The 65039-nt window shown below is 45.5% G+C and overlaps 2 protein-coding genes across 3 annotated transcripts; one reads left to right on the top strand and one right to left on the bottom strand.

Moving 5' to 3' along the window:
* Nucleotides 1-4863: 4863 nt before the first annotated feature.
* atic (5-aminoimidazole-4-carboxamide ribonucleotide formyltransferase/IMP cyclohydrolase) lies at nt 4864-12761 on the top strand. Its single transcript, XM_023805750.2, has 15 exons — nt 4864-4984; nt 5632-5758; nt 6116-6259; nt 7392-7480; nt 7664-7815; nt 8826-8982; nt 9915-10040; nt 10314-10421; nt 10631-10716; nt 11037-11126; nt 11396-11521; nt 11714-11806; nt 11918-12100; nt 12218-12373; nt 12490-12761. The coding sequence occupies exons 1-15, from the start codon at nt 4966-4968 to the stop codon at nt 12607-12609; spliced, it is 1776 nt and encodes a 591-aa protein (XP_023661518.1). The 5' UTR covers nt 4864-4965; the 3' UTR covers nt 12610-12761.
* Nucleotides 12762-13826: 1065 nt separating this feature from the next.
* Nucleotides 13827-42759, bottom strand: LOC111840678 (fibronectin). 2 transcript variants are annotated; one of them, XM_072714840.1, is made up of 51 exons: nt 42604-42759; nt 42349-42492; nt 41921-42046; nt 41494-41631; nt 41254-41385; nt 39954-40091; nt 38779-38934; nt 38428-38625; nt 37913-38095; nt 37622-37798; nt 36850-37005; nt 36494-36622; nt 35689-35826; nt 34482-34603; nt 33539-33704; nt 33234-33410; nt 32726-32854; nt 32420-32509; nt 32135-32329; nt 30812-31090; nt 30177-30440; nt 29976-30070; nt 29723-29891; nt 29442-29528; nt 29022-29213; nt 26544-26816; nt 25560-25751; nt 25301-25390; nt 24942-25208; nt 24697-24813; nt 24443-24607; nt 24024-24176; nt 23638-23766; nt 23403-23519; nt 23149-23313; nt 22730-22882; nt 22344-22472; nt 21964-22233; nt 21665-21852; nt 21230-21317; nt 20682-20861; nt 20106-20195; nt 19807-19995; nt 19598-19687; nt 19017-19402; nt 17180-17318; nt 16538-16699; nt 16194-16319; nt 15673-15779; nt 15329-15439; nt 13827-14758 (listed from the first exon to the last, which is right to left on the bottom strand). In XM_072714840.1, exons 2-51 carry the CDS (start codon nt 42482-42484, stop codon nt 14681-14683), a joined length of 7926 nt encoding a protein of 2641 aa, XP_072570941.1. In that variant the 5' UTR covers nt 42485-42492; nt 42604-42759; the 3' UTR covers nt 13827-14680. The 2 variants fall into 2 exon arrangements, with proteins under 2 accessions (XP_072570941.1, XP_072570939.1); XM_072714838.1 differs by lacking the exon at nt 26544-26816.
* Between the last annotated feature and the right edge of the window lie 22280 nt (nt 42760-65039).

The raw sequence follows: 65039 nt of genomic DNA, 5'->3' as shown, positions 1-65039 counted from the left end.
ACAGGGGAAATGGTAGGAATTAGATACAATTATGGTAATTTGTAATTGATATAATAGAGTATCAGGAGTACCAATTATTGTGATGAGCATTACAAATGGCATCTGTGAAGTTCACTCTATTAATACATTACAAATATGATATAATGCATGCACTTTCATTTTTCCCTATTGATGTGTGAAATTTTCAAAAAAATAATACAAAAAAAACTGTGAACTGTTTACCTCCAGCAGCAAAAGCTTATAATATAAAATTTGTGGAGAGGTTTGATCAGGTTTGATATTCACAGCGTAAATAATAACCCAACCAATTCAATGTTATGAATTTATTTAAGATTCCGTTCTTTTAATTTTGATAATATTCCGCTAATTTGTTGAGATATTAAGAGACATATTAAAATGATAAAAAGCATATTTTTTTAACATAAGGTAAACAAGTTTCAGTAAATACGTGTAAATGATAAAATTCGGTATTGCAGTATCGTCCTGTCTAATATTTTTATTCACCAGAATAAAACGGACATACAACGAAAATAATACAGTCTGGGTCTTAGGACCTTACGCGATTTCACAGAAAGAAAAGGCTGTCTTCCTTTGCAGATAATTGCCTTCACGATAAAAAAAAAAACCTTCCAAGAACAATAAGGAAGGCTATATTTACATGTTTATGTTAAACAACTTATTATCGGTGAATTGATGCATATATAACAACAACAACAACAACAACGCCAATAATAATAATAATAATAATTATTATTATTATTATTATTATTATTAATATTATTATTATTATTTAAACATGCTGACATTTAAAGTGGATTCACATTAGAAAGCATAAATACACTGTTCCTTAAAATCGTAAATGGGGAGTGCCGCGTAACTGGTTAGCTTGTATGTGTGTTCCTAGCTTGTGCTGGATTATATTATTATTTATGTATTTGCTTGGCTTGGTTTTTGCGCGATACAGTCTATATTGATACAGTATGTTTTTGTTAGGGCACTCTTGGCGTTTTGTATTTCCATTTTTTATACAGCAACATTTCACTCGCATATGCAACAACACTGCGCAAGACCTATTGTGCTTGCTGATTATATACTTGAGTTAATTCTATTTGTCTGATGCTAAATGCACTTATTATTTGCACTGACAAGTTTGATTTGAAGAAAAGCTTCTACCAAATAAGCTAATGTAAAGGATATTATTCATTCATTCATTCATTCATTCATTTTATATTTAAGTGGAGCTTTGGGATGACGTATATCACGCGCCACTTTACTTTATACCATGCTTCGAACTTTTTGAGTATAAATAAAAATAAATACAGAAGATAGAAAAATCCATAAAATAACACAACATTTATGTCCTTTGTGTCACGCCTCCAGCAATTTATCTCTTATTCAGAATATAAAGCGATGCCTGCGATCCATTTCGATGACTTTGAAAGGTGTTTGTCTTTCATTGCACAATAAAATAACCGGAAAAATAGAGTAAAAATAGAGATAAAAATCATACATAACTAGCAGCATCTACAACTATGCAAATAATACTGTAATAACCAAATTATTGCTAATATTAGGCTACTCTTAAGAGAACTGTACGTGATACGGATTTCTATACTATACATTCAGCAAATTCTGTGATAAAACGTTGCTTTTTACAGGCTGCTGATTCAACAAAACGCTTTGTTACTTATAATTCTTTAAGGCAATGCTGCTGTAATGAGCTTACATCCGTGTGTGTTTGTACGTGTGTGTGCGGGCAACGCAGAAAAACTGAGATGTCTATTACCGTTGTTGTATATTAAAGTCACCCTATGCTGTCAATATGAGCTGCAGTACTCTTCCACTTTAAAATGGTTACCAGAAAGCCTCATTTCAGAGTTAAATAAATAAATGTGTGTATTTCATTTGTTGGAATATAAATCAGAAACAATAACTTAAGCAGCGCGACCCTGTAAAATATTTACACCCTGTAGTTTAATCAATCAGCGAAATGTCAGGCTCATTACGGAAATATGAACAGATTGTGTGATCTTTTAAAGTAATCACCCTTATTGGTTTAGATTTCCTACTGCCTTGTCGTGTCACTTAAGTTAATGGGATGGTAAAGGAAAGAGCGAATGGCCCATAAATTCACATCTGTCCAACTTTAACCGCTGGCCATCGGAATGAAGAAAGTATTTGAAAAATCCTGTACTGTTTATTAACTGTTAAACCTATGTTTGTAAGCGAGTATATATACACGTTTATATACTGTAGTTGGTTACAGCCTACCTGGTTTATCATGCATTATCATGCTATCTGTTAACCTGTACTGTCAACACATGATTTAAACAGGCGATAATATTACAAAAAAGTTAATATTTTTGGTAGTATGATAAGGATCACAAAGAAAAGTGCCAGGAGGCAATGCCACATGGTAGTCCACAAAATTATGGTATTTCGGCCTACATTTATTTAGTGGATGCTTCAATCCAGAGCGATGTACAAGTCAGAAATCAGGTCCAGCCAGTTCCTGGAGCGACTGGGGCTCAATATGAGGACTAAATTATTGAAACCCTGGCACATATACCTGCCAAATGTATAGTGTTTCAGAGGTATAGCAGAAGTGAAGAGGGTACCTGTTTCAGGTTTCAGCAGGCATGGACCTACAGATTCGGCAGGTCTGTAACCTCCTGAGACCCCACGCATTCATTTATGTCCATTGTACTGGACATTTTATCTTTGCATCTATCTTTTCACTGATGTTGGGAAACATATTTATTCCTGTTGTGCACTAAAGAGGACATGCTGTGAAATTAAAAATAAAAATAAATTTGAAAAAAATCTAAATTGTAAGATGTCTTATTTACTCCAAAGACAAACAACCTAAAATTGAAGGACACTTTTTTCCCTTGGGTCTCAGGAGGATATATATGCAAGTGTTTCATTCAGGGGTGTCGTTAGAGATTTTGGCCCCCCTGAAGGCATATCACATTGGGTCCTCAACCCTGACCAATCATATTATGTTACTAATTTTTGAGGGCCCCTGTCGCCGGGGACCCTTGGAATCACCCTAACTATCCCCTCCTTTACTGCACCCCTGCTTTCAGTAAGAACATAAGAACATAAGAACTATACAAACGAGAGGAGGCCATTCGGCCCATCGAGTTCGCTTGGGGAGAACTTAACTAATAGCTCAGAGTTGTTAAAATCTTATCTAGCTCTGATTTAATGGAACCCAAGGATTCAGCTTGCACTACGTTATCAGGAAGAGTATTCCATACTCTGACTACACGCTGTGTAAAGAAGTGCTTCCTTAAATCCAGTTTGAAATGTTCTCCCGCTAATTTCCACCTATGTCCACGAGTTCTTGTATTTGAACTAATGCTGAAGTAACTATTCGGTTGAACAGCATCCAAACCTGTTAGAATCTTATAGACCTGGATCATGTCCCCCCTCAGTCTCCTTTGCTTGAGGCTGAACAGATTTAGCTCAACTAACCTTTCCTCGTATGACATTCCTCTAAGACCAGGAATAATTCTTGTGGCCCTACGCTGCACCTTTTCTAAGGCCGCTATGTCCTTTTTAAGATATGGTGACCAAACCTGCACACAATATTCTAGGTGAGGTCTCACCAAGGAATTGTATAATTTTGCTATGACCGGTCTCTCATAAACCAGTGACTTTCTGAACATGCACAGTATTCCAACCCACAGAACAACACACTTGTCCCCCAAAATTAAAAATAAAAAAGTCAAACAGTAAAATGTTTATTTTGTCCACTTGGTTTGCATTAGCAGGCTCTATGAAAACAGACCTGTTTAACCTGGATAAGCGGTTAAGGAAGATGGATGGGTGACAGTTTGAAATGTGAATGCTTTTGTTGGTATATGGAGAATATTCCCTATCACACTGAAGTCTTCACTTCCTGCCTGATGTTCCATACTAAATACCATTTACTAATCATTTGTCCTGATTGTTAAAGTACAGTATCCGTAGTTTTACTATGAGGCTACTAATAACTGCTTGCAGAATGTACCTAGTCAAGCAGACGATTACAGCTTTGTTTTTCTACCTGGATCTGTTCTCAGTATAATTAATCACTGGACGCCCTCTATTGGCAGCACACAGAGAGTACGACATAGTGACCACTGAGCTGCAGTGTGTTAAGTTTAACTTTAGAATATAACTTGTAGAGGGCTCATTGTCATGTAAACCAGACTTTTGCCGATTTCAGAAAACATTATATTATACATTGTGAATTTTAGCGTTAATTGCGCATCCCATCTGCAAAGTAGCCTACAAAATCCAGCTCCGCTTCGTGGTTTAAAGAAATTCCATCTTTGTCTCAAAGCCGTATCTGGCCATTTTGATATAAGAAATGTTAACTGTGTGTTCAAACTATAATCTCTTTAGCCATAGCGTATTATAGGGACAATTGTGTCCACAGTTGAACGAATGTTTTTTTTTTCTTTTGTCATTTTAATTTCAATTTCACATCAGTATAGTAAATAGATTTACATATCCAAGACTGAACTATAGCATGTACTGTTTGCAGTTTGTAACGTTTTGGCGGGTGCTTTCGCAGTCATTTAATTTACTCAAAAACAGAAACAGGTGGCCATCGGTTCTTATTGACCAAAATCTGACCAATGCAATCACTATCTCCACGCTGTAAAATACAGATTCTTAAAATTTATTTAGTTGGTTTAGTTAGCTTTAATCTAGTTTTACTTGACACGTAATTTGGAAATGCTCCAAAATTAACGAGAAACTTCTCTAGACATTCAGCATTGGCATATTTTTAATTTCGCGGAATTTCTCTGTCGTCATAATACGAAGGGGCGGGGTTAGGGGCATCATGCATTTCCCATCATGCCTTTCCTTATAAATCTCGCACCCACGTGGCCCTGCACTACCTGGTTGAACTGAAAACTTATCTTTCGGGGTGCAAACTTTTACATAGTTGCAGTGCCTGTTAGTACTATGGCTTCCGCTGAAATTGGTAAATTTTATTTGTTGTTGATTTTGTGGGTATATCCGTCTTTAAGACCTACCTGTGAAGCAAAAGAATGAAAATTAGCTCTACATATATTTGCGAAAATTTGCTTGGAAGTTGTCTAGCTAAGTCATATGCCAATATTTCGCTTTTAAGCAACCTACTCACTTTTGGAAGTAAAACTTTCATTTTGTTGAATGTGCTTTATTTCGTACTAGCATTGAGCGCTAAAGGAACCTCTGTAAATATTTGATAATCTGACAACCGATTTGTTTTTGGATGTTTAAGTACTGTGAGTTTCGGTAGCCTAATCGTTACTTGGTTTGAATCTGAGCAGTGGGACTTGATCTCGAGTATCTGGGAAAAGAACCTTAAACGATATGCGATTGTAATTTCTTTCATACTTTGCCAGTCATCTAATGCCTTGGTATAGTACGTTCTTTTTATTTTTATTTTCTTATTGCTTGATGTTTGCTTATTGAAACGTATGTTTCCTAATAGATAGTATCAGTTGCTGATTATGATAGCGCTTTATGTTGTGGGCTTCCAATATTTCATTACATTTAACAGCCATCATTGTCTGTGTTTTTGAGTTCCACCACTTATTTTTGTTATTGGTCTTAATGGGAGTTTTCTCATGTTCTGTTCCTCAGCACTTCTGAGTGTGTCCGATAAGTCCGGCCTTGTAGACTTTGCCAAGCGCCTGGTGTCATTTGGACTGTCCCTTGTGGCATCAGGTGGCACTGCAAAAACTCTCCGTGATGCCGGCCTGGTGGTCAGGTACGTTCTGCCTTGTCTGGGTCTGTTTATGTCAGCAGTAGGTGCAGTGACTGTGAAAGCGTACACCCAACTCTCAATCTTCACCTCCCTGCTAACTTTCATTGCAGAGTAGTAATTCAGGTACTGTTACAGGATCAGAGGAAACTTCTGTTTGGACCATAGGTTATATTGCACAAAGTAGGCCATTGTTCTGTTTAGAGTGCTTTAGGAATTTGCCAACATTGTAGGTAATGCAGATAAAATCCAGAATGTGAGGGATTATGCTTGCGAAATGGGGATTAGTGCATTCTCAGACGGGTATGCCTGGTACCCCATATTGCTATGGACATGCTTAATGCGACGCCGCCTTTTTCCCAGGGATGTGTCAGAGCTCACTGGCTTTCCGGAGATGCTGGGGGGTAGAGTGAAGACCCTGCACCCTGCTGTGCATGGGGGCATCTTGGCCCGTAACACCCCTTCTGATAAAGATGATTTGGAGAAGCTTGGCTTCAGTCTAGTGAGGTAACGGTCATGTCTGCGTCTCACCTTGGTTTGTTGATCTACAGTTCCTTTGGCTTCCTGGAATGTCATGTGACCCTGTCCAGGAGTGCTTGTAGTTATTAGTAATGTAGTTAGCAGCAAGATTAGACCTGCGACATCTGCTACTTCCAGGCAATCAGATTACAGGGTAATTGACACAGTGCTGCTATCACTTTGTCCAGGGAGCATCACATGCCTTAATGGCCGTATGGGATCAGGCGTGTGGTTGTGGTGATTTTGGGCTGTGCATGTCCATCCACATTAAATGTGGATACTGTCACTACCCCACACAGCCTGCTCACTGTGGACTGAAACATTAAGGTGGGCTTTAGTTATCCTGGGGGAAAATTCTGGTACATAGAGTAGCAAGAATGTAGTGCACCGACAAACCCACATTTAATAATAAAGGGTGCAAGGAGACTACACATAGTACAAACAAGTAAATGTTGTGAGAACAGATTTAGAGAGAACATAAATAAAATACCCTGAAAAAACAGAATATTGTGATCTAGAGAAGTAAATCTTTGAATATTAGTGTAATAAATTGGCTATGGTATTTGTGCAGTTAATGAACAGAGAGCATCAAACGTTTATTGTAGGAGACGGGATATTTCTGACGTGTTACGGCTATGGATGGGGAGTCCGCACATCCGGGGGAGGTGTTGTGGCAGCAGGCAGGAACGATCCCCAGTAGCGTTTTTTTTATTACAGTGGTGGAATGAGCCAGTGGCTAAATGAGCTTGATGATAGGCCTCCTGAAGCAGATGGGCAGAACTGTTCATAATATTGTCCAATTTTGCCAACATCCCTCCAGTGGATTCAGGGTCAGTCCTGTGATTGAGTTGGCCTTCCTGGTGAGCTTGTTCAGGCATTTGGCATCGCTTGAGCTGATACTGCTGCCTTACCAGCAGGTCACTGTGTTAAAAAAAAAAATGCAGTGACCACTGCGGACTGCTGAAACAAACACTGCAGGTAGCTACACACATTAAGACTTGAGCCTCCTCAGAAAGCAGCGTCTGCTCTGGCATTTCTTGCACAGCAGCACAACAACAGGTTCTGTGATTTTAGTTTTGCATTATTTTACCCAGTCAGCGATCCTGCCGTGTTTCGTCAGGGTGGTGGTGTGTAACCTGTACCCCTTCGTAAAGACGGTCTCCTCTCCTGATGTGACTGTGGCTGATGCAGTGGAGCAGATTGACATTGGTGAGTCTCTTGTCCTTAGCTTTGGCACCCAGCAGTGCCTGCCTGCGTTTGACTGTCCCATTTCAGTGCATGCTAGCTCTAAATATCTCCTAATTGTCAAATCTGTTATTAAAGTCATTAAGGTGTAAGTACTTTAATGTTAGCCTGAAGGAACGGGAGTTGATTTAATTTCTGGTTGCTCAGGTGGTGTGACATTGCTGCGGGCAGCAGCTAAGAACCATGCTCGTGTGACTGTCGTGTGTGATCCTGCTGACTATGAGCTGGTTGCTGCTGAAATGGAGAAATCTGACTCTCGGGACACCTCTCTGGATACCCGCAAAACCCTCGCTCTAAAGGTAACAGTCTTGGCTGTCTCGTGCCGTTAAACCTGCCAACATACCATGATTACATTGGTCCCCTGAAAGCTTGATCTTCTAAGTAACAATGACAACTGTAGTGCACAAAACAACCTGAGCTTGAATGTAACCATGACGACGTTGCATTACCCTCAAAAACCTACAGTTGAAAATTAGCAGCAACCCGTAAGAACTTTACAGAGGAGGCTCTGGCTCTAAGAAGCCAGCCAAGTGTCTGCTATAGAAAAACATTTAACGCTCTTCATATTCTGTTTTACTTTGTAGGGTAAATTTAAAAATTTGAGGCCCTTTTGTAACCTTTTCCTTTATTGCTTTTCTGCAATTATTTCTTTCAGTATGGACTTGTTCCAACTGTTAAGTGTAAGTAATACAGTGTAAGTAATACAGTGTAAGTAATACAGTGTAAGTAATACAGTGTAAGTAATACAGTGTACTTATTATCCCTACACATTCAGACTTTGGATTTTATTGAATAGTTAACAACTTGATTCTTTAATAAAAGCCAGTGTGATACCCTTGTGGTGTAATGTCAAAGATTTGCTGTTTGTGATCAGGGGAACAATGAAAACGTGATCTGTTATTGATTATGGGTGTGTCAGAGTCTGTGCTGTAGGAATGGACTGGCTGTGCAAGCTCCACTGTGTAGATTATCACTGTTAAGTGTGACTGCTTCTCAACTGTACTCCCCTCAGTCCCTGGGCTGTGTGTAGCTTCAGATTGTCTACAGCATCAAGTAGTTAAGCGAAAATGAAAATTGCCTAGTGGAAGGTTCTTGAGAGGTGCGCAAGAGCTTAATGAGCTAAGTGGTTCTGGAGAGAGAACCCATATTGCATTGGGTGTATGATTCTTGCCCCGTTCTGAGGTCTCAAGGCTGTACGAGTCAGTGAGGAGATGTTTGGTTCTTCAGGCAGTGTCATTGCCCTATTGGTCGGGAATGCTTTGCAGTGGTTGTTCATTCGTGGCTGAGATCTTCATTCCTCTACTTGCAGGCCTTCACTCACACTGCCCAGTATGATGAGGCAATCTCCGACTATTTCCGCAAAGAGTACAGCAGTGGCGTTTCCCATCTCCCCCTGCGCTACGGCATGAACCCTCACCAGGCACCTGCCCAGCTGTGTACCCTGCGCCCAGCTCTGCCCCTCAAAGGTATCTCGCATCTGCCCTGAACGCCTATTTAGCTGGAGAAGGTCTACTATCACCTACAGAATAATGCCTCAAAGTTGGGGCAACTTGTCTTTTAAGTCCGAAGTAGAGGTCGACCGACCGACCGGCCATAAAAAGAATAATAAAAAAAACAGCCAATTTTTAAGCAGTTTATGACAATTGTCTTCGGCCCATTAATAAGACTACATGGCCGATAGTGACCGATTGACAGCGTGCCACACGGAGAGGTCACTTTGTCAGTGTTGTGGTGTGTTTATTAGCACTTGCAGTAGTGAACCTGTGTGACAACTAAAGGTAATAGTTCTGAATCCCTCCCACTTGCATCAGTTTGGCTTGATCAATAACATCCCCACAAAGCTGAAACAATCTCAATTTTGAAAGTTTTGTGGCTTATATCCAAAATTAACTCATGCCAAAGAAACCACTGAATGCATTTATTTTCTATTAATTTTAAAATGCTGCATGCCCAAGTGTGATTTAATATTTATTTTTTTGTATTTTTAAATACTTAAAGTTAAGCAGCCGTGTCACTCTGTTTTTCTACTGACTGATTTTTGTTCTTTATCAGCCATTCCACCCCCCCACCCCAAAAAAAAACTGTATGCGCTCCTGAGAACCTATATTAGTGGACTTCTGGTCCTAAGCCCCTTAATTGTTGTCCTGTTTCTTCACAGCAGATATTCTCTGGCGATCTGGTGCATGGGCACATTTCCCAACTTTTACTAACTGTCCATTTAGGGCAGGACAACCAAATGTGTCAATTAGACAATTAATTGGAGTATGTGAGTGCTTATTGGGAATGCAGTGTGCCCTGTGACCATGACCGGTCATAATATTGTCCAATTTTTCACAAATTGTGTTTATTATAAATCACGACGTCCAGATGCCATCACTACAATGGTCTTTTGTCACAGTGGTAAATGGCTCGCCGGGATTCATCAACCTGTGTGACGCCCTGAATGCCTGGCAGCTGGTGCGGGAGCTGCAGCGAGCACTGGGGGTCCCTGCTGCCGCCTCCTTTAAGCACGTCAGCCCGGCAGGTGGGTCCGCACACGTCAGCTGGGAGGTGCAGTAGGAGTCTGCTTGGGAGGTGCAGTAGGAGTCTGCTTGGGAGGTGCAGTAGGAGTCTGCTTTGGCCAGTCAACATTTGTTTTTTGTTTTTTATGGAAACATTAATGTTGGTAAGCTGGTGATTTCACTGATACATTTAATGCAGAAATCTCATTGAAATTGCACTGATTTAGAAGGTTAACATTCCAAATGAGGTTAACATGAAGGTCCAGGCTGCTCTGCTTATTTCCCATGTGCCCTAGGTGCTGCCATTGGCGTCCCGCTTACTGAGGAGGAAGCTGTGGTCTGCATGGTAAAGGACCTTCTCCAGGAGCTCAGCCCGCTAGCGACCGCTTACGCCAGAGCCAGAGGTGACCTCTCCCTCCAACCTGAGACCCAAGTGCTGCCCAACATCTCATCATTTTCTGAAGGGGTCAAAATCATCCGTGTGAAATGGATACTATCCTGAAATAAATACAATCCTTAGGCTTGTATGACTGACACTTGCATGATTTTAAGGAATCTAAGCTAGAAAGTGTATGTGTGTGTGTGTTTGATTGGATGATTTTTCTTCCTTCAGGGTCTGACCGAATGTCCTCATTTGGGGATTTCATCGCTCTGTCTGACATCTGTGACGTTCCAACAGCTAAGATTATCTCTAGAGAGGCAAGTCCCGTCTGGCTAGAGTGAGGGGTATTTGCTTGGGTGTTCATGTCCAACTGTCAATAATGTTAATCAACTTAAACTCAGCACTGGGGGAATTTACAAAAGGCTATTGTATTTTGAAAATATGACAGTATTCAGTAATTACATTGATTTCTTAAAATAACTTTTAGTAGAAAAAAACAGGAGCATAATTCTGTTTATGCTTTCCAAGAAGTGCTAGCTTTTGCTAATAATCCATTTATTAAGGATTTCCAACAAATGTAAAACTTAAAATACTGTAGTGTTGTAATGAATTGCTGAGATTGTGTAGAACACTGCAGGTTTCCGATGGGATAATCGCCCCCGGCTACGAAGAAGCAGCGCTGAAAATCCTCGCTAAGAAAAAAAATGGCAACTACTGTGTGCTGCAGGTGAGGGCCGTAGTGACTGGGGCTGTTGGGCGCGTTGACAGATTAGCCTGTGCCTCGCCAGTCGAGGAGACTCCAGTGTTTGGGTCATATTCTTACTTGGCTTTAGTTCAACAAATCATGGTCAAACCAAATTTAACAATGTTTGTCTGCAGAGGAGTTACTTTTGCCAAGTTAACTAGGTTTATTGATGAGTGTCTGTCATGGGGGGCGGCTGAATTAATTCTGAGAAGACACTCCAAGTCCTTCCCCAATAACCGTGGCTTTTTCAGATGGACCCAGAGTACGAGCCCGACGAGAGTGAAGTGCGTGTGCTCTTTGGCCTGCACCTCAAGCAGAAGAGGAATGGGGCGTCAATTGATGCCAGCCTCTTCAACAATGTCGTCTCCAAGGGCATGGTGGGTAGAAAGCACACTCACCCTTTTAGGAGCAGAATAGTTTTGGTGCTCTTCAGAGTTATTTTCGAAGGAAATTCTTCATTTTAATTGAAATCAGGCTGTTTGCTGGTGCCCTTTCCTCATAGTAAATGTCCAAAGCATTCTTGATAAACACTGTAGGTCAAACTGTTAAGAAAATGTCCTTTATTTCAGCTGTCAGAGACGGCCCTGAGGGACCTGACTGTGGCCACTATAGCAGTGAAGTACACCCAGTCAAATTCTGTGTGCTATGCCAAAGACGGCCAGGTAATCCTGAGACGACACACGCTAAAGACAAGAGCTTGGAAGTATGGAGTGGCTGGATGTTGTAGTTACTGACATTGTTAATGGGATGACCCACTGTCCTTTTTTGGTAAGGTCATTGGCATTGGGGCGGGGCAACAGTCTCGCATCCACTGCACTCGATTGGCTGGAGACAAAGCCAATAACTGGTGGCTTAGGCATCACCCTAGAGTGCTTTCTATGAAGTTCAAGAGTGGAGTCAAGCGGGCTGAGATGGCCAATGCCATTGACCAGTATGTGAGTGGGACCATTGGAGAGGTAAGACCCTACCCTAAGTCAGGAGACTTTTCACATCTAAATACTTTTCTGTGTTTGGACAGATGTTTGTGCCTGAACTCTGTGACCATTTTGCTCTTCGGTGTGTGGATGCTCCAGGGCCCAGACTTGGCTTTGTGGAAGAGCCTTTTTGAGGAAGTACCAGAGCTGCTTGCGGATACTGAACGCAAGAACTGGATCAGCACCCTGCAAGCCGTGGCCCTCAGCTCCGACGCTTTCTTCCCTTTCCGAGACAACGTGGACCGTGCCAGACAGGTACAGCTTGGGCCTTCTCTCAGCCTTCATTCCCTTTTGGTTTTTTCCTTAAAGTTCTTAGCGGGGAAGCAGCACTGCACTGTAAATCCACTGTAAATTCCTTCCTTCCTATCTAGAGTGGAGTGGAATACATAGCAGCGCCCTCTGGCTCCACTGCTGACCAGGTGGTCATTGATGCCTGCAATGAGTTGGGCATCACCCTGGTTCATACCAACTTGCGCCTCTTCCACCACTGAAAGCTTGCAAACTGCTTATTACATCCCGGCCCCCCTTCTTTGGTCACACATGGTACATTCCTCTGTATTCCATTGCTTCTCTATACAAAGCTTCCATGTTCAGCATCTTCATGGTTGTTAAAAGGTCAAAAATAAAGTGACATTTCTGTGGATATCGGCCCCCCCCTTTGTTTTAGTTGGTCCTGACAATTTTGACATCTGTATTTTTCTTGCTATTGGGGGTGGAGTTTGTCCTCTAGCCGTAGATCCATCCTGCTTCAGATGTACAGTAATCTTGACATGTTTATGAAAGGTGGTGCCTTCTGAAGATTGTGAAATTAACGCTGGTTCATTCTTCTCTGCACGCGTACAAGTGGACATGTCTGCTCGAATGTTTGATACGTTTCACACCACTGTGCGCCTCAACAGATGAACGCCTGCTGCGCTCCAAATGTCCGTCCATGCAGTGGTGTGCGTGCAGCTCTGGGCACACTGCGCATGATTGATTCGCTGACGTCCACTTTAAATACCAACATGGATGCTTTTGACGAGCGTTGGAGTAGTTTGCAAACCCTACAGACTATTTACAAGGTAAAAACTGTTGCATACATGTTGCGTGTGTATGTGTGCGCAGACTGAATTGAAAATCTCACACCAGCTAGCTGACCAAAGTTGGCAATGCTGTGTGCTGGTTTTAATTTGTAAAACAAATGGACACAAACCTCACTGCAGTGGTATACGTGCAAGGAATCACAATAATGTATATCAAGAAATATAGATTCAACACGTGCACATGTGCAAAGTACGTGGCTTGACCAGAGACTTATGAGCATTGCTGTGGTCATATGCAGAGTGGATACGTGAGTGTTGCCCTTCTGCAGAGAAGTATGAACCAGCCTTTACTGTGCTGACAGACATACTTTTCCTTTTCTGTCTAGTGCAGCAGAGTTATTTACAGGGAGGGATTTTCCTGTTGTCTGTTCTAGACCATCCCTGGGCTAACATGCTCCAAGGGACCACCTGTAATCTAGTGGTCGAGTAGGTGGAGGGGGTCTGATCCCCTCCAGGATACACAATTTCTGAATGGTGAATGTTCACTTATTAAAACCACTTCACATTTTCTTTTAAGTAACAGGAATTATAACTTTAATTACAAGCAGTTAAAGTAGCTCTGCTATCATGGGGTTTAAAAGCCTAAACATTGTCCTGTTTGAGGCTAGAAATAACAGATTCAGACAGTAGTCAAAGACAAGTTTAATGTAAGAGTACTCATTATTAGTATTAATTTATGATGAATCCCTTTCTGGTGAATGTTTGTGAAACTTTATTGAAAATGGGATTTTTTCTTTCTTTCTCCACAGTATTTAAGATGGTACTTGCAGTATAAAAATAATGTTCAAAAATTGCATCAACAAAAATTAGCAAGAAATGGAAAATGACAGGTCAGTCAAGGTCAGCATTTGTAAACGCCAGTCAGTGCCACTGCAGCAGTGCCAACCCCTCGAGAGAGACGTGGGCACGCTGGAATGCATCTTTGCCCGCTGGCTGCAGCACCATTTCCTTCAGGGCCCATGTGCTTCTTCTAAGCATGAGAAATACCATTACCACTACTAACTGATAGCTTTAGGGGTCATTTAAAATATCCAGTCATTCAAAATAACACTGTAAGGCACATACAACAAGGGTCTGGCTTTGGTCCTCCGCCCTTCTGCGGTTTGTGGACAATTTTAATAACAAACACATTAAAGCTAGTGAGTGGAGGGACAGTTTAATCAATGTTTCTTGGATTTCTCTAACAAATTAAAGTTCTCCCATAAATGCGGGTCTTGATCCAAAGGGGATCACCTTCTGCAACAGTGTTGGGAATGTCTTTTCCATTGACCGTTAAAGTGTTTCAAAGGGCAGAGAAATGGGGATGACAGGCAGGGTGAGGAGAGCTCGCCGCAGTGCTACTTTAGGAGGCGTGAGGTGGAGAAGCAGCCGGACACTAGCTGGGACCCTGATCGGAAGCCCGACAGGAGGAAGTTAAGGGGTGAGGTTATTGGGTGGTTGGCCTTCCACTGTAATGGGTGGGGGGGCTGGAGGCCGGCTCTCACTCCCGTGGGTTGTGAGGGACGTGTGCGTCTGCGAGGAGCTCCGGTCTGAGGCATTCTATAGGACACTGGATGTTCTGTAGGGTTAAAGACACCAGCAACTCACCATTATCCATCAGCCTGGCTTTCTCTCCACATCTCACAAGTACAAACATTTTCAGTTGTTTACTGACTGGCATCACATATTTTTCAAAGACTATCTCATGTATGAATATTTTTGTCATTCATAGCCAGGGATTTCCAGGGCAAAAAAGTGATCAAACGGTGTCACTGTACCTACATAGGACCCTGTTTTGTACCACTCAAGACTGGTTGCTTGTTCATCTTAAAGTACAAAATTTGAATTAACATTTGCAAATTTGATTTCAAATTGTATTTTGTGCTTTTTCATTACTATATTGACAACCAAGTTCTGTAACATGTTCAAGTACGTATCTAACAAATAAAGATGTACAGGTCAGTAAAGTAAGTAAATCATCCATCCATCCATCCATAACTGCTGCTTATGCACAGGATCGTGATTAATCTGGAGCCTGTCCCATCAAACAGGGCACAATACAGGGAACACCATGGATGGCATGTCAGTGATTTTGGAAGACAGGTTAAAGAAATGATCTACACTGATCTGTAGGAGGCAGCGAACTCACCACTTTGCGCGGGACGTTGTGGCTGTAGCGCTCAAACGCGTTGGGGTGCACAGGGTGAACGTCCACACCCACCTCGCTCCCCGGCCGTCGGCAGTTCTCACAGCGCCAGCCCTTGGGGAATTGTGACGTCAGTGACACGCGCACAGTGAGGCCGACACACACCTGAGCACTACGGCCAAACCCCACCATTAATTACAGCAGACACTGTTACATGAGAGCACCGGGACCATTGCTTCCTGCACTCCCGGGCAGAAACGCAAACCAGCCACAAAGAGGCCTCGCGTGTACATACCCATAAAGCACCGTGACACAGTGCAGACCAGTGTCTCTACGAGGCATCTTACCTGCTGTCCACCATAGCAAGTACAGGTGCAAATGGCTCCCAAGTACTCTTTTTGCCACTGGTTCCCGACGTGGTACATTTTTCCATCATCATAGCAAGTGGACTCATCTGCATAAATACGCAAAAGTCTACTGTAAAACACCCACAACTAAATAAAATACTAATAATATGTGTTGATCCATAAGTTGTCAGTAAAGGTTTATCCAGTATGGTCATTGTTAATATAAAGACAGTCTTACATAGCATGTGATAGGAAGAACCTAGATAGATAGATTGATAGATAGGCTAGATCATAGAAGCATATAGTTCACTGTTACACACACTGAAGACAAAGTGCAAAGACACTATGCATTGCAAACTGAACTGTGCAAACATAAATTAATAAGGGGACTTGAATACAGTAACAACAACGCTGGATAGATACTGCATGAAACGTATTAAAGTAAATGACATCATTGACAGTAAGAGAGCTGCAGAGAGGAAGTGCATGTTGCCTCGAGTAGGAAAGGCCGTCTCACTCACGGGGCTCACACTTGAACTCGCCCTTGCCGTTGCCCAGGCAGGTGCAGCTCATCATGTGCCCATTCTCAGCGTGGCGATCCCACTTCTCGCCAATGCGATAGTTGTTACCGTTGTCGTGGCACCACTCTGATCGGGGCAGCGTGGGAAAAACGGTGAGGACATTTTCAGCCTGAAGAAATCCCCTCACTCCACAGCCAAGCGACAGAATGGGTCACCTTCACACACACCATTTACATTACATCTTAACTGATAACATTAACGCTTATTTTCTTTTTGCCGTATTTTGGTATTCATCGATATGGATGGCTAGCATGGTTATGGGTAATGGAAAGCACGTGACTCACTGGAGGAATCGCACCGGAAATGGCCGCTACCAAGGCCCAGGCATGTGCACCAGAGTTTGAAGCCCGTGTCGGACATGCGCTCCCACTCGGCTCCCACCTCGTAGGCGGCGCCAGTGAAAGTGTCGTAGCACATATCCCTGTCAGCAGGTAGGGCCCCCGGGACTGTGCGTAAGGGAGAAGGCACCCGTTTCAAACTGATTTAAGTAGGAACCGCATGAAACCAAAAGGAAAGAACAGCATTTTCACTATAAAAAGGGGGGGCATTTAAATCAGATTTCATGAATGACCCTGTAATAATGCATTATGTAATAATGCCGTATTATATGATAACTTGACAAAATGTAACAAATTTTCAAAACATAACGCGTTGTTATTACATGTGTTGTTACAGTCACATTATGTAATAACACCATATCATGTAATAACTTGACAAAATGTTACAAATATATAGAATACATTATAGAATACATTATAATGTTATATCGCAACATTACCCTATTCTTATTATCATTATTATCATCTTTCAATTTATTACATTCTGCGGCATTATTACATAATGTGTCGTTACAGATCTGTTACAAACATGTTTCAAATTGCTTAACAGAGGCCAACAGTAACTGATAAATTCATGTGTGCATTTACCCGCATGGCCAACAGTAACTGTTTCATCCAGCACTTTCTCCCGACCGGAGCCCTTCACAGCCTCCACAAGGATGTTGTAGGAAGCCCCGGACGTCAGGCCGATGAGGGTGGCACTGCTGGCACTTCCTGGCAGTTGGGCCTGAATTACAGGGATTTCAGTATCATACAAACACTGCTGGGGGGGGGGGTGTAGAACTAACTGCACAGTGATCTTTAAAATTCAGTTCTCTCTTCAACCAGAGCAGCCAAGGTTGAACTGATGTTCATATTTATATTTGTAGTAAATTTCCTGTCTGTTGTACTGATTAAACCCACAAAGCTGGAAAAGTGGTACAGTTGATGATGTATGCAATGCTGCTCTAAGATCAAGACAACACTCGCCCTGGCTGCGAATCATAGCATTACATCATTGCATATTAATAACTGAATGTTATTTTATTATTTTAGTCTGTAATAGATTTGCAGAATGATTTAACCTCCTACTCATCAAATTACAATGGTCTCTAAATCACGACACTTACCCCTTTTTTCCCCCCCTCCTGCCCCCCCACCAACACTGATTAGGATAAACATGTGGGAAATGAATGGATGCTCTGGGAAAGAGGAGAGCTCAGATTGTGTCTGTGTGGCTGTGCGTCCCTGTGTGGCTGTGCGTCCCTGTGTGGCTCTACGTCCCTGTGTGGCCCTGCGTCCCTGTGTGGCCGTGCGTCCCTCTGTGGCCCTGCGTCCCTCTGTGGCCCTGCGTCCCTGCGTCCCTCTGTGGCCCTGCGTCCCTCTGTGGCCGTGCGTCCCTGTGTGGCTCTACGTCCCTGTGTGGCCGTGCGTCCCTCTGTGGCCGTGCGTCCCTGTGTGGCTCTACGTCCCTGTGTGGCCCTGCGTCCCTCTGTGGCCGTGCGTCCCTGTGTGGCTCTACGTCCCTGTGTGGCCGTGCGTCCCTGTGTGGCTCTACGTCCCTGTGTGGCCGTGCGTCCGTGTGGCCGTGCGTCCCTCTGTGGCCGTGCGTCCCTCTGTGGCCGTGCGTCCCTCTGTGGCTCTACGTCCCTGTGTGGCCCTGCGTCCCTGTGTGGCTCTACGTCCCTGTGTGGCTGTGCGTCCGTGTGGCCGTGCGTCCCTCTGTGGCCGTGCGTCCCTCTGTGGCCGTGCGTCCCTCTGTGGCTCTACGTCCCTGTGTGGCCCTGCGTCCCTGTGTGGCTCTACGTCCCTGTGTGGCTCTACGTCCCTGTGTGGCTCTACGTCCCTGTGTGGCTCTACGTCCCTCTGTGGCCGTGCGTCCCTGTGTGGCCCTGCGTCCCTGTGTGGCCCTGCGTCCCTGTGTGGCCGTGCGTCCCTGTGTGGCCGTGCGTCCCTGTGTGGCTCTACGTCCCTGTGTGGCTCTATGTCCCTGTGTGGCCGTGCGTCCCTGTGTGGCCCTACGTTCCTGTGTGGCCCTACGTCCCTGTGTGGCTCTGCGTCCCTGTGTGGCCCTGCGTCCCTGTGTGGCTCTACGTCCCTGTGTGGCACTACGTCCCTGTGTGGCTCTACGTCCCTGTGTGGCTCTACGTCCCTGTGTGGCCATGCGTCCCCGTGTGGCCCCGCGTCCCCGTGTGGCTCTGCGTCCCTGTGTGGCTCTACGTCCCTGTGTGGGTCTATGTCCCTGTGTGGCTCTATGTCCCTGTGTGGCTCTACGTCCCTGTGTGGCACTACGTCCCTGTGTGGCTCTACGTCCCTGTGAGGCCATGCGTCCCTGTGTGGCCCCGCGTTCCCGTGTGGCCCCGCGTCCCCGTGTGGCTCTGCGTCCCCGTGTGGCTCTACGTCCCTGTGTGGCTCTACGTCCTTGTGTGGCTCTGTGTATTCTTACCTGGATCTGCTCGTTATGGTCGGTGACAGGGCACCAAGACACCACGTAACTGGAGCTGTGCTGCAATGGGCTCCAGGAAATGGTGGTCTGGGTCTGGGCTTCCTGGAATCTGGTCCTGTTACTTGGGAAGCCTGGGAAGGTTACCTCGTTCACCCACACCACAGGCCTCTGTGCCCCATTGGGGAAATACACGAGGGGCTCGCGGGGGTGCTGCCTATGGCCCAGGTTCTGGTGCTCCGTGTAAATGTGCTGACCTCCTTGGTCTGGCCTGTTGAGGCCACCATTACCCGCCACGTTTGGACGGTTGACCTCGGGCACGTCCAAAATACCAGGTCTTGAATGGTTGGGCACTGGGAGCTGAGACACTGGGATCGATGGATCTGGCTCTGTTTGGGAAACATGTCAGGAGCAAGCACAGTGTAGGCCTCTGTGTTAGCTGGTACGGTCGGAAAGGCCCTGAATGCAGGAACCAGCTTTCACTGCTGGAGTCTCCACACAGATGCTACAGAGTTTGACACCGCTTTCCTTTGAAAACTTTTACAAACCAGATTATTAATGGCCACAATTTTAAAAGTACTTACGTGTTCTGGCTTTGCCCACCAGCGGTGTGCTTTGCTTGGTGTCCTGTAGAGCTATGATATTAATGATGTACTCCGTACCGGACCTCAGACCTGTACACACAGACACACAGCTATGGGAGTGGCCAGGAACATTCCAGAATCTCTAAAACACGGAGAAGCTAGACTGGTTTAAATGCTGTACTATGGTTGTGAATATGCAGCGTTTTTACCAGTGACGATGGCTGAGTTCGTGCCGGCATGGGGGCGGGGCGTGAGCTCCCGGGAGATTCCCCCCGACTCCCGGTAGGAAATGCTGTAACCGCTGATGCGAGTGTGAGGCGGCTCCCAGGTGAAGGAAATGGAGTCAGGGGTTATAGAAGTGAACTGAATGTTTGTAGGGGATTCCACCACGGATTTCTCTGAAAAAGAAATATATGTATTGGGTGGAACCGCAGTAGCGCTTTTACTTCCAGCTGAAAAATCTTGCCGAGAAAGGCCGCTGAGAAGGGCCAGTGAAGAGCCGCAATACCTGTGGTGACAGGGATGGTGTAAGGATCGCTTCGGGAGTTTCCGTTCAGGGTGTACAGCCGGATTATGTAAGCGGTGCCAGGATGGAGACCTGTTGCCGATTAATCACTCATCAATAGACGGTATAAAAAAAATAGCTACACAGTGTGTATCCCAGCTTGTGATGGCAAACCATGTGTGTGACCTTGAGATGACAGTTTCATTATGTTAGTAAATTATGCTCCCTCCCAGCTCCCTGCCAGACAGTCCACGTTTCTGCTCCCTCTGAGCTCCCTGCCTGACAGTCCACGTTTCTGCTCCCTCTGAGCTCCCTGCCAGACTGTCCACGTTTCTGCTCCCTCCCAGCTCCCTGCCAGACAGTCCACGTTTCTGCTCCCTCTGAGCTCCCTGCCAGACAGTCCATGTTTTTGCTCCCTCTGAGCTCCCTGCCAGACAGTCCATGTTTTTGCTCCCACCAAAATTCTCTGCTAGACAGTCATTACCGGGAGCTGGGAGGGAGCAAAAACGTGGACTGTCTGTAGATCCCCGAGGACCGGATTGGGAAACATTGCAGTACAGTAAGAATCAGCGTGAATACCTGTGATGGTGTAGCTGCGCTCCTCAGGCGAGATGGTACTCTGGATGGGCTGGTGGCTGCCAGTACTGGGCGTGGCCTCAACAAGGTATCCGGAGATGGGCTCTGTCTTTGAGCGCCAGGTGAGGGTGATGGAGGTGTCCTTTACGGCCGAAACCCGCACACGGCGGGGGGGGCTAATGTCTGCACAGATAAGGAAGTATTAAAAACCAAAGAGACGAAAGCTAAGAGGGAGGACATATGTATATTTAATCTGTTTTCTTAATGAAATGTGTGATGAACTCTACTGCTTTTACATGGATCCTAAACCATCAATCATTCACCAGCACAATATTATGGGATTAATTATTTTTTTTAGATTTTTAGAAGCTAAATCCAAAAAAATGTGCTTGTTCCATACTGAAGATCATGTCAACTGCAATAACAGCAACAGCAGCAGCAACAACAACAACAATAATAATAATACATTTTGAAAATTCTAAATTATATTACATTAATTTTGATATTCATATTGGTCTGTGGTTTTGTTTTTCTGATGGACGCTTACTTACTCTCCAGAGTGGTGACCTCACTCTGAGCGGGGCGGCTGGTCAGGCTGTTTCTAAGGGAGTACACCTGCACCTCGTACACTGTGGAGACCTACACACGCCCCGGAATGAGAACAGTAACAGGGCAAGCTGAGCAAATTTAAGGCAAAGACCATGCAGACCTCGAATGATCCCATGGGTATATAAAACTCCCAGGGCATTAGGTATGACAGCTGTCATAAACATCATGGAAACAATGGAGAGATAAGTGCTCCTTCAGTATTAACACATCGCAGTTTCCCAGTCCGGTCTTCGGGAAGCCACAGACAGTCCACGTTTTTGCTCCCTCCCAGCAAACTGTCTGGCAGGGAGTTGAGAGGAAGCAAAAATGTGACCCGCGTGTGGGTCCCCGAGGACTGGATTAGGAAGCACTGATACAGGGTAGAGAGGAGTGGTTACCATGAGTCCAGGCACCATGACCTGGGTCTGATCAGGAGCCAGATTGATCTCCCTGGTAGGACCACTCTTGTTCTTGGGGTTAATAACCACACGATAGCCAGTGAGTCGAATGTTGGGGCCCCGCCACACTAAGGTGAAGAACGTAGGCCCCACTTGAGAGAACTCCAGGTTGGTGGGAGCAGGAACAGCTACAGATAGAGCAATGGAACCGTTAAAATGGAAGGAAAAGCTCTGGTTCTGTCAGTCCTCAACCATGCATGCAGGTAATTAATCAGTCATAAGAATGGTTCAAGGTGCACCTGTTGCCTGCCGGCTGACCAGAGCGGGGCTGCGGTTCTGGCCGTGCAGGGCGATGACCGTCACCGTGTACTCCGTCCCAGGAAGCAGTCCACGCAGCACCGCTGTCTCGTCATCGGCGCGGGGCGCGGGATACAGTTCGCGCTCACCTTCTTCGGTGCAGGAGTAAAGGACCCTATACGATGTGACCTCACTGTCAGGACTTTCCCAGGAGATTTTCATGGATGTGGAGTCCACATCGGAGAAGGTCAGGTCCCTGGGGCTGTCCACAGCTGTAAATCACAGTGTGGGTTTAATTAGTCTTTCATCTCTGGCTCAAAAAAAAACTCGAACTGTATGCAAAACTGCACGATCAGCATGTTACCACTGCCGGTTCACTCACAGGTCTGCAAATCGGTCTCCACATTGGGCTTCACCACGGGCGTGTCCACTCCATTTTGTCCCAAAGCGTACACATGCACGTCATACATAACTTCGGGCATCAGGCCTGAGATAGTTACCTGTGTTTGATCTGCAACATCAAAGATAGATCGCTTAGATACATGTGCTGGCACTGGACAGCACAAAAACTAGGCTCACCATCCCTGTTGTCGGTACATGAACTTTGGAGTAGCTCCACATTTAAAAAAATAAAGACCACAAAACACGAATGTCCAAACTGAATACGTCACACAACAGAAGCTTTATGCCTTATCAAGGCTCCATGAATGAGACGGAGCTGTGAAGAAGGGAGGATATGTGCCCGTCATAGGCTCGCCACACGCTTACCAGGGGGAACCTCACGAACAAAAGATTGCTGGCCTTCTTTGGTAGTTCCAATAACGCGATAGCCAGTGATTGGGCCCTGTGCCGGGGTCCAGCGCACTGTAATGCTGTTGTCCTGCAGATCTGTTACCGGCTCCCCAGAACCAAAGCCCGTGTCTACAGAGAGACAGCCATTCTTCTATTTACACCTCCTTTAAACAGTACTTGACAACATCAAAGCTGTTAGGAAATCAGGATAACAGAAAGACAAAACAGTACTACAAATTTTCTAAGGGATAACAATTATCCATCCATCTTCCATGCTGCTTACCCAGTACAGGGTCGCACCGCAATGAAATCATTAATATCCAAATTACCAAACTAAAATCTTGTTCAGTTTTCTAGAAGGGACAGAAATAAAGAGGAAAAACGCGATGCTGTACTTGTCCTGTGCCTGATGTATATGGGCTTGCTGGATGCGGGGCTGTCCCCCTTTCCCGTCACTGCGTACACGGTGATGGTGTAATCGGTTCCAGGCCGCAGGTCCTGAATAGTGGCGGTGGAGTCGGTACCAGGGACGGTGAACTCCTTAGGGACGCTGTTGCTCCCTGGGTCAAACAGGATGACATTAGCAGATGCAGCACACCTGCCAGCTGCTAGCAGATTTACTGGGTGGTAAAGATCAGGCCTGTCTCACCTGCCTCTCCGTGGGTGATCCTGTAGTACCTGACCGTGACGGGGGGGGCAGTCCAACGAATGGTGATGCTGGTGGGGCTGGCTGATGCCACTTCCAGGTCAGTAGGCGAGTCGGAAACTGTGGGGTGAGTGTACAACCACTGCACTAAGCCTCGTGGAAGTATTTTTGGTTCCAAATGTGTAAAACTGCATGCAAAACTGCACGATCAGCATGTTACCACTGCCGGTTCACTCACAGGGGTGCACATCGGTCTCCACATTGGGCTTCACCACGGGCGTGTCCACTCCATTTTGTCCCAAAGCGTACACTTGCACGTCATACATAACTTCGGGCATCAGGCCTGAGATAGTTACCTGTGTTTGATCTGCAACATCAAAGATAGATCGCTTAGATACATGTGCTGGCACTGGACCGTACAAAAACTAGGCTCACCATCCCTGTTGTCGGTACATGAACTTTGGAGTAGCTCCACAATTGAAAAAATAAAGAGCACAAAACTCGAAGGTCCAAACTGAATACGTCACACAACAGAAGCTTTATGCCTTATCAAGGCTCCATGAATGAGACGGAGCTGTGAAGCAGGGAGGATATGTGCCCATCATAGGCTCGCCACACGCTTACCAGGGGGAACCTCACGAACAAAAGATTGCTGGCCTTCTTTGGTAGTTCCAATAACGCGATAGCCAGTGATAGGGCCCTGTGCCGGGGTCCAGCGCACTGTAATGCTGTTGTCCTGCAGATCTGTTACCGGCTCCCCAGAACCAAAGCGCGTGTCTACAGAGAGACAGCCATTCTTCTATTTACACCTCCTTTAAACAGTACTTGACAACATCAAAGCTGTTAGGAAATCAGGATAACAGAAAGACAAAACAGTACTTCAAATTTTCTAAGGGATAACAATTATCCATCCATCTTCCATGCTGCTTACCCAGTACAGGGTCGCACCGCAATGAAATCATTAATATCCAAATTACCAAACTAAAATCTTGCTCAGTTTTCTAGAAGGGACAGAAATAAAGAGGAAAAACGCGATGCTGTACTTGTCCTGTGCCTGATGTATATGGGCTTGCTGGATGCGGGGCTGTCCCCCCTTCCCGTCACTGCGTACACGGTGATGGTGTAATCGGTTCCAGGCCGCAGGTCCTGAATAGTGGCGGTGGAGTCGGTACCAGGGACGGTGAACTCCTTAGGGACGCTGTTGCTCCCTGGGTCAAACAGGATGACATTAGCAGATGCAGCAGACCTGGCAGCTGCTAGCAGATTTACTGGGTGGTAAAGATCAGGCCTGTCTCACCTGCCTCTCCGTGGGTGATCCTGTAGTACCTGACCGTGACGGGGGGGGCAGTCCAACGAATGGTGATGCTGGTGGGGCTGGCTGATGCCACTTCCAGGTCAGTAGGCGAGTCGGAAACTGTGGGGTGAGTGTACAACCACTGCACTAAGCCTCGTGGAAGTATTTTTGGTTCCAAATGTGTATAAATACAAGGTAAAAATGATTTAGTGGAGTTGGTAGGAACGTGAGGAGAAAGAGGGTCATACTGGTAGTCTGGCGACCCGTGAGAGGTAGACTCTCCCGGTTTTGGCTGATGGCATAGATGTTGACGATGTACTCCGTTTCGGGGACCAGGCCCGTCAGTGTGAAGTGGTTCCGGGTGGGCGGCAATCTCTCCTCCTTGGCACGGCCACCGGTAGACATTTGATAGCGGATGCGGTAGCCAGTGAGGACAGCGCGGGGTGCCAGCCAGTGAACGGTGAAAGAGTTGGTGTAAACATCAGAGAAGTCCAGGCCGGTGGGGGAGTCCACAGCTAAAAGGGGGGGTTAGAGATACACCTTCATGCGGCCGCTGCCACACAGCTGCTGCTGATGGATTGACTCTTCCCATATGCTGCAGACTCACCTGTTTTCATGGTGCCTCTGAGAGGGGCGCTCTCTCGCTCCTCGTATATGGCCACCACGTTCACCAGGTACTCAGTATTAGGCAGCAGGTCTGTACAGAGATGGCCAAGCGTCAGTCTTTCACCAGGGAGTCAACATTCACAAACCAAAAAGGCTGATACAGATTTGTCCTTATTTGGTATCTAGAAGTGTTAGGAGGACACAACATTAAATGAGGAGCAGAGCATGCACTTTGGTATCTGCTAGCGAAGAGCCCATACTGCTCAGGATGATCCTGCTGCTATCCCCACGCACACTGCGTTCCGTTATGTCGTCGTAGTTGGTGGCGGGGTAGTAGCGGACAATAAAGCGGGTACGTCCGCTGGGTACAGGGAAGGTTGGGATTGTCCAGGACACCTCAGCGGAGTCAGGGCCCACATTCCTGAAATGGAGGTTTGTGGGTGCAGGAACAGCTGTGACAAAGGAAGGAAGGGACAGTGGAATGATATAAAGCCGGAATTCCATTCACATCGCGTACACCCAAGTATTAAAGAACATACCACCTGAATTAGCGGTTAGTTTTATTATGTTGTCTGATTGTTATATAACATTTTAAATGTTGAAAATAAAGGGTCTTACTACAAAATGACAACACAAGCACTTTCCAACAATGATTACGGAACATAAGCCTATTAAATCTAGGAACAAATGACGTTCTCACAAATTGAAATCATGTGAGCTTGAAATGGGCTCCCTCTTGTCTCCACACTGTGAGATGCAGCCAGGCCCAGGAATGGGTCCTAGGGCCTTAAAGGGTACAGTACTGAAACCTAGAGCTTCATGAATTTCTCCCCCACATCAGGGAAAGTGAACGATTACAATCCGTGTTCAGATGATCAGGCATCAGCAAGGTGGACTTAATTGCTAAGTCAGACTGGCTCACTGGGGGCCAGTATTGGAAGTTATAGCCAGGTCATAACATTTAGCATCTGATGAATGCAGAATTCAGTTTTATTGTGCACGCAACTAACCACCATATAAACCAGTCTGTTCAAAGTAAGTCATAAGTAGAATGACCCAACCAATGAAACTTGACAAACTGACTGAAGTAAACCTAGATTTTGTACATGAACAAACAGGAAACAAAGCAGGCGTCGTTTTTTCATTGAGTATTAGTTAGTCTCAAAGTACTTCAGAAGTATTCAGAAAAGAGGAATGCCACTACACTCCTACTGCCCCACTCAAGGGTGAAAGAGCACATTCACCGGTTTGCTGTCTGAGCGTGATGGGCTTGCTCTGTCCACCCTCGGTGATGGTGCTGATGCTGATGTCATAGTCGATGCCTGGCTCCAGTCCGTACAGGGTGTAATAGCCCGTCGTGGGCTTTGCGATATCCTCAAAAAGGGGGATCGTCTCCCCAGCCGCCAATACTACGATGCGGTAGCCGGTGACGGCGGTGGAGTTAAGCGGACTCCACGTCAGGCTGATTGTCGTGTCGGTGACATCGACAAAGCTGAGGTCAGTTAGCTGGGGCACGTCTAGCGGGTTAGCAGGTGAGTGGGTCAAACATCAGACAGAGACACAAGACACAGAAGCTGTGATGATCACAAATTACACAAGCCCAACAGACAGTCATACTACTGAATTGTCGCAATCACAAAACAATTACAATTTCAACTGGGTTAATGCATCAAGACATTAGAATTACATAAAAATGTTAACAACGGACAGAGCTTATAATTAACAACAGATGGACTGGGGTTCCTTGATTCTTGATTTTTTCAGCCAGCCAGTCACACTGAGGTGCAGAAGGCCTCCAGGTTATTGCATTGCAAGACCACATTGCCGCAAGCCTTGACACAGGGGCGTCTCCCACACAGCATGAGGGCAAGTTAGTGCAAAGTTACAATTATGGCTAATAACACAAACAAGGAGTAAGACGGAGAGAAAGAGTTACACTGTGTTAATTTAGCTTCTAGAAATGGTCAGCGATGGGATCATCAGGGTTCTGCACCACACACATAAGGTGCCAGTTTGAAAGTGACTGGGAGGATACAGGCAATGTTAGGTGATTAAGTGGCCAGATTAAGTATAATCCTAATTAATCTTGTGCTGAAAACAAAGGCCTTGAATATATAAGGTGCTTTCATGTTTAATGTCAACACATTTTAGGATTTTATCATACTCTAATAAACACAGAACAGAAACTAATGAGGATCAAAAGAAACCTTGGAGGAAAAAGGATAAATGAACCGTGCTGGATATCTGGCTGCCTCTCTGTCTGCCTTCGTGGGCAGCCGTTGGGTTAGCACAGAGGGATAGCAGCAGAGCTTAATCTGAGCCAGAGCTCAGCTCCAGGACCTCTGGCTGAGAGAAGTCTGCACTCTGCCTCCTCAAATGCTACACCCAACTGACTAAACCTAAGATGAATTTGGAAATTCATAAAATGGGTTGTGCTGTATGATTTTTCGACATACATCTGCCTAAATTACAATGTTCGTTTTGCCGATCTGACTTTTGGTTTGAAAGGATGAATTTTCCTTCTGGGCAATTAAACTCATCTAATCTAAGTTTGTCCTTCAGTTTGATGTATCTAATAGATGTTGATAGAAAATACTGCATCGTTGTTACGTGTTTCAGTAATCAACAGCGCATTTTCATTGTTAAAGACTGAGGATTAGCACCTGGCTAGGACTCACCTTGGCTGACTATGGTGGACTGGATAGCACAGAGGGTTAGCACCTGGGTAGGACTCACTTTGGTTGACTATGGTGGACTGGATAGCACAGAGGGTTAGCACATGGCTAGGACTCACCTTGGCTGACTATGGTGGACTGGATAGCACAGAGGATTAGCACCTGGCTAGGACTGACCTTGGCTGACTATGGTGGACTGGATAGCACAGAGGGTTAGCACCTGGCTAGGACTCACTTTGGTTGACTATGGTGGACTGGATAGCACAGAGGATTAGCACCTGGCTAGGACTCACTTTGGTTGACTATGGTGGACTGGATAGCACAGAGGATTAGCACCTGGCTAGGACTGACCTTGGCTGACTATGGTGGACTGGATAGCACAGAGGGTTAGCACCTGGCTAGGACTCACCTTGGCTGACTATGGTGGACTGGATAGCACAGAGGGTTAGCACCTGGCTAGGACTCACTTTGGTTGACTATGGTGGACTGAATAGCACAGAGGGTTAGCACCTGGCTAGGACTCACTTTGGCTGACTATGGTGGAGTGAATAGCACAGAGGGTCAGCACCTGGCTAGGACTCACTTTGGCTGACTATGGTGGAGTGAAAAGCACAGAGGGTTAGCACCTGGCTAGGACTCACTTTGGTTGACTATGGTGGACTGAATAGCACAGAGGGTTAGCACCTGGCTAGGACTTACCTTAGCTGACTATGGTGGACTGGATAGCACAGAGGGTTAGCACCTGGCTAGGACTCACTTTGGTTGACTATGGTGGACTGGATAGCACAGAGGGTTAGCACCAGGCTAGGACTCACTTTGGCTGACTATGGTGGACTGGATAGCACAGAGGGTTAGCACCTGGCTAGGACTCACTTTGGCTGACCATGGTGGACTGGATAGCACAGAGAATTAGCACCTGGCTAGGACTCACTTTGGTTGACTATGGTGGACTGGATAGCACAGAGGATTAGCACCTGGCTAGGACTGACCTTGGCTGACTATGGTGGACTGGATAGCACAGAGGATTAGCACTTGGCTAGGACTCACCTTGGTTGACTATGGTGGAGACGGGAACACTCTCCTTTTCCTCTTTGATCGTGAAGACGCTGACGTTGTACTGAACGCCGGGGGTTAGGTTTTCCAAGGTGGTGGTGGTTGGGTCTGGCCTCACTAATTCCTCCAGAGAATTCCCACGCTGTCCTTCAGTCGGGGTGCAGGTCACTCGGTATCCTGTGATGTCTAAAAAGATGGAAAGTGGATATTGGGCAAGGAAAGGAGAGAAAGGAGAGGTAATAAAATCCTAAACTAGTTATATTGAAACAGCAAAGCAAGTCAAGTACAAATAGGCACGACAGATATGCTGAATTATGATTGATTGCTTATATTTGACTTATACACAATTACTCATATGTCATACAAGCACAGTATCCCATATTCTAGCTGAGGTTACAGAGTCTCACATTATACCTTCTGTTTCAGATTTACTCCAGGAGACAATGAGCTCATTGGGGTGGGGGCTGAAACGTACATTCAGATTCCTGGGGGGAGATGGGTCTTGGGGCAGAAAGAGAAGAATACAATGGGTCAATCCGCCTAGCAGTCTTGGCTCATTATTGAGCTACACTACATGAAGTATTATGGTGCTATCCACAGACATTAATTTCAAAAGGCATTATACTGTAGATATTCCTCTAAAATTGGTCTTCCAAAGCCCAACCATTACTGGAGCTTTTGTCATCATCTCTTACTTGTGACGACACGGTGTGTGATGGGAGTCCCACGGTCCCTTCCATTAATGACAGGCTGGACACTGTAGGTATACTCTATCCCAGGGGTCAAGCCTGAGATGTAGATGCTGCCAGACTCAGAGGTCACTTCCCTGAGGGCCTCGCCACCCTGACTGGGCCTCACTGACAGCTGAGGTGAATGCAAGTTTGAGAGGAGCTCTTAAAGACAGCCAGCGACCATTAAACTGTGGGTGAGATTCTCGGGTGATTTTACCTTGTAGGCTACTTTGGGCACAGGGGTCCAAGTGATGATGATAGACGTGTCTGTGACATCAGTGTTGAAGTAAGGAACATTTCCCATGGGATGAGCTGTGCAGGGAAAGGAGCAATCTCATGACACAGTGTCAGAGTATCTAGTAGTGTACGGGGAAGCAGAGGATTCTGGGTGACAAATCCAGGCTGTAGAGAGACTCACAGGTGGTAAACATGGCAGTGGTGCCCTCACTGAAGAGGTTGCCCTTTTCAGTCCGCAGGGTAACGGTGTACATCGTGTTGGGCCGCAGGTTCAGCACAGTGTACTGGGACAGATGGGCTGGGAGGTTGTGCTGCCTGACAGGCGAGTCGCCTTCACTGACCACCACGCGATAACCTGTGATTCTGGACTTGGGGACCACCCATATGATCACGGCGCTGTCCTCGGTTACGTTGGTGAAGCGCACGTGCGTCGGGGGTTCTGGCACTGCGGAGACATAGAGAAGCCATCTGATCAGGCTTATAGGGTCTTGGAACAGAAGGAGGGAGCTGACAAACGTACTTGCTTCCGAAATAATCCATCGATCAGTCCATACATCCGTCTTCTATTCACTTACCCTGGATAGGGTTGTGGGGGCCCTGGATCCTACCCTCAATAGCATAGGTACACCCAGGATAGGACACCAGTATACAGGGCACATATACAAACACAGTCATACATTATGGTCAATTTAGAGACGCCACTTAGCCAGACTCCATGTCTTTGGACTGCTGGACGAAACTGGAGGGCACAAAGGAAATCTGCAGAACACGTTTGCGGAGAGGCTGCAGGTATAACGTCAAACTGTAATTACTAACAGGTAGACTGGTCTCCAACCAGTGGCTTGCTCTCCACACCACCCTTGACAGCGTAGACGTGGAACCGGTATGTGGTGCCAGGTTGGAGGTGGGTAACATCAGCGAAGGTGTTCCGATTTATGGGCAAATTGAAATCCCTCTGTGGGGTGGCATCAGACTCCAGGGGTCTGACGTTCACTCGATAACCAGACACTTCACTGGATGGCGCCGTCCAGGTGATCACGAGCCTTGTGGCAGAGACGGAGTAAAACTGCATGTTGGTTGGGGATTGGACTTCCTCTGAGGGATGGAAACAAAGAGATCCTGTGAGATTTTTCACAGCTCACACATAACAATAATAATGATAATGGATACTTTTATTGCTCCCCGTGGGGGAAATTCTCTTTACGCCTCCCCCAGCTTGCTCTCTGTAGGTGAGCAGACTGGCTGTGAATGGCAGCCACCTGTTGCAATGCCCAGGGAGCTGGGGGTTAAGGGCCTTGATGAAGGACCCACAGATATGGTGATCACAGGCACAGAGGCTGTGTTCTTCATCCATATTTGTAATGTATGAAATCTTTCCCAATATCCTTGCTGCAACTTATGTTAGCTGGCCAGCTTATGGTATGTTTTGTCATGGTTTGATGGTTTAGCTGGTCATACCAGCTTGTGATGGTCATACTAGCTGGTTTAGCTAGTCATAATAGTATGACCAGCTTGATCGGCTGGCCACACCAGTATGACCAATTGGTAACCCACCCAGCTTAGACCATCTCAGACCAGCTATAAACCAGCAAGCTACCTGCATAAGCTGGCTTTTAGCTGATCTTAACAGCAGGGATCTTGAAATGCTGATGTTTGCATTGCTTTATTATGGATAAACTATATCAATAAATATGTAGTCAGTGACCACTGATCAATAGACTGAGCTTGAAACAGTGATAACACATGGCTACAGTTCATTATACTCTTTATTTATTAATTAACCTGCAGTTTACATTTGCACAATATATTTAGAAGTCATGATGGTAAGTCTGTGTTGCAACTGAATTTGCGTTATATTGAATTCAGCTGCACTGTAGCTGAATTTGGCTCTTCTGTAATATTGGACATAATTCATGAACACAGACACAGGCCTCTGTTCTATCGTTGCCACTGTTTTGTTATTCTTGGAGTGCTTTTTTGTCTTCTGTGTTGGAAAACTTTCCTCTGAGAATAAGAGAAATGCTTCTCATTTTCCAAGAATTCAAAAAGGCATTTTGTTTATTTCTTACATGTCGCTGCTCCTTCATCCAATTTCCCATAAAAATAAAACTGGGAGTTTCAAGCCACGATGCTACATACCTAGTATAGGTTCTCCAGTGGTATTGACCTGTACAAAGACTGGGCTGCTCTCCAGGTTCTCCTCCACAGCATAGATGCTGACGTTGTACTGTGACCCGGGTCGCAAGTCACTCAGTGTCACGAAGGTGCTTGTGTTGGGGAGGATGAGCTCTGTGGTGCTGCCCTCCGTCGATGGCGTATAGATCACACGGTACCCTGTACCCGAATGTGCACACACCCACGTTAGTGAGGCAAATCTACAAGTAAACAAACAAACAAGCCCAATGTTTCCACGGAAGCACTTGCCCGTAATGGGAGCCAGTGGTTTAGTCCACCGGATCACAACGGAGGTGTCTTCCACATTTTCCACCACATGGTTAGTCGGAGCATCTGGGGCTGTTGAGGAAAACAGGCCTGTCAGCTTCTGTACAACAAATCTTTCTCAAATAAACAAAAAAAACAGGGAAAAATATGTCAACGATGTTCCAGATCCTGGCTGGAAGATGACCAGCTAATGTTCTGGAAGACGGTTATGTAACCCTGATCGGAAGCACATGGAAAGCCTGACTTGTTTTCACCCTGATCTGCAGAACCAGGTAGATAGGGACCAACCTGTGGTCTGGGACGTGGTTAAGATGACCACCGGCTCTCCGACGGTGGGGACCTCGTACACGTTCACTGTGTACTTGCGGCCAGGGAGCAGGTCACTGAGGCTGACTGACGTAGCCGTGTGGGGCAGCTCTGGAGTAAAGAACACACACAAAGTCAGGACCGTCTGACATCCCGACACAAAACACCCAACAGTACAGGCGGTCTCAGAACTCACTACAATCCTTATCCCACTTCTTTTAGTGTGAACTTTCTTAGGCTTTGAACTCGTTAATGGACTTAGTAGAGAGCACTAAAAAGCACCATACAGACATGTATTCAATGAAGCACATGATCCTTAAAATTTAGTTGGGCTGCAGACAGGTACAGAAAACCTAGGAAGAAGTCATATTTACTTTCTGTTATTGCTCATGTACACATTACATTACAAACAGTTAGAACTGGAATAAAAAAGTTTCACCCTTTGCCAGGAGAGGGCGGCGCATGGACATTTAGCAACACAGTTACTCACCTAACATTTGGGTCTGTGCCCCCTCCTCGCTCAACTCGTACTCCACCCGGAATCCCGATACCGTGTCCGAGGCGGACACCCAGGAAATGACGAAGCTGCTGGATGTGATCTCTGTTACCGACTCCGAAATGTTCACCATCGGCGGGAACTGGGTGTTCTCACCCGCTGTGTTCCCCCCTGTGGAACCAGAGTGCAATGTCCAGTTTACCAACTCATAAAGTATAACCAAATATAGTAAAGCAGCAGTCAAATCATGAGGACAGCGGGCATGTCCCACAGCGAGGGGAGAAGCACACAATACTCACGGATGCTATGGGTGGTGAAGTCAAAGTAGGTGACCTCACGGCGGCCAAAGCGGGTGATGCTGATTAGCTGGCCCTCGTAGACAACGTTTGGCCTGAGTCCAGCAATTGTGTAAGAGTTGAGGTGACCGGGGATATTTACCTCTTTCCAGGCTGTCCTGGTGTTTTTCTGTTGGGGAAAGGAGGACAGCAGTCAGTAGAGAAGTGAATGTACTTAAAACCACAATTTTCACAGGTGGGTACATGGAAACCTGTATATATGATAAAAAGGCATGCTAAGTTCTGGGAGGGAATTCTTTTCTTATCCACTAGTGTAGTGTTTCCCAATCCGGTCCTCCTGGATCCATAGACAGTGCACTTTTTAGGGAGCTGTGAGGGAGCAAAAATGTGGCCTGTCTGGTAGAGAGCTGGGAGGGAGCAAAAATGTGGACCCATTGTAGGTCCCTGAGGAGCGGATTGGAAAACATTGCACTAGGGTATATCCCAACCTCATGTCCCTTTCTGTTACCCCCCCTCCCCGCCCCCACGACTATGTCCAGAAAAATGAACAGAAAACAGAAAGATGGAGAGATGGGAAGCCCTTTACTGTACATCCAAACATTGCTCTTTATCCCAGAGCACAAAGTCTAACAGCTTAAACTAAAGAACAGAATGACGCCCTGTTAAATGTTCATATCTGTGCCCATTAAAAACATTCAAAAGCCAGGATAATTCCCAGAATAGTTTAAGTACAGCTCAGCCTTTGAACAGAAGTCAAGGACTTCAGCCTCTCTAATCTTCTGCTGGGATTCTGTTTGAGGTGAAAACTGGGCAGAAGGACACAGCTCTGTGCATCGTGATTGAACGTGCTGTCCTGACAGTTTTCTGCTCTTTGTACAAATGTACCAATAGATGTTTGCATGGACACTGTAACATTACACAATGACTCACCACACAAAATGCTCACCTGTCTCCATCGGAGGATGTAGTGGGTGATATGTGTGGATGGAGGGGCATTCCACTGGATGGGGTGCGAGTCGGGCTGGCTTCCCGACTCTGTGATGATCACCTGGACGGGACGATGGCTGCCTAGAGGAGGAACACAACCGCACATTTGTTTTCTGAAATCCATTTGTGCTCAGGGAGGTTCCAAATGTCCACAAATGACCGTGTAAATTTAGGGCAGCCATTACAGAAATCCAGTCCAGAGAACATTAGCAGTATGCCAGTCTTCGCTGGAGAGGCCAGCTTTGAAATACACTGCACCAAGTCGGAGTAGAAGCTGGAGGGAGATTTAACACGGCCGTGTGACATTTTTACGAGACAGAGGGAAAGAGAGCGCCCTCCCCTCAGGGTAGGCGCCATCGATACATCACAGGCTGCACGTTTTCTCTTGCCAAGGAAACTATCCTTCGACATTTCAGGAAGTTGGAAAAAGTCAAACGAGTTTCCCTTCCGCCGACAATGTTTTTGCAGTCAATTGCAAACAGAGTTTCTAAAATCACCCCCTTTTTGTGTATGAGAAATCATACCAGGTTATGCTTCTATAGGCTTCACAAGCAGAACAGGGTGGGGCAAAACCACCCTACCACCAGTAAGACGCAGTGCTGGTCTCAATTAAAATCAAAAAAGTCTGTTGCCAGGGTGTGCCGAACAGAGAGTTCCTCTGCTTCCTGGTGAGAGCCCTGAATCGTTCGGCTGAAGAGCTTCATGACATTCAGTCTACAGGACAGAATGCTCTCGCAGCTCTTCCTGTGCAGACTGAAAGAGAAAGTGGGCCCAGTCCTCTGCAGTGGTTATACCAAACAGCGTATTCTGTGTGATTAAACACCAGCCGAGAGGAGACCACTTGTGGAGCACAGGAGTGGGGTCATAAAGCCCTCCCTTGTTCACAAGACCGGCACCCTGCAGACGGCACCAGATGTCTAATAACAACAAACAGTCGGGGGGGGGGTGGGGGGGGTGGTCGTGGAGATGAGAGGAGCAAGGCAGAGTGGTGGGTCCTTCTGGTGGAAAAAAAAAACGGCAGCCAAAACATTTCCATTCACTAAAGGAGAACGCTGCTGACCTAATGGCGATTCTGCCCTGGTTACAAAGGGAGTGAATGGCAGGCGGCCAAACACGAGCAGCTCCATAGCCAGCCGTTTGCAGGGCCCGTGGCCCCCAGCACTCACCCGAGTCCTGAGGCTCGCAGCTCAGCTCTCCCAGCCCGTTGCCCTCGCAGTAGCACTTGTAGCGGATGCCGTGGATCATCTTTTCCCAAGAATCGCCGATCTGGTAGAAGACCCTGGTGTCTGGCTCCTGACACTGGTCTGAGGAATAACGGCAAGGGCCTCGATGACAGACTGCAATGGCTGCCCCAGTTTTATTGTGGAGATTAGAAACATGTACAGTAGGAGGTCAAAGTGGACATTCTGCCTATGCTGCTCTTTATAGAACCTCTTCATGAAAAGGTGCACTGAGCAGATATGAGGGAATCCAAAACATATTTTCCCCTTCCTTTTAGTCCAATGGGTTTCTGGGCCAACTTTCCACCATAAAAAAACATACGATTGTAGATGTTTACAATTTCTATACATCTCTTACAACTTATACAATATTAATTACAGTTATGCTGGTTAATTCAATCTTGCATATTATTTCAACTTTCAACTAGCAGAAATCCTCCTGAAAAAGCCACAGTGTGTAATATTCACAAACAAGTGGGTTGTCTGTGACTACAGCTGCAACACTTTTAAAAAAAAAGCAAAGGAATTCAATCAAAGAACCCGACCTCATTGTTGAAGGAACATGAATGGAAGGAAAGGACCCACCTTTAAACATTTAAAGACAATGCAGCTTAAGCAAGAGTGACTTAAACAGCTTTGTTTTTGTAATGTCACGACTCTAAACTGGGAAAAGCTCATGTCGCTGATGGTGATTATAATAGTGCGAGCCTGGAATGCAGACATGGAGAAGGAGAGCTGTGTGCACACTCACCGACGGCATCGCACTTCCAGCGCCCACGGCCTTGGCCAAAGCAGGTGCAGTTCATCATGTAGCCCTCATCATGACGCTTGTTAAACGTCTGGTTCACGTCGTACGTCTGCCCGTCCACGATGCACTGATCTGCAGGACATGGGGGGCAGTGGTGAGTCCTGGTGGGGGCAGAGCCACTGATTCTATCCACAGAATTACCTTCGCGTGGTTAGCCTCACAGTGTTAGCCTAAGGTGTTAGCCCTGTGGGGTTAGCCTTGTGACGTTAGCCTCAGGCTAACCCAGCAGCATTAGCCTTGCAACGTCAGATTCACGGTGTCAGCCCAACGGGGTTATACTTAAGGTGTTAGCCTCTCACCTCTGAGCTGTGAGTAAGCGATGCAGCTCCACTCGCCTCGTCCGTTCCCCAAGCAGGTACATAGCATCATATGACCCAGCACGTCATGCCGCTTGTCCCACTGGTTCCCGACACGGTACATCACGCCCTCACTGGTGGTGCAGACCTCCTCGTCAGCTGTGATGAATCGTACATGATTCTTCAGAGCGGGGAGTCACTTTCAGAGAGTCCAGCTAGCAAAATTGTACGCTGGAATTCAGTCATATGGAGAGCCATCCTTCCTCTAAATGCTCATCCTGGTAAGGGTAATGAGGGAGGGGGGTGCCTGGAGCCCATCATAGGCAGCACAAAGCAGAGCTACACCCTGGACATGGTGCCGGTCTAACACAGTGCACATATACCATCACACAGACTATACACAACTGAATGATGCAAATTAGCCTAACTGTACGTCTTTATGCCGCAGGAGAATTTCAGAGTACTTCCAGAAACCTCCTCATAAACAGTGTGGGCAGGATTCCGACTGAACCACCACACCACCATCTAATGTGAACCTAGATCCTATCACAGAACATAAAGGGCACAAGGCGGGAAAAACAATGAACAGGATGTCAGTCCACGACCAACCAGGGGCGAGTTACAGACAATAACCCAACTATACTGCATTTTGGAGGACTGTGAAGCCGGAGTTCTTGGGGGAAGCCAACGAATACGCAGAATATGATGTTTGTTAAACATCACAGTATTTCCAGTGAGGACAGACTGAGCTGTAGCCACGGGCACGGAGACTAACCGGCCATGGGGCAGAAGCCGAACTTGCGCTCCTCATCGTAGTTGGTGGTTGTGCCGCACCACTTCATGCCATCCCGACGTCCATCAGAGGTGCAATCTGTGTAGTTGCGTCCACTGTACAGGTAAGGGAACTGACAGAGGGCACCATTGGAGTTGCCTCCCCTGGTTTTCATCAGTGCTGTAGACAAAGTGGCTCAGTGGTCATATGGAGGGCAAAAGCAAGGGGTTACATGATATGTTAGCATTATACCGGAAGGCAATGTGCAATGGGAAGGATGGGTAACCCCCTCACCATTCTTCTCCGTACAGTAGGAGAATTTGTGGTCAGACTCATAGTCAGAGGAGGTGCTACACCACAACTGGCCATCAGTGCGTCCATCGGAGGTGCAGGAGTAGTAGGTCTTGCCCATGAACACGAAGGGGAAGACGCAGGGCTGGCCGTTTGAGTTTCCACCATATACCTGATTCTGGCCCTCTACACACACAAAGAGTGACAGGCTCACAAACACAGCAACAGCGACAAAAACTCCAACAGATCTTCATCCATTTTGCTTTGGAATTCAACAAGTTCTAAAAATAAGCAGGTAACCACGTGCCCAGTAAAAACAAAAATAACAGAGTAATTGTGCTTTGCTTCACATGCAGGCAGCGCAAATGCTGCGTCGTGAGAAACAGATCTTCAAAGGCACAGCCCCCCCCTCATTGTGTTGATTTTAGCAGAGGGACCCCCACAAAGGCAAACAGTGAAGGTTTGTACAAAGTCCCATGAGCGGGGGGGGGGACTGAGACCCCAGCAGGACTACTTACCCCACTCATCACAGCTGACACCGTTACCCAGACAGGTACACACCATCTGCTTGCTTCCCTGGGTCTTGATCCAGCGCATGCCCACATAGTAAGAGAGCCCAGACTCTGTCACACATGTGCCTTCGGTGGGTGGCACGGGGTGGGGCACTGGCTGGTAGACGGCCGGCTGAACGTTGGTCACCACGCGGGACCCGGTGCCTAGATCACACAGCAGTCACTCATGAATACACCGGAAAACGCAGTTAAAACCAGCAGTGACTGTGAAAACCTAAGGCCAACTAGCCTGCGTGCAAAGAGGCGAGCTTAAGCCATGCTGGAAGAGCTGCTGGGGAGGGCAAAGGAGGCTCTCACCGAGGCCGGTGTGCAGGGAGGCGTGCCGCTCGCACTTCCACTCCCCGCGCCCGTTACCCATGCACAGGCACTGCAGCACGTTGCCACGGGCGTCAGTCTTAGTCCAAGTGTCACCAATGCGGTAGGACAACCGCGTGTCCTGGTCATTACAGCGGTCTGCAAAGTCATAGTAGAGGATAAGAAGACATCAAATCGACGGTTCTGATGACGTAACCTCAGATCCGATAAGGCTTAAAGGTGACACTGCCTGAGGTTCTGCCTGGAACCTTCCATCCCCACGTTGCCTTGTTCGGAAGGCATTGCCTAACCCCCCCACCCTGAAGGTAGTTCATATTGACTTACCCACCAAGGAATACAAAACATGTTGGGAATGCAGTAGGTCATTTGCGGATTCTACTATCTACGATCCATAAGACATAAAGTCAAATTCATCACGTAGAATGAGGCATGACAGTTCTACAGCAGGGTTATTTTTCTGTTCCTCTGCAACTGCAGAAGGACCAACAGACAGATCTAAAGAAATCGGAGGCAGTGAGGTCATCAGGGCGTAACCAGAAAACTTCCATTTAAAGACAAAACAAGAAATCTGGCGAACGCTCAGAGGAAACGTGTGTTTGGCAGATTCCGCAACATTTCCATTCACTAAGAACCCAAATGAGAGAGGACCTCAGGTGAGAAGTGCATTGTGCAGTGAGTCATTATAAATACAAAGACATTCTTCAAGACATTTGAGCACAAAAATCTCGGCAAAGAGTGGAGACATAAGTCTCTTAAAAAACTGACCCAGAGAATATTTTAGAGGTGGCAATTTACATTAAAGCCAAGCTTTAATGTAACAGCCTTCTTAAATAATGGGAATGGACATATCTCACCAGCCAAAAGAATCTGACAAAAGCTATTCATCCCCCGTCATTAAACTGTTAAGTGTTTGCTTAACCTCTTCCGAAGGGTACAATCCTCATGTCGACATTTATTGATGGCTTTAATGTAAGAGCCATGACTGAGTATTTTACCGAGCGTGAAAAATGTGAAAGTAAAATGAAGTCCTGGTGGAAGAAGGTGGAGTTGCAGTTACAGAAAACTTGCAGTGTTCCTCACAGCTGGAAGGATTGAGAATTCTACACTACGATCTTGAGTGGTGCTCACTGTTCTCCGGCCAAAAGGGTGGTCCTTACTTCTAGAGGTGCAGGTGATGCGGCCATTGCCCTCTCCCAGGCAAGTGCAATCCATCATCATCCATCCCTGATAAGGCTTTTCCCAGGTTTCACCAACAACATAGGATGTGCCCGCCGAGTTGTCATAGCAACGCTCCGCTACAAAGAGAACAGAATATTGATTGTTCAACTTTGGACATGAGAAAATGATAACTGTTCTCTAATTCACCAGTGGAGTAGCTACTGTAGATATTCTGGGCCCACTGGCAAAATGTCAACTTTTGCCCCCCAATTTTACATATAATTTTGTGATTTCAAGGGGCCCTGTAACATGCTGGTCCCCTTGAATCTGCCAGGGTACCCATGGCCCTGCTGTGCCCCTGTCACACAAACGTAATACTGATTCCTGGAAAGGTATCTATTATTTGTCTGACCATATAGCTATTGCAAATGAAACATTGCAACAGGTCTGTGTTTATCTATGTGTCAGATTTCCTTGGTAGTCTGGGAATACACAGTCCAGTCAATATTTACAAAAAAGTAAAATATTTCCCAGCTTAGCAGAACAGTCTTTCTTAACAGGTCCCCAAAGAACTTTAGGTTACTCAGGGCAGGTGGACCAGCTGGGTAAATTTCATAACCATTTCCTTCCATAAAAAGTCACCTCTACATCACGTCATACCCTTCCTATGTGTGGAACTACTTTGGTAACACTTTACTTAAAGCCGTCAGCTATAATACACTATAGATATCTTCATAAAGCATTATAATGGTAGGTATAAGAATTAATAAAGCATTACAGCATCTTTTACTGAGTCATAAGGCATTGTAGTATCAATTCTAACATTTCATAATCTCCAGTGAAGCTCTTATCTATAATGCACTACATATACCCTCAGGATGCATTATAATGGTTGGTATAAGAATGAATAAAGCAGTAATAAGGCATTGTAGTGTTGATTATAACATTTCATAAGCTCCAATGAAGCTATTGTCTATAATACACCACAGATACCTTCATAATGCATTATAATGATTGGTATAAGAATTAAGCATGCTTTGTATTGCTTATAGTATCTATCTATCTATCTATCTATCTATCGATATCTATAGTGCATTAAAGGTGAGAGCTTCATAAAGAATTCATACTGCATAATAAAACGTGGCTATAATGTGTTACGCCTCTTCATAATTTTTTATAGCCATGTTTATAATGCTTTATGAATACAAAATGATGTGTTTTGAATGTGTTCATAGATTCTTACAGACGTGGCATTCTTAGGAAGTGCTACCACCACATGATATCAATCCTGCTTCTCACCAACAGGCTTGCAGGTCCATTCTCCCTTGCCGTTGCCCAGACAGACACATTCCAGCATGTAGCTTTCCGTTTCATGAAGCCTTCTCCATGTATCACCAATCTTGTAGGAATTCCCATCTTCGTGGCAACGATCTGACAGAAAGAGACAGTCCTTAAAAGCAGTACATCTGAAAATATGGGGCTATACAAACGAGTATGAATTGTGTGTACAGACACACGTGTGCATATTACTCCACTGACTTGCAATCGTGCAGCTAATTTTTCCCCGGTTTGAACCGATACATGTGCAGTCCCAGATCATCCCATCCTTGGGGCGCTCGTAGGTCTCTCCGACGCGATAGGACCGTCCATTTATTTTGTCATAACAGGTCTCTTCAGCTATGAGGAAAAAAAGGCCATAAAGCTGAGAACCAGAAACTTTTGGCAGGACTAGACTTTAAAATGACAAACCTGTAGGAAATCATTCCAAGCTCTTGAAAATTAAATTTGCGTCATTCTTCCAAAAGGACAGAATTTATGATCCAGCAAAGTCTGAGAAAAATTAGATCACACTGGAAATATCCCTCGGTGTAGCATTTGCGATGACTTACAGACTAAGCTGTAACTTGGGTGAGAACCACTTGCATTGACTACAGTTTGCATTGCTGTGATGGAAATGCAAGCTCACCTTCAGGTTTGGTTTTACATTTTATTCCTGCAGCTCCATGACAAGCGCAGAGCAACGTACTGCCCAGATAGGGCCGCTCCCACTGGTCGTTAACTCTATAATATCGACCGTTTTCATCGCATAAGTCTACAGGGAAAAAGTCAATGAAAATAATGAATTGCCATATAGATCTCTATTAAAAAATCTCTCTATAAAATTACTAGAAAATACGAAACTCATATTCATCCATTTCTAAAATCAAAAATAACTACAGGTCGGATGAAGTAGAGGGTGAATTTGCTTAAGTGAACAGCAATAGCCTATTACACAATAACACCCGCGAACACAACAACTTATAATAATAAGAAGAATGTAATGTTCTGCGCATTTGTAACTGGTTAAAACAAAATGAAACAGTACCAAACGGCTTAGTCAGGTCTTTAACTCACCTTGCGATGTATCGGCTACCGGGTAGACCCGTTCTTGCGCTTGCCGTTTGCTTCTGCCCGATCTCTTCGGCATAGAATAGACAGCGCTGCTGAAGCACAGCGCCAGCAGCAGCACGGCCGCTGCACTACCTGTCATTTTGAAAACTGCGGGGGAAATAAGTCGAAAGAACAAAAGCTTAGGGTTTTAAGCGTGGATAAGATTAATAAAAATAAATAAATAAAAATAAAGAGAGAAAGCGGAGAGCTTGTAGTTACGGAGGCTGTCGTAGCTCTTCCTGCCCCAGAGCTGTTTTGGCTGCGTTCCCGACCTGCCTTCCAGCCTCCGCCGTGCAGCCTTACTCAATAGGACTAGCGCAACCCCGAAGAGCGGCTTTATTCCGTGACAAACCCACCGTATGCGGGAGGAGGTCCCTGAGCTACGCGCGTCTTAAACGTCGGTCAATTAAGTTCGACTAGCGAATAAATTAACGTGGGCTTACCATCATTTTTTTTTAAGATCGCGCGTTTTATTTTACTTGTATAAAGCCACAAAAGAAACGCAATCCTTCGCAATATTCCCTAAATTGCTAAAACATACAGTCTGCTGCAATAAAAAACCGGGTGACACATTTAGCCACTTAAACATTTCCATCGGGGTGGCGTAACGCTAACATCTGTCCATCTACCATATACCCATCAATACATCCTCAAACCAATTTTGTAGGAGTGCATGTACTGTATATTAAACATAGATGTTATATTCGATTTTTCTCTGGTATTTAATGGAAGTACTTAATTGCCCCGTTAAATACCCCAGTAACAACTTGGTGGAAAAATGCCACCGGGAAAAAATAAAAATAAAATCTCAGTCTTAGAATATATGTATGAATTTGGGGGGAAATCTAAAGGGGGGAGATAATCTCTCCCTCAGGGAGATAATATTGCAGTATAACTTTTATGTGTGTTTATGTTCTGCTGTACCTCAAATGAGTTATCTGGACAGTAATCCACAAGAACTTGACTGGATTGTATCAGGCATAAATCTGGTGCTAAATGTAATATTCCACTAAACCTGCAAGACTTTATCTCTCAAGGCTGAAGGTTCTGGCATGGCTTTCGTCAGCAAAGGCCTGCATTTTATCTTTTTTTCAGGCATAAATATAAACATTCTTGTTCTGATGAGATACAAACATTCTGTAAAACACGCCATGGAGTAATACTCACTTCTTCTAAGGATACTTTTGCTCTGGTTTTATATATATACACATATTACATCTGTGGATGTTTTCCCATCCTATATATGCCTTTGCAAGGGGCATCCAAGCTTTTCAGTGCTAAATGAATTGCAATATAGTTATGCTCCATGTCAGTCTCACCGAATAAAATTCATAACAGGAGGTTCACTTCAATAGGCTACTGCTTTGTGCTGCAGTTGTGAATAAATTAATACATAAATCATGTCTTTTCTGAATGCTTCAGATCGTTGTACTCCTTATCCACATCACATTTTTTTCAGTCATTATGGGAGTTGTCATGACATCATGCAGGGCAAAAAAACACGGAATGCTGGGTGAATCTAATGGAGAACATACCTCACTGACTTCAGATAGATGAATCCAGAAAAGCGTACATACATCTATTTCACCTAAATGTCCTAAATTCATTTCACCAGTCAGATAAGATAAAGGTAGTATATTTAGTACATTTGTCAATGCATATAGTAGCCAGTTTTCCAGTTTTAGGGTTACAGTGATCTGAGGATCACCGAACATTAGGGTTCATTTTTTTGCAATCTCCAATAAACCTGAATAACATGTTTTTGGGTTGGGGGTGAAACTACAGTTTCCCCAAAAAATTCAGAGAATGTATACAAAGCAAGGCATTGCTACCCACTGAATATGCTACACGAGTGCAGATAGGACATGGCATATATTTCACCCATGTTGATGGATGGGTGACACCAACAGAACCTACAAGGCTTCTGTGGATGAATAATCAATATCAAATAGATATGGAGACTCTGAGTAAATTGAGAGTAAATTGCCCCAGAATCTATCCAGATTCCTAAAAATGCCTTTGATTTATTAAACAAACTGTGTGATTTCCTTAGAGAAGAATGCAAAGGATTCCAAAGAATTCCAAAGGATTTACATAGAAAAGAATCTTAGACTATTCCACCTCGAAATTATAGAGCAGCATCAATATTACAACGATGTGAGAGACTAAATGTTAATATACTGTACACTCAGTGGGCAGTTTTTGAGGTACATCAGATTAATGCGAACAGCCTGCTTCTCCAAACAATGAACCATGTGGCTGCAACTGAATGCATACAGTAAAGAGGTCAAGATGTCTATTTGCTGTTTGGCTCAGCTTTAGAATGGCTAAGATGCACGATCTAAGCTAGTTTGAATGCAGTGTGATTGTTGAAGCCAGAAGTGGTTCCAGCATCTTAGAAACAGCCACCTTCCTGAGATTTTCACATGATAATACAGTGCCTATAATTTACAGAATATGGTGCCATATACAAAAAAACATTCAATTAGCAGCAGGTGGGCAAAAACTATAGGCAAAAACAACTTGTTATTGAGAGCAGTCTGAGGAGAATGGTCAGACTAATTAAAAATAACAGCTCAGGACAACAGTGGTGTTCAGGAATGGCTTCTCTGAACACACAACTGAAACACAGTTCAATAGTGGTTATGGAAGCTGATCCTACCCTTTACTAGCTAGGTACCCTGTAGTAGCTGAATATCCAATAAAGTGTCCATTGGGGTAGTTTTAATTAGGTTGAATATTTGTTATCAATTATGATGAATAAATTATTTAAATACAGTTTAGAACTAGAGTTAAAAGTTTCAATAACTTAGGATTTGAATCTGGATTTGCTACATTAGACCTTGAAAATAATATAGCAGTCAAGAAGATTTTCTATCATGGACTCCGGAAGGAAGTAATATCTCTTTCTTATCAGAAGCCAACACCATATCTGGCAACCCTGCTGAACATGCTGTCCTCAGGACAAGCGGGATGCACATAGAAGCCTATAATCATTGCATCGCTCCCTAAACCTGTGAGCTCATCCCCCAGGGGAGGAGGGTGTGGTGCTGCTACAACCCCCATCAAGTTAATTAGTTTGCCTGCTCTGGACCAGGGCCAGTCCAGCTGGATTTTTTAGCTAGCATACATGTATAAGATTCAATGTCTAAGCCAAAAATACCATCGATCTGAGGAGAAGTGAAGAACCCAGAGTGAGCTTGGATACAGTGTGTTTCTAATTTTTGTACCCAGCAATCTGACTTTGGCTATAAAAGCTCAGAGAAAGAAAGATTATTAAGAGTAAAGTCGAATCGTAGTGGGAGAAGTCCAAATTAACCAAGCTTGCAAAGTTCGTTCTTTAAAGTCCACAAACATCCTGTACTGGTGCACATATTACTCATGGGTAACATTTAAAAATCTAGTAGGGAGTACAAATCAGGCTTGAGATATCCAGGCTTGGTTTTGGTGCAATTTAGTAATATCAGTCCATCTCTAACTTTAATCATTCTGGCAGACTTCCTTTTCCTGGCCATGAAGGCATCCTAAAAAACCACACTGTAATGGGAAATAAAGCATAAAAATAAAAGAAGGGTTACATGCATTCACATATTTACTCTTTAACATGTAATTTACGTGTCATGTATTTGCTTGTATTAATGCAGACATTCTTTGTGGACAGACTTTGCTAAAATAAATTAATTGTGAATATAATCATCTCGATCTGCTGTAACAAGCCAAGGTTAGTCATATTCTGTGCTATTACTGCTTCCATTTTGGGTCTTGCATACTTTTAGGATTCTTTACCTTTAGGATTGTCCTTGTAAATAATAGCCGAGTCCCGACTTATTAAATAACCAGTCTTCAGACATCCTTGGGGTAGGTTTCCTGTGTTTATCATGCAGAATGTGGGTTATTGCTCTGATCCCTGGGACACAGTCTGACTTATTTACTGCAGGACACTGCAAAAGGAGGTCAGTCAACAAATGGGAGGAGTTTATTTGCTGTGTGGGTGGAGACAGGGTGGATGATATTTAAATTTCATGTGCATTAGAAGAGATGGGCAGTGAGACGTCTTGCAATAGATGCAAGAGACAAGCCAGGGAGGTTAAATGGCAAATACATTCACTATACATCTGCACCCTCTACATCCTTAACTGGACTACACCTTTTTCTAGTGTTCATTTATTGTAGTTTTTCAAATAAAGCACAGTTAATAGAAAGGACACCATCGACTAAAATATTTATCCTTTTGTGCTTCTGAGCACTGCATGCAAATTTTCATGTTGAATAAATATTTATGCAAAACTGTTAAACTGATTTAACTCTCTTTGCAACTGTGTGAGCTGGACTCGTGCGTACAATGCTTGCACAAGTATTAATTACACTCACTCTTTAATTACACTCTGAAAGACAGAAGACTCTTACTTCACATTTCGGAAGATTTCAGAAGAAATAATTTCTGTTTTCTCCTGGACCATAATATTCTTTGCAGTCCTCAAAAAACTTGTTTCCAGAAGGAAAATCTGTGAAGTCAGGGAAAGGGCGGTATCCATGGAAACTTGGTGAGAAACAAATGGTGAGGAGTCCAGGAACATAAGTGTTGTAGCACTTTCCCGAACAAGTTAGGACACTGGGAGTACTGGAAGTCATTACTGGTGGAAGCCCATCATAGGAATTGAAATTACATAGAAATAGCAATAGAAAATATTGTTTTGTCTTTTGCTTTTCCCAGGTAGCACAGTGCACAAGGTTGGAGTAAAACGCAGATGGAATGGCAATGCATTACACGGCACAACAATCATGCATTGTAGATTTGACTTGAACCCCCAAAATTACTGGCCACTGAGCCACCATGCTGTGCTATATCTGTGTGTGTGTGTGTTATATATAGATACACATACACACACACACACACACACACACATACATAATGCAATTATGACCCCTAACAATGGAATTTACAATTTACATATTCCAAAGCTTCTTATTAACTTTTTTTTCTTATAGAATATGTTCATAAATAAAGGGTCAATTCCTACTCAGTCCCTCAAAGCTTATGAATTTTACTTAATGGGACCAGATGGAAAGAAGAGACTTTGCCTTAAAACTGTTTCAAAATAATGACCATGACTCTATTCAGAGTACAACGTGATTTCTCTGCTTGATATGGATGTCTGACTTCGGTAGGATGGCATTCTTCCAGAACTCTCTGTCCTCTGTTTGGGTCTTCCAGCTTCCCAAAGAAAGATACACACAAAGACATACATACACACACACACACACACACACACACACATGTAGGGTATACATATCCTTATGGGGACCGCTCATTCATTTCAATGGGAAAAATGCTAACCCTAACTATGACAACCGTAACCCCTACCCTGCCCTAACCATAACCAAGAGTTTTTGCATTTTTAGTTTTTTCATAGCAGTCACCGATTTTTATAAAATAGAGTTTTCCCTTATGGGGACCAGGAAACCGGTCCCCATAAGGGAAAAAAACGGATATTTATCACGTTATGGGGACATTATGTCCCCATAAGGATAGGTAAACCCGTGCACACACGCACACACACACACACACACAATATGGTGAGTTAACTTGGTCTTATTTTGAATGGAATGTTTAATGGGATGACTTAGTGAGTAGCATTGTAGTCTCATATCCAAAGTGCTGCGAGTGTCATTCCTGTTCATAATCAGTGAGTGGGGTTTAACTCTTTCTCATATGTTTGTGTAATTTTCCCCATAAACTGAAAAAACATGTTATTAGGTAGATTGGTGCTGAAGTCCCATATGAAGATCACCCTCTGTTTCATTACAACCTTTTATTTACAACCTATTACAGGTGCTCACCATACGCTCCTGCAGACCCTAACAAGTAGGCCTACTGTACCTTTCTTTTTCGCCCATCGGTGTAAGGTTTGATGCCAAGTGAAAATGCCTGCTCCAATTCTCAAGAAAAGGTCTATGGAACACCAGTAGTAATTTGCCACTCCTGAAAAGGATAGATATGGATTGTTTTGGTCTGTCTGCATGTTTGAAGAGCGAAATCAAGCCCTGGCTTTGGAGACATTAGGGCTTCTTCACCATCATTTGACAGCATTCGCTAATCTTATACAAACAACATCTGGAATTTAGGTTCTGAGTAACTCACCCATTGAAAAATATTGACCTCGTCTTGGTCTCCTCAGGAGAGCTATGGCATGACGTCATGGTTCAGTATTCCCTTATTTGATCAGGCATCTTTTAACACAATACAAGCAATCACATCCTGTGCTGCACTTTTAAACAGATGGCTTCTCAAATTCCGCTACATTTTCAGCATTCCTCTTTGACATCATCCTTAAGGGAGAGCAGTCAAACCATGTCTTTATGAATACAGGCACTCCTGCTAGTGGTAATTATTTACACAGCCAGACCCTGTGAGTTATGTACATGCAGTCATACTAATAGTTAGGGTCTTGAATATACTCCAGTATGCCAGGGTTAGAAGAAAGCATCGCTATGGTGGCCAACCAGAGGGTGTCCCACAGAAGCACGACGCTTGCCCTGGGTGAGTCACTCATTCCTGTCTAGACAGGGAATCTGGCTTTGTTTGGGCCTAGGCAGGGGTGATCTGGAGTGCATGCATCAGAATGGGCTCTACTGCAGGTGCCCTGGTGGAGAAGTGGAACATCAGACCCTCTTAACCTTCTGAACTTCAGGGAATTTATGGAAATCTGTATGTTGACTTACAAACGATAGTTGAATAATATAATAACATTATGTTTTTGTAACACTGTAAAAGCTATTCCTTCTCAAAGTAGGTGTCTGTGTTTTATGTTTCTCTGTGTGTCTAAGGATTAATCAGGAATAAAAGACTTCATGGTTATTCACACATTGTTTGCAGAACTTCATCATTATCCTATGCAGATGTGTGCTTGGAGTTGCTTTATAATCATATAAAGTGGATTGTGAGTGGAATTTTGTGTAAATGGGAATTGCTTTTTCTTTACTTTCAGCCGAGAGAACATTGGGCAGTGTCATTATAACAATTTCCATTGTTCGGTGACAAGACAGTGTTAGTGGTTAAAAGCCAGACAGTTATGCAAAATGTATATCCTTCAGCCAGATACTTAAGTGGAATTGGTTCCCATAATCATAATTTAATAAAAAATTTGTGGTATATGCGAATGGAGGAAGTCATGACATAAAAAGGCATTTGCTAACCAAAAAAAGACAGACAAGTGATAGAAAATATAAACCCATCAGTATTTATATATACATCTACAATGCATAGATCATTATTGTAGTTAAAGGTATATTTGCGTCATATTTCTGTGAAAGACAGTAAAGATCTGAAATCAGGTCAGTTCATTTATAATGCACATTTAAAAACACAAATTGTTAATCAGCAGGTATACAAGGACATATCATAAAGAGAAAGAAACACAATAATAGTGAATTAAAAACAACCTTATTGTTGTGTGCGGTGAGCGAGCGAGCCGGGAAACAGGCGAGGCAAGCCGAGAATGCAGGCAAACGGGGTTTATTCGGGCGGACAGGACCAAGACAGCGACAAACATCAATGACGGATCTGGGGTAACAGACTCAGACGCGGACTAAATACAGCAGACAAGCCAAACTAACAAGGAACAGCTGGGCACGATCGGGAAAGCACACGTGGATAATGAGGGGGCGTGGCACACACCAGGAGCGGACGGAGCAGGGCGTGACAGAACCCCCCCCCAAAGGCGCGCACGGAGAGAGGAGGCGACGGACGAGACGAGACCGGGGAACAGGACCTGAAAGACAAAACCAAAAACCATCAACGAAGAACAGGGAACAAGACCGAAACACAGAACAAGAACAAGGACGAAACGAAAGACAGGACCCGACAAAGAACAGGAAACGCGGACAGGCAGACAGAGAAAGGAGACACAGAGGGGACAGAAAACGGAGGAACAACAGGGCGAGGAGTGAACACAGGAGACACCGAGGGACGAGGAGCAAAGACAGGCGGGACAAAGGGACCAGAAGGGAACGGAGGAGACACAGAGGGACGAGGAGCAGAAACAGGCGGGACGGAGGGAAAGGGAGGAGGAGCCAGGGGAGCCCAAGGGAACCCAGGCGGGCGAGGGAAGGCAGCCGCAGGGGCCGCAGGCGGAAGGGAGGCCGGAGCAGAAGGGGACCACACAGGGGACAAGGAGACAGACGGAGGGACCGACAAAGGAAACGAGGAGGGAGCAGGAGGGAACACCGGCGCAGGCAGGCAAAAGGGGGAAGCCGCAGCAGGCGGAGGCACAGCCGGAGCCAGGGAAGGCGCCGTCCGACGCCCAGCCGAAGCGGGGGGGCCCGGAGGCGGCCGACGAGGCGCCGACGGAGAGACCGCAGGCGGGCGACGAGGCACCGGAGGGGGACCCGGAGGCGACAGCCGAACCGGAGCCGCAGGACCCGCAGGCAGCCACCGAGCCACGGCCAGGGGGCGCACGGGCGAGCCAGGGGGCAGGGAGGGCGGGACCCGGACCCGACGTTTGTGTCCCCTCCCTTTGCTGGACACAGACAGGCGGGCCTGCCGGGCTTCTCCTCTCAGGGGCACCGGTGTAGGAGACCGGTGCCCACCTGGGTCGGGGGAACCCAGCAATTGGATCCCCGAGGGGTCCCACTCAAGGTCCCCCACGGGGACAGGAGTCAGAGTCTCAGGCGGGACCCCGGGCGTGGCCGTTGCAGCCGGCGGAGCCACAGGCGAGCAGGGCTGGACAGGCAAGCAGGGCTGGACCGGCGAGTGGCCAACAGGGGCTGCCGCGGGCAGAGCAGCGGCAGCAGCCGGCGATCCAGCCGGAGGCAAGACAGGCGAGACGGGCGGGTCAGGCGAGACGGGCGAGCGGTCAACCGGGGGCACCGCAGGCAGAGCAGGGGCCACTGCAGGCGCCTCGAGCATGCGGTCAGTAGGGGGCGCCGCAGCGGGCGCCGCCATCACGCGGCCAGCAGGGGGCGCCGCAGCGGGCGTGGCTGCTGGTGAGCAGGGCAGGATGGGCAGGTCAGGCGAGCAGGGCAGGACGGGCAGGTCAGGAGCCGGCAGGACAGGCGAGACGGGCAGGACGGGCAGGTCAGGAGCCGGCAGGACGGGCGAGACAGGCAGGTCAAGAGCCGGCTGGACAGGCAGTTCAGGAGCCGGCTGGACGGACGAGACAGGCAGGACCGGCGAGCAGGGCTGGCCGGACAGGACAGGCGAGACGGGCAGGACCGGCGAGCAGGGCTGGCCGGACAGGACAGGCGAGACGGGCAGGACCGGCGAGCAGGGCTGGCCGGACAGGACAGGCGAGACGGGCAGGACCGGCGAGCAGGGCTGGCCGGACAGGACAGGCGAGACGGGCAGGACCGGCGAGCAGGGCTGGCCGGACAGGACAGGCGAGTGGACAGCAAGGGGCGCTGTGGGCGAGCATGGCTGGCCGGACTGGACGGGCAGGTCAGGCGAGACGGGCTTGGGCATGCGGCCAGCAGGGGGCGCCTCTGCGGGCACCTCGGGCGTGCGGCCAGCAGGGGGCGCTGCAGGGGGCGCCGCCATCACGTGGCCAGCAAGGGGCACCTTGGGTGTGCGGCCCGCAGGGGGCGCCTCGTCAGGCACTGCAGTCATTTGGCCAGCAGGGGGCGCCGCAGCGGGCGCCGCCAGCACGCAGCCAGCAGGGGGCACCGCGGCGGGTGCCGCAGCCAGAGTGGTGGCAGCTGCAGGGACTGCAGGCAGAGCAGGCAGGACAGGCGGGTCGGGCTGGACAGGCGGGTCAAGGGGTGCTGCAGGCAGATCGGCGGCGGCAGCTGGCAGCGCAGCCGCGGGCAGATCGGCGGCGGCAGCTGCAGGCAGCGCAGCCGCGGGCAGATCGGCGGCGGCAGCTGCAGGCAGCGCAGCCGCGGGCAGATCGGCGGCGGCAGCTGCAGGCAGCGCAGCCGCGGGCAGATCGGCGGCGGCAGCTGCAGGCAGCGCAGCCGCGGGCAGAGAGGCGGCAGCTGCAGGCAGCGCAGCCGCGGGCAGAGAGGCGGCAGCTGCAGGCAGCGCAGCCGCGGGCAGAGAGGCGGCAGCTGCAGGCAGCGCAGCCGCGGGCAGAGAGGCGGCAGCTGCAGCAGGCGGCGCAGCCGCGGGCAGTGCGGCGTCAGCATCAGCAGGCGCTGTTGCTGCAGGCGGTGCAGCGGCGGTGTCATCCCAGGCGGGGAGTAAGGAGCAAGCCCCCAAGAAGAGCGTCGGGGCGGCTGCTTCTCCTTTCCCCTTCCGCTTCTTTTTCTTCTTGCGGCTGGGGGATGACGATGGAGGCGGGGTTGCCACAGGGAGCGTGAGCGGCTGGAGCCGCTTCTCTGTTACCCCCTCGACGAGCCGCCGGAGGTTCTCTCGAACCTCCGCCATGACAGGCGCTGCGGTGAGCGGCGTGACCTCCTGGAGGAGGGTCCCGCTCGTGCTGGCTAACACCAGCAGTCCGGAGTCCTCCCGGACCTCCGGCTGGTGGAGCCAGTAGAGCACCTCGTGGAGCAGGTCGACGCGTTGATCGTCGACCTGCGGAGGTGCGTTGGAGAGATCCGTCATTCTGTTGTGTGCGGTGAGCGAGCGAGCCGGGAAACAGGCGAGGCAAGCCGAGAATGCAGGCAAACGGGGTTTATTCGGGCGGACAGGACCAAGACAGCGACAAACATCAATGACGGATCTGGGGTAACAGACTCAGACGCGGACTAAATACAGCAGACAAGCCAAACTAACAAGGAACAGCTGGGCACGATCGGGAAAGCACACGTGGATAATGAGGGGGCGTGGCACACACCAGGAGCGGACGGAGCAGGGCGTGACACTTATCACATTGTAACCATCAGCTGCTTCAAATGTTAAAGAGTAAAATATATTTTCAATCTTAATTTATATATAGAAAGGACAGAGTCATTCTGACGATGAGCAGCCATAGTATGAAAACAGTTCTGCTAAATCCATTTTTATTGTTTGATACTGTAAGTGGTTTCCCTGTGCTGGCACATTTTGTTATCTTTCTTTGCCAGAGGTCAGAGTCATGTTTGCACTGAGTTAGAAGTTTGTGGTGAAAAATAAATTTTGAACAGAACTGATCAATAGTCAGTCACAGTGTATAAATTAAAAGTTTCTTAAATGAATGAGAAATACTGTACATATTATGCGTTGATGTTTTGCTGTTGCTCTTTAGAAACTTCAAGAAAAACTTGTGATATGTTATTATGTAAAACATGCGCAAAGGAAATTAATACATTGAATAAACTTAGTGGTGAATCCCTTTGCTTTCACAGAGAGTCTACATTCTACACTTCAGACCAAGCAAGCATTGATTTAGTGAGCTGGGTGTGACCCAGAGAGCTGGCACCATTTACCACAGGATACTTTGTGGATACTTTGTGTCAGTGATGAACACCAAATTAGCTCTGAAAGGAACATTTCATTGATGGAGAACCCTCGTCTTTAGGATGTGAATGTTTTCATGCATTTCCGTTATATTTTGGGTGCCATAAATGTATTGAACAGAAAACAGATCTCTCAGAATGTAAGAACAGATAGAATGTTATTTCTCATCATTGATGCACTCCAAATAAAAGAAGTTGCTACTGCCTTTAACTGGAAATGTCTCAGTTAAATGATAGAATGATGGGAAGAACAGGGTAAACAGCAACAATGACTCCCAATGTGAATCTGGATTGCCAGAATCTTTTCTTATTACATATTGCATTGTATAGAAGTTTACCAAATCATACGTTGCTATTTACTAAGGTAATTATGCTACATAGATACAGGTCACAACAACAGTATCCATTTAGGGACATGCAGTGCCAGTTAAATTCCTGAGACAGTTTTCAACTTCCATTACATGACTAATTGCAGCTCACAAATCTGGAGCTCTAGATTTTATAAGGTAGTACAAAACAAATGGATAACTCCCTATTTCCTTTCCATATGGGTCTTTGCCAGGAGTGAAATAAGCCAGAAGACAACATGAAATGGTCTTCGGCTGCTTGCAAATGATGCATCTCTTTCTTGATTGTGAAATGCCTGGAGGATTATGGCTATCAGACGGCTCCCATCTGCACAGACAGCTAGGATCAAGGAAAAGTTCAGTCTATATGTGAAAAAAAAGATCCTTCTTATTGAATTATAAAACCAGGCTTCTGTTGCCTTTAGTTTCTGTCTCTTTACTTACCACATGAATGAGCAAGTAAATCCTCCACATGACATCATTTTTATTTTGCATGAATTTTGAATGTTGAATTTTCAAAGTTCGACATTTAAAATTTGGTCTTGAATGATGCTGGGGACCAGCGATGACATCATCAAGATGCTGCAAAAGTAAAAGACAGATCAGTAACAATGTCAAGAGCAGAATGGGCACTATTATATATGAGGCTGTGGATTCAGTTCCTGTAATGAAGTAAACACAGCCCTATGAATGAAAGGCTTAAAATGGGAAGTGAGGAAGCAACACTCAGTATCTCCAAAGCCACTTAAAGGGCTCTGACTGTTAGTTTGGTGAAATACCAAGGTGCTTAACAGCTCTGTCAAATAAACATGCAGCAGCCAGACAGGATGTTGGCTTTTAGTGGCAGCAAGAACACGTCCCATATTTGTAGCTCTTATGATTAATCAGCCTGTGTTCCTGAGCAGGTTTCTGGACCTTAGTTTTGTTTTCCCGAAAGTTACACCCACATATAACTGACCCGTCTCCCACATCAAAGACATTATGCTTTTTTTTATATATTATTCTCAATGTTTTTGCGTTTTGCTTCTCCATTTTTTTCCCCAAAGTAAAAGTGGATATTAAAACAAACCATAAAATAACACTTCAGAGCAGTAAACCTAAAAAGGAAACTGCAAACTTACGCAGTAATTAAAGTTATGTGTCCCAATCATAATGTTAAGATATTATTATTGCTAACCCCACAGTCATACACTCTATAAGTCAATAGCACTGGCCAGTCTGTGTATAAGATTCCCTGCATCCCTCATTTGGGAATGTGGTGCTTCTCTCGCCATTGCCTGCCTTCGTTTGGAATTATCCACTGAGTTTATGGAGTGACTCACAGTTTGTCAACGGTCCACAGTCAGCTCCAGTTACATCCACTGCCACCCATCATATATGGAGAACACATCAAACATATCGTAAAGATATATAAGGACCAGCTTTGGTCAAGTCAGTTTTACCATGCTTTGTTTTACACTGTGATAGACTCCAGCACCTCCTTCTCATAAACTTGATTGAGGTAACAGACATTTGAAAAAGTACAACCTATTACAGTAAGGCTTCTAGGGGCTCGTTCTATAGCCCCTGTTGCCCGTGAAATTTATTTCACTCAGCCTTCATACTCTGATGCCCAAACACAACTCAGTCTTTGTCCCAGTGCGTTCTGTCATGCTTAGAAAGATTCCTTCCTGCAGTTCCTCACATCCTAGATGAACCATCCCTTGTCTGTTTTCTGTTATAGCAGCGAGACAAGACTGGGTGATTTAAGCAGAGGGTGCCAGTGATACCACAGCTCTCACACCGCCCTAGAGAAGATGGGAGGCCTCTGGAGAATCCAGCATATTTAACTCTCAGTAATAATTCACTGTATGGCACCACATGGCTTGCACTGCAGTAGTAAAAGCAGAGGAATGCAAGACCTGCTGCTTCACAATTACAGTCATAGGTTACCAGCTTCTTATGATAATGAGCAGCTTCAGTCCATCTCCAGCTAATATGAGAAGATTAGCAGAGAAAAGGTCTCTGAATAGATTAGGGCTATGCAACCCTGATCCTGGAGTGCCGTTACCCAGCAGGTTTCCCATCTTACCTTGTCTCTGAGGAACCACACCTGATCTCAGGCAGATAGTAACTCGTCAGGTAGGATAGAAAACCCGCTGGATTCTAGCACTCCTGGATCAGGGTTGCCTACCCCTGGAACTGATTATCACAGGCATTCTCTAAGGACATCAAGAGATGTTTTGCTATGAGCACTCTACATAAGTCTTTCACTACTTCTAAGATGGAATCAAAGCCTTTGGGGTTCATACAGGTTGAATGAAACATATCTGTCTGATGTGTATATAGGAGGAATACACTGTTATGTATTGGGTCAGATCTACTTAACTGTGGAAGAACTAACATTACTTCTCTGGTATTCTCTTGGAATTTGAGATTTAATATTATTTAATATAAGAACAGTAAATGAAGTGTCTGATTTAGGAGAGCTTGCGATTATTAATATTATTACTATTATTTTTGCCAAAAAATGGTCTAATCAGATTTTTTCTAAAGCTTAATTGTGTTGTTAATTTTTATAGTTGTGCTGAGAAAGAAAACTGCTTTGATAATCAAATTAGAGCTATTATATAATCTAATGTATAAAATGAGCAAGTAGCTGGTTTGAACATCAGCAGGCTGGACTGAGAACAACAAAATTGAGAGCTTTGAAAACAACCTAGTGTCTTCATTTTGACATGGTGAAGTCTATCAGGGAGCAAAACAGCCCAGTGCCAAAAATACAGATCTGGCTGGTGAAGCCCCACCAGAAGCCTGAACCACGGGAACAGCACAGTAATCAAAGCCAGTAGGGGTACTGTCGTCATCAAAGGCACACATGTGGATGGGTGCACATTCTGAGATGGATAAACAACCAGCCAGAATCAGTGGGCCTTTCACTGTGTGTCAGGCTTGGTCTCACAAGTTTAAGTCTCCTGGACACAAGATGTACTATTTTTAAATAACATATGTCCATTGAATGTCCAGGAGGAAACATTATTCTAGCATGGATGCCACACATGATGCGTCAGAAATACTTAGTCAGGCCATGCAGTGGTTTTAAACATGAGATGTGTTTATTTGTCGTCTACCTCTCACTCTCCCACCATGCACCCCCACTGGCCACCCACACTGTGCTGGTTGCCTTGACCACTCACATCACTCATGGTGGGTTTGCAACAATTAACATTAACACCACACGTAATATTACTATGTAGCACAATAACGCCATGATACAGGGCAAATACATGGAACTATTTGCATTATTTACATTTGGCACAGTTCCAACTTGCCCGGTACAGAGCTCCTAAAGTGGCTCCTAAGTTCTGTAGAACAGGCGGGGCGCATGTCCGGCCAGCATGCCCCGGGTGCAACTGTAAATAGCCATTGTTGTATTGTTGCTGTTCTTAATGTTAATGGTTGCATTTCCCTACTGTGCACCCTGTCCGATATTTAGCTTGTGTAAATCTCCCAGCGTGTTTGCACCTTACATAAGGACATAGGTAAACCCGCTCACACACACACACGTGCACAGACACACACACATATTGGTAAGCATAATGCTATATAATTAATTAAATATTGTGTTAAGTGTAAAATGGCTTTATGTGAACTATATCATTAAATAAAATATACATTAAATATTAATGAAATCAAAAAATACTTGCATATGACGCATCTTCATTCATATTATAAGAAAAAACACAAATGCCCAGAAATTGATAGTATGCGCAATAATCACATCGCATTCGTCGGCACTGCTTGTTGATACAACTTGCTGCCATGGCTATAGTTTATTTCGGGTAAATTAATCTCCTTTAGGTTTTATAATTATGGCAAAGTTGCTGGTGGTTATCGTTAGGCTTACCACTGGCATGACTGTAAAAAGAAGGACACTGTGTCCAAAAAGGACAGTTTTTGTGGTGTTTCCCCCCGATTTTGCCGCTCTACACGGGTTGAACTAAGTCTTGTTTTCTTTTCATCCATAGATTGCACAGCAGTATACAGTATTTTGACAGTATTTTGAAAAGCAACGCTATTCCGGTATTGTTAAATATTACCGATAAAATTGGCTGAGGTGTGTGGTTCCCAACAATAAAATTCGCCAAGCTGGTGGCAAGCAACCACGATAAAATTCATCCAGGCCTAGAACAGACATAAAGAGTTTATAGACCAACGTTATAAAGACAGAACAGCATGAATTATGCACTCGAAGCCGGTTAGATCAGACTTATCCAGTCATGCGCAACTAAAATTAACACTAACTAAACATGCTACTTCTGATCTGGATCTGTTTTAAATTCGTCTCTTCCTGACATTTACGTTTTGTTTTTATTCATTGAAAGCGTCAGTACATTTCCTAATAGTTATCGTCATAGTTTTTGTCAACACAATTAACTCTGGCAGGGGAAAATCTCGAACAAACAAAGCAGTGACGCCTTGATGGGTGAAATGAAGATGTTGGTGTGTGTGTGTGTGTGTGTGGTTGCCTGTGTGTGTGTTGGGGAGGAGGGACTCAAAACAATTTTCTGCAAATTTGGTTCTGCCCTTTGGGGGTGTTTCTCGGTTATGATCCTTGGTGACTCAAACATTGCTCCTTGCTCATAAACAAGCATGTTATTCTTTATGATTTATTATATAAATTACATCTTAAATAGCAGTACATCTATATCACCAGACCAGCAACACAGATCCTACAAAATGGTTGGAAACTAACAGTTAATTTAGGTTTTTTGCATGAGACTGGTTTTCAGGAAGGAAATGATTTCTTGTGGCAAATAATTAACATTTGGAACTTTCAGTTAAATGAATTAGCATAATTGTTGTTTGGTATGTACCATATACTGAATTCGCAAAGGCAAATTCAGAAATAAACTCTCAAAAATGATTCATTCAGTAATTTACTGTGTTAATTGCTGTACTGTGGTCGACAGCTTTCTGTGGTTGGCCACTTTGTTTTAGAGTTAGCGCACATTCTGTTACATAAGATTCTTCTTCCAGATTACTACTGTCATAGTCATCATTTCCTCAGTATGTCCATAACTGAGGCAGATCAAAGGCTCACAGCAGCAATTGAGGAAAAAGCGAGGCTCTGTTGGGGATACAACCACAGTGGCTGAAGCTGTGTGCTGATGTCCTCTCCAGGGACCTAAAACTGCGTGCCTCTTTAAATACTGCTTAAGTGATTTTCACTGCACATACTGTAACACAAACAAAATAAATACAAGGGAAACTGTGAAAAGTATCTGCCCAAAAATGTGGCCACAGATCATATATTTTACTTTATTCAAATTGCCTGTTATTTTAAAAATTGGAATTCAAGAGCGTGATATTAAAGATGTGGTAGCATAAATTTGCTTTAAACCTTGGATGGTGAAAGTGACCTGTGAATGACTGGTGTCCTCTGCAGTGCTCCCTCTCCCTCCTGCCCTTTCATGGGGAGGTATTCTATGCTGGGTGCCCCCTACCTCCTACCCTGTGAATGACTGGTATCCTGTGCAGGTGCCTCTTCCTTCCTACCCTGTGAATGACTGGTATCCTTTGTAAGGTGCCTCCTCCCTCTTGCCCTGTGAATGACTGGTATCCTGTGCAGGTGCCTCCTGCGTCCTGCCCTGTGAATGACTGGTATTCTGTGCAAGTGCCTCTTCCCTCCTGCCCTGTGAAGGACTGGTAACCTGTGCAGGTGCCTCTCCCCCCCCCGCCCTGTGAATGACTTGTATCCTGTACAGGTGCCTCTTCCCTCCTACCCTGTGAAGGACTGGTATCCTGTGCAGGTGCCTCCTGCGTCCTACCCTGTGAATGACTGGTATCCTGTGCAGGTGCCTCTCCCCCCCGCCCTGTGAATGACTTGTAACCTGTGCAGGTGCCTCTCCCCCCCGCCCTGTGAATGACTTGTAACCTGTGCAGGATGCTGCCTCACTGTTATCTTGTTCAAGGCACCGCCTCCCTCCTGCCCTCCGGCTCACTGCAGCTGTTTTCTGGTTAAATGTTATAGAAGATTGCTGGAAATGGCCAGTTTGTCTTACCTCAGGCATTCATATGAACAAATCAGAGAGAGCTAGTAGATAGCCATCGAGGGAGGAGACCACTGGGAGGTCAGGGTCTATGTTACTTAATCAGTGTTGACTTTCTAATATGACGACTGGGACTGTGAGTTTGGTTTTACCTAAGTATGACATTTTGGGATTGAGTAACAGGTTTGTCCTATGAACCAAGATTATCAGGATGCTGCATACTTTGACCAGAGCTGAGCTGTATTCTCAAGTGTTATATATGGTGGTAGCTTCACAAAGCCAGTCCCTGAACACTGTTATATGAGTCCCCTAAATTGCTGCAATTTTAAATGTGGTTCTGCAGTTTATGACTCTGGGGTGGCACAGTGATTAGCACTGTTGCTTCGCAGGGTTTGAGTTTCTTCCGTGGCTCCATGTGAGTGGAGTTTGTATGTTCTCCTTGTGGGGTTTTTCTCTGCGTGCCCTGTTTTCCCGCCACAACCTAAAAACATGCCAGGCTGGTGTCCTGTGCTGGGTGCCCTTCTGCCCCGGAATCCTACGTAGGCTGACAATCTCTGTTCTAATTCATCCCGAAGGTGTTTGATGCATGCCACAACATTTTGAACTATTCTATGCTTCCAGTTTTGTGGGAATAGTTAGTGGAAGGCCCTTTTCTGTTCTATCATGACTGTGCTCCAATGCACAAAGCAAGGTCATTAAAAACATGGTTGGATGAGTTTGGTGTGGAAGAACTTGACTGGCCCACACAGATCCTTGACCTCAACCCAATCGAACAGCTTTGGGATGAAGTAGAATGGAGATTGTGAACCAGGCCTTCATGTCCAACATCAGTGCCTGACCTTACAAACACTCTTGTGGATGATAGACACACTCCAAAAATCTTGTAGAAAGCCTTCTCAAAAGAGTAGCAGCTGTTATAGCTGCAAAGGGGTGGGATTAACTCCTTATTGATGCCTATACATATTTAGAATGGGATGTCATAAAGGTTTCTGTTGCTGTAAAGGCCAGGTGTCCCAATACTTTTGTTCTTATAGTGTATATCTAGTGATATGGAGTTATGGAGTTACAGATTTTATCAAAAGCCCATTAAGAATGTGAGCCCAGGGCTGCTCTGATTGGCTACTGGGAAATTCCTGAGGGAGGGACTGAAGGAAGTCTCCCAGGCATGAGCAGCCGACACCTGCAAAATCACCATCCAGCATGCCTGCTCACTGGTGATCTCTTCGGCTGAAGCCAGGCTGGACTTCACAATGTGGAAGCATGAAATTATCCAAAATGGACAATTCAGTGGAAGTAAGGGGCAAAGCCCACACCATAATCCCCCCTCCAACAAACTTTACACTTGGCACAATGCAGTGAGGCAAGTACCGTTCTCCTGGCAACCGCCAAACCCAGACTCAGCCATCGGATTGCCAGACAGAAAAGCGTGCTTTGTCACTCCAGAGAACACATCTCCACTGCTCTAGAGTCCAGTGTCGGTGTGCTTTATACCACTGCATCCGACTCTTGGCATTGCACTTGGTGATGTAAGGCTTGGATACAGCTTCTTGGCCATGGAAGCCCACTCCAGGACATGCTCTACGCCCTGTTCTTGAGCTAATCTGAGCCAATATAGTGTGTGTGTATATATACACCCCTCCAAATCATTGAATCCAGGTGTTCCAATCACTTCCACAGCCCAATATGCAGCAGGGCTCGATGTACCGTGACACATTTCTTTAACTATTCCATAATTGCTTAACAAAAGACAAACTGTTATTTTATGTGTGAGTGATGGTGATCCTACGGCATCATGCAGCCCAGCAGCATGGGGAGGCCAAGGAGCAGCCACCGCAGCTGCACTGCAGCCAACAAGCTACTCAGCAAGGCAACGGGGCTCTTAGGCAGCCCCTCCCACGCCGTCTGCAGCTGCTTTATGGAGTTCATGTCACCTCCCAGTGGAGCTATTTCTATGGAAAATGTGCGAGATCACCGAGGACCAGCCTGCCATAGGATCACCATCCCACACACAGAGTGGAGCTTTCATGTTTAAGAGGAACACGTCTAAGTGGTACAAGATCATAACGCGTTCATTCAATAAATAGAGCTAAAATGGATCACAACAGCTATTTACTGGGAATTCGGGTTAAATACCTTTTCTTTATGCTATCACAGCTAGCCCTTCCTAGCCCGTTAAGCATGACCTCTTATTTTACCCCAAATACCTCCACTATTATTCCTTAAGTTTTCAGAAGCCACTGGTCTGGAGGAATATGTGCATCCACTCCTCTCCTCAGCAGGCAGCAAGCATCCTTCATTCCTGACTTTGTCCTCTATTCCATCCTTCATTCCTGACTTTGTCCTCTATTCCATCCTTCATTCCTGACTTTGTCCTCTATTCCATCCTTCATTCTTGACTTTGTCCTCTATTCCATCCTTCATTCCTGACTTTGTCCTCTGTTCCATCCTTCATTCCTGACTTTGTCCTCTATTCCATCCTTCATTCCTGACTTTGTCCTCTATTCCATCCTTCATTCCTGACTTTGTCCTCTGTTCCATCCTTCATTCCTGACTTTGTCCTCTATTCCATCATTCATTCCTGACTTTGTCCTCTATTCCATCCTTCATTCCTGACTTTGTCCTCTATTCCATCCTTCATTGTCTTCTGGTTGATACCTTAGAAAATTGGGCACCTTGAAAACATTTTTGTTTCAGTTTAGGACATAATTACATTACGTCGATAAGTTAACAGAACTTATGTGAAGCACAGTAGTTTTCAGGTGTGCTCTTGCTCTCTCTTGCTCTGAATGAGGATAAACATAACTCACAAAAAAGAATCGGGGATTGCAGCACATTATTATTATCATTATTATTTCAATAATAATAATAATAATAATAATAATAATAATAATAATTGTACCGTTACACAAGACCCAGACCGAGGATTCCAAGCAACTAAGTTTATTTGGGATTAGACAAAGAGGGGTCAGAAGCCGTTGCAGAGTCGTTACTATGTCCGTCCGTACGTACGAAGCACCAGAATCTGAGACGTATCCAGAAGCCATAGTCCAGAGGGTCGAAGAACCGGGGAGTCAGTCTGAGGACGCAGACACACGAAGGGAAATCCACAAGGGAGGTCACGGGGAGGGCGAAGGGAAGGAGGGCAGGCAGGAGGCGCGGGCAACTCGGGAAGGGACAGACGGACGGAACGTAACTGCAGAAAGAACAGATAATTAGTGTGCTCAGTAGTGGCATGCCAACAGTACCTCACACCAATCTGCTGCCAGTGTATAAATAGGGAGTCCTACTAATTGTTGTTGTCGTCACCAGGTGGGTGTGACAATAATAATAATAATAAGTTGTTATTATTAATATTATTATTATTACAATTGAGCACACGCTTCTTAACCTTTGTGTAAACTAAATATAAATTAAATTTACAATGAATTGAAATCAAACATTCTATTATTGATGGTCTTTATCAAAGCTGAAGTCATTGTAGAAAGATAAGGCCTGCAGCATCTGTGCTGCACCAGCGGTGAAGGTGGTGTGGACACAGTGTGGATCGCTGATGCAGCAGATCCGCGCCACAGCCGCAATGCAAACACGACGCAGCCGGTGTGTCCCACTAATGAATTAGTGACATAACATGGCTGACATGTGTTTAGGTCAGCTGACACCTAGACTGTATGTTGTGTACAATAAAAATTGAATTTTATTATTAAAAACTGTTGAAATGGTTGCTATTCTTTTAAGCTCCTCTATTTTCCAGATTCCTGGCAAATAAGACATAACCACACCTAGTAACTATTTGCTCCAGGAGAGACATTTAGAACAGCAGACATGATGCAGGAGCTCTCTGAGGACATGCACTACCTCTTTCTGACCTTCAGCTCTCCCCCCCGCTCACAGTGTTCCCCTGACCTCACTCTCCATGAGCCACTTCCAGATGAGCTGGGTGTATCCCGGCAAAGTGGGTTGGGACCCCCTCCAACTCATGATGGGGAATCTTGTTTCCCCAGAAAGTTTCCACAACTTTCATGTGTATTTATAGATCACACCCCTACCCAGCTGTGGTGTCTGAGCTTCCCTTCTTTAAAGGCTGACAGTCTTCGAAGAAGCAACCGGATTTAAATTCCAATTCCCATTTGTCAAATTGTTTAGGCTCAGTAGATCTTATTCAGATCTCTTCTGCCTTATTCAACAAAGGCAATCAACAGAGACATGTAACCAAGCAAGCAAATATCTGATGAAGGTAAATAAGCTTCCAGGAATGTTATTATGAATCAGTAAGTACAAAGTGCCTGTCCTCTCCATATTTATGCTATGATGTTGCATGGCCCATCTTTCCATTTTGAATTATTTCTGGCACAACTCTGCAAATAGAGCCTATCCCAGAGACTACAGGCAGAAGGTAGGGAACAACCCAAGATGGGATACCAATCCATCACAGGTCACAGTCACACACACACCATTCACTCACCCACGCACAATTCAGTAACACCAATCAACCTCAGCATGTTTTTGCACTGTGGGCTGAAACTGGAGTACGTGGAGGAAACCCCATAATGACATAGGGAGAACATGCAAACTCCACCTTGAACCCTGCCAGAGACCTGAGCCCAAGTCCCACAGGTGTGAGGCAACAGTGCTAACCATTGCAACACCACATCTCTGCAAGGTACCACCTAAAAACTAATATTTCCTGTGGAGCAATAAGAAATGTCTGAAATGCCCCATATGCACATTATATTGCCAAAAGTATTGGGACACCTGCCTTTACACACACATGAACTTTAATACACAGACTTTAATATGGAGTGGACCCACCCTTTGCAGCTATAACAGCTTCAACCCTTCAGGGAGGCTGTCCACAAGGTTTAGGAGAGTGTTTATGGGAATTTTTGACCATTTTTTTCAGGAG

Source organism: Paramormyrops kingsleyae, chromosome 1 (genome assembly GCF_048594095.1).
Source record: "Paramormyrops kingsleyae isolate MSU_618 chromosome 1, PKINGS_0.4, whole genome shotgun sequence".
In the NCBI taxonomy this organism is placed as follows: domain Eukaryota; kingdom Metazoa; phylum Chordata; class Actinopteri; order Osteoglossiformes; family Mormyridae; genus Paramormyrops; species Paramormyrops kingsleyae.
Note: the sequence above shows the minus strand (reverse complement) of the source record. Positions and strands in the feature narration are given on the sequence as shown.

Coding starts and splice junctions, on each gene's coding strand:
- atic (XM_023805750.2), top strand. Junction 7,481..7,663: donor AGTGGAGCAGATTGACATTG/GTGAGTCTCTTG, acceptor CTGGTTGCTCAG/GTGGTGTGACATTGCTGCGG. Junction 7,816..8,825: donor GCAAAACCCTCGCTCTAAAG/GTAACAGTCTTG, acceptor CTCTACTTGCAG/GCCTTCACTCACACTGCCCA.
- LOC111840678 (XM_072714840.1), bottom strand. CDS start 42,484: ATGACAGGTAGTGCAGCGGCCGTGCTGCTGCTGGCGCTGTGCTTCAGC. Junction 19,996..20,105: donor CACCATCCCTGTCACCACAG/GTATTGCGGCTC, acceptor TTTCTTTTTCAG/AGAAATCCGTGGTGGAATCC. Junction 19,403..19,597: donor GGTGGGCAAAGCCAGAACAC/GTAAGTACTTTT, acceptor TTTCCCAAACAG/AGCCAGATCCATCGATCCCA.